General features: G+C 33.7%; 2 protein-coding genes and 1 pseudogene across 3 annotated transcripts; all 3 read right to left on the minus strand.

The window, feature by feature from the left end:
• Positions 1-14407: 14407 nt before the first annotated feature.
• Positions 14408-24173, minus strand: LOC112766669 (probable LRR receptor-like serine/threonine-protein kinase At1g06840). Of its 2 annotated transcripts, XM_025812567.3 has the most exons (21): positions 23967-24173; positions 23615-23823; positions 23262-23412; positions 23074-23145; positions 22699-22770; positions 22287-22430; positions 22140-22211; positions 21908-21979; positions 21733-21807; positions 21260-21328; positions 21100-21168; positions 18687-18758; positions 18476-18562; positions 18210-18278; positions 17317-17795; positions 16604-16765; positions 16211-16494; positions 15906-15957; positions 15565-15815; positions 15192-15326; positions 14408-15021 (listed from the first exon to the last, which is right to left on the minus strand). In XM_025812567.3, the coding sequence occupies exons 2-21, from the start codon at positions 23709-23711 to the stop codon at positions 14686-14688; spliced, it is 2820 nt and encodes a 939-aa protein (XP_025668352.1). In that variant the 5' UTR covers positions 23712-23823; positions 23967-24173; the 3' UTR covers positions 14408-14685. The 2 variants fall into 2 exon arrangements, with proteins under 2 accessions (XP_025668352.1, XP_025668351.1); XM_025812566.3 differs by lacking the exon at positions 23967-24173 and having other exon boundaries at positions 23615-23964.
• Positions 24174-29547: 5374 nt separating this feature from the next.
• On the minus strand, positions 29548-31190 carry LOC112762959 (protein ALP1-like; annotated as a pseudogene).
• A 211-nt stretch (positions 31191-31401) lies between these two features.
• LOC112762960 (glutathione S-transferase T3-like) lies at positions 31402-38082 on the minus strand. Its single transcript, XM_025808755.1, has 3 exons — positions 38054-38082; positions 31930-32618; positions 31402-31421 (listed from the first exon to the last, which is right to left on the minus strand). The coding sequence occupies exons 1-3, from the start codon at positions 38080-38082 to the stop codon at positions 31402-31404; spliced, it is 738 nt and encodes a 245-aa protein (XP_025664540.1).
• Between the last annotated feature and the right edge of the window lie 34007 nt (positions 38083-72089).

The raw sequence follows: 72089 nt of genomic DNA on the forward strand, positions 1-72089 counted from the left end.
GCTCAAGTCTGTCTTTTGCTCCTTTGAACTTGAACCCTTGTATTTGCCCTTGCTTTTCATCATCCTTCTAAATCTCCTAGCAAAAAACAAAAGCTCGTCATCTGAAATACCATCACTAGACTCACTCTCTTTCGGTTCTATTTGTGACTTGAGGGCTATTCCCTTTTTCTTTGAGTCTGTGTTTGTGTGTGTGGCTTCATAAGCAAGGAGTTTTCCTCTCAACTCATCATAGGTTATGGGACTTATGTTGTTACTCTCGGTTAGGACAGTGGCAGTGTTTTCCCACTCTTTTGTGAGGCTTCTAAGGAGTTTTCTCACCAAGGTTTGTTCTGCATAGTTTGTACCCATAGCATCAAGGTTGTTGATTATGATTGAGAATCTCTCAAATGCTTCATCAATGCTTTCTCCATCCTTCATGCTAAACATCTCGTACTCTTTTCGCAACATATCAATCCCCGTTTCTTTTACTTGTTTGGTGCCTTCATGTGTAACCTGGAGTTTTTTCCAGATTTCTTTGGCTGTCTTGCATCTAGACACCTTCCGATACTCTTCAAAGCTGATAGCACAATGAAGAAGGTTGATTGCTTTAGCGTTCAGTTCTATCTTCTTTTTGTCATCTTCAATCCATTCGGCTTCTTCTTTCGGAGTCACCACTCCATCAGCACTTATTTTTGTTGGGATCTTGGGACCACTCACAACGATCTTCCATAAGTTGTAGTCAATGGATTGGATGAAGATCCTTATCCTTTCTTTCCAGTAGGAATAGTTCTTTTCGTTAAAGAAAGGTGGCTTGTTGTTTGACTGGCCTTCAGTGAGGGTGTAGGCAACTGTGGTTGTGCCCAGATTGTTCGCCATTGGATTTTTGCTCCAAGCGGTTAAGCTTGATTCTTGAGACCTTAACTCCTGATACCAATTGAAGGTTGTGGTAGGCTTAGAGAAGGGGGGTTAAATCTATGCCTTCCTTTTAGTTGCTGTTGTTACCCTTTTAAAACACATTTGTAATTCTGATTCTGTTTTAACTTAGCAGCGGAAATTTATGAGACAATTTATTTTTGTCTCATGAATATCAGAAAATAGAACACAGCAGAGAAGAGAAAAGCTAACACCAGCATGTATCCTGGTTCGGTTGCCTTGTGCTATGCAACCTACATCCAGTCTCCTCCACAACTATGGAAGAATTTCACTATAGTTAACAGTATTACGTACATCAATAACACAGGATTGACCCAATCCTTTCACACTCAAGTTCCAACCTAACTTGACATTGGCTATGCTAATACCTAACTATTCACTCTTAGTGCTAACCCAACTAAGAAAGGGATACCTCACAGGTACAAGATACAAGACATATACACACCTAAAAAAATCTGAAAATAACTCTAGGCTTTTCTCTCAAGTGTTTCACTCAGCCTTTTTCCACTTATGGCTTTTACTTGAGCTCTCTCAATATGCCTTTTCTCACAAGAAATTACAGAAAGATAAACATAGAAAAGTACATTACAATCTGTAAAACATGAAGGAGATTGACTTCATCAACAGCCTCTGTGCTATGCGAAAAACCAGATTAGCAAGCCTCTGATTCAGTTCTTCATACTGGCGGAATGCACCTTTGATTTAGGTTACACTGTCCAGTTAGTTGAACTTCTTCAAAGAGCTCTCTCAGAACAAAACCTCTATTCACTGGTTTTCTCTCCTTGCTTTCTGAGTGAACAGCAAGCTTCTTTTATCTCCTTGCATGTTGCTTGGTTCTTCCTCCAAGGTCAACACCTTGAGCCTTGAGCTTCACCAACCCACAAGCTCACTTTTTCTTCTCAAACATCAAAGTAGGATCTTTGCTTCTGACTTCTCCAACTTGACCGAAAGCCATGTAGGAGTAACCGAGATTGTCTTCCAATGGTCAACCAAATCTAAACCATAGAGATGCAACTTGGTCCCCAAGAATTTCTTGTGACCGTGGATTTGTAGCAGTGAAGAACAGAGATCAACTTTACCTTGAATGCCATTTTCGGATAGTGCAGAAAGTTGGGAAGAAGGGATGAAGATCTGATGCATGCAAGATGAGATGGATTACCTTTAACCTAAGCTTGATTTGGATTAGATTTTCTGTTTTAGCTTCTGTGCTTCAAGCTTAGATTTTCTCTTTCTTGCTTCTTTGGTTACTGGCTTATGGAGGAAGCTTTTCTTCTCATTCTCTTTCTTACTTTTCTGAAGTCTTGATGTGACTTGATTAGAGAGGAGAGGAACGTTGCTTTGGTTGGAGCAAGATAGTGGGAAATTGAAAAATAATTTCAGGCTTGGATCGGGTTCTTCTCTACTTCAACCCGTTGGTACTTTGCTATGCTTCTTTGATGAATTTTGTTTGAAATGAATGACTTGGGCTTGTCTTTATTCACACTTACCATTCAGCCCATTTGCCTTGTTTTATTTTCCATTCAAGTTGGACTGTAAATCAGATTTTGGCCTGCAACATATAATAAATAATTAGCAACATATACTTATTAATTAAACAAATCTAATTATTTATTTTGCCAAAAAATAATGTTTGTCATCACTAATTAATTAAGTTAATTTCTTAACTCAACAATCTCCCCCTTGTTGACAAACATGATTTAAGCAACAATAAAAAGGAAATGAGTTTGAGTAAGGTTTTAGAGACTCCCTTTGAATGATGTTGCTTGCTAATGTGTTGCTCCCCCTTTCCTTTTCAACAATAGCTCCCCCTGAATCTATGCTCTTTCCTTTTTGTTCCTGTTTATATTAAGCTTAAAAAAAAGGAGCTATTCAAGATGTAACTTGACTAAGGGATTCTATATAACCAGCAACACATATTCAGCCCAGTATTTCTTATCATGACAACAGCCAAAGCATATTGTAAAACAAAAACAATTTGCAAAAACAAAGTTCAGTTCTAATCCGAAACAAATTTCAGAAAAGAATTAGCAGCATCAATAAATTATCAGCATCAATCAACTGACTAATCAAAAAATCAGTAGCATCATTCAACTGAATCAAAAAGCAAAAACAACTTTTAATAGCTATTACTCCCCCTTTTGTCATCAAGGGCGGATAACATGCAAGATCAACAAAAATAGCACTATAAACCCTGCAAGAAAGGTTAGTGCACAGCCAAGATAACTAACGAAAGAACTAAAAGTGCATCAGTGTTCAAAGTTATTACAGTTATCCAAGACAACAAGAGTATACCAAACAGTAGCAAAATAAAACAGAGTTTATGAGACAAAAAATGAGCAGCATCAGCAGATTTTATGAGACAAATCCTAGGCATCAGAACCATTCCCCCTCCGAGGCAGCTTTATCTTCAGCATCAGTGGCAATGTCTTCATCATTTTGAAGGTTATCAATGAAGGTCATGAGCACAGCCACTCTATCTCTTGATTTCTTCAGGAAGTTCTCATGTTTGCTCGCCAGCTTCCTTCGCTCTTTGCTCAATTCAATCAAGTGATTCGATTGGGAGACAAACTCTTGAGCAACATCCTTGACCACATTCAGCAAAGTGGATTTCTTCCCAGTGGAAATGGAAGTACCCTCGGTGGAAGGAGCAAGAGAATTCTCAGGGACAAAGTCCTCATCTTCATCATCTAGGACGACTCTTTCAGATCTAGTGGGTCCTTTGTTCTGTTTCACTGAACCACCCCCCCTTTAGGTATGAATGTCTATTTTCATATTTCTCATTGGTCAAGTCAACACCAAAATGTTCAAATATGCAAGTTAGAAACATGCCATAAGGGAGTGCTTTGTCCTTTTCACTCCTAACAGAGTCAAACATATATCTAACCATCAAGTATGCAAATGAAATTTCAGTTTTGGTGAGAATGGCATATAAAACAAGAGTATCAGTGTAGGAAACCCTTTGATATGAGCCGCTTTGAGGCAGAATAACATGATTGACCATTCGGTGCAATTGAGCACGCTCATATCCTAGGGTTTTGTGAGTGGGTGTAATACCATCAATTAGAGAAACATGTTCACAGATGTGAGCCAATGCATCATGATAGGAAATTCCAACACCTTCATCCCACTTAACCGAAGTGTAGGCACAAGGCCCAACATCAGTATACTTCAAGGCATCACTGATAGTTTCATTATTTAGAAATATGTCTCGGCCCTTAACATACGAATGCACACTTCCTTCATGGTAAGTCATGTTTGCATAAAATTCTTTGACCAACTGAGGATATACAGGTTTTTTTATTTTGAAAAGGTGATTCCAGTCTAAAAATTTCAAATTTTCAACAAAAGGAAACCTTTCTTTTTCAAATCAGGTAAATCAGCCAGAAAAGATGGACATAGAGTACGATACTGAATGACTCCCTCATAGAAATCGTGGTTCATGGCAGATTTGAAACGATGGGGGTTAAAGTCTGAGTGAGATGTCATATAGTGTGATTTGTGAGCAAAAGGATCAATGTATGGTTCTCTAACAGATGTGAGAGGAACTTGAATTTTACCTCTTTGAGAACGTGATGGAACAGACCTAGACTTTGGTTGTGTGGACTCAGGTAGAGGTTCTGGTGCTGCAGAACGCTTCCCTTTGGATGAACTCGGTTTTGATGAACCTAACTTGGATGGTGTGACTTTCGGTGGTGGCGTTGGCTTGGCAGAGCCAGGGAACCTTGGAGTGTTCTTGGTCCGAGCCATGGGGTCACAGCGAGGAGGAGAGGTAGGAGGAGAAGGAGAAGGGGTAAAGGTCCGGTCTTGAGAGCGAGTGGAAGGCTTTGTGGGTGGCTTGTAAATCTTTTCACGAGGAGGCCTTTTAGGAATGGTTTTCTTCCTCATTTGGTTAGTTTCAGTCTTTTGAGGGAAGAGAAGCAGTAAAGTGAGTGGGAAGAAACCGAAGAGTGTGTGGAGAAGTTATGGAGGGAAGAGAGCGAGTGTTGGTAACCATACCCAAAAAGTGGATTTCCAAAACCATGCAACTGCATCACCATTTGAAAAGACTTGAAAAGACATGACCTCATTTAAGAAAGATTTTATTTGATTTTAAAAAATAAAAGGGAAGTTAATTTTAAAATTTGAGAAAAACAACAAAATTAACCTGAAACACCTTTTTGGGCCAAAATTAAATCCTCTTGAAAACCTTTTGGGCCACAAAACATTTATTGAAAACCTTTTATGAAATACACAAGTCATCAAAAATAACAAACAAGATTGTAACATTCATGTTAGGGCCTTGAAGTGATATGAGATTAATGAAACACATTTGGACCACTCTTGATCTGAATATTGAGGTTGGCCCAGATTGAGGTTCATTTGAAATAAGCCCAGAACACGCTGACTTGATGGAAACGTTCATCACCTGCCCAGAATTGTCTCATGCCTGTTTTTGAGACAAAAAGCTCCAGCAAATACATCAGCATTTTTCAAACAAAGAATCATAACTCAAGATTCCTAGACAAGTCCTAAGTATGCAGAATCTATCCTCAGCTAATGGTTTTGTAAAAATATCTGCTAATTGCTCCTCTGATTTAACAAATTGAATACTAATATCCCCCTTTTGGACATGTTCTCTTATTGAGTGAAATTTCACTTCATATGTTTAGTCCTAGAGTGCAAAACTGGATTTTTAGAAATATTAATGGCACTCATATTATCACACAGCAGGGGAATATTTTCAGCATTTAATTTGTAATCAGCAAGCTGCATTTTTAACCATAAAAGCTGAGAACAACAAGAGGAAGCAGCTATATACTCAGCCTCTGCAGTGGAAAGGGCCTCTGTTGGTTGCTTCTTACTTGACCATACATTTAAGGACTTCCCAAGGAAGCAACATAAACCAGAAGTGCTCCTTCTATCAACTCTATCACCAGCAAAATCTGCATCACAATAACCAACTGCAGAAAAATCATCAATCTTAGGATACCAAAGACCAAAATTAGATGTGCCATGAACATATCTAATGATCCTTTTAACTGCAGAAAGATGTGACTCTTTTGGTTTGGATTGGAACCTAGAACACAATCTAACACTTTGCACAATATCGGGTCTAGAGGAAGTTAAGTATATAAGAGAGCCAATCATTCCTCTATACTTAGTCTCATCAACATCTTTCTCAGTATCTCCTTTATCTAATTTAGAATTAGGATGCATGGGAGTTCCCATGGGTTTGGCATTTTCCATACCAAATTTCTTAACTAATTCCTTGACATACTTCTCTTGATGAATGAAAATACCTTTTTCAGTTTGTTTAATTTGCAGCCCAAGGAAGAAATTAAGTTCACCCATCATACTCATGTCAAATTCACTTGTCATGAGTTTTCCAAATTCAGAACAAAGGGATTCATTTGCTGATCCAAAAATAATGTCATCAACATATATTTGGACTAGAATAAAAGAATCATTAGAGTTCTTGATGAATAGAGTTGTGTTAGTGGTGCCTCTTTGAAAACCATTTTTCAAAAGAAAAGAGCTAAGTCTCTCATACCAAGCTCTAGGAGCTTGTCTTAAACCATAGAGAGCTTTAGATAGTTTGAAAACATGATCAAAATGCTCTTTATTTTCAAAACCAGGAGGCTGCTCCACATACACTTCTCTATCTATCACTCCATTCAAAAATGCACATTTCACATCCATTTAGTATAATTTAAAACCACAAAATGCAGCATAAGCTAAGAGAAGTCTTATGGCTTCCATTCGGGCAACAGGGGCAAAGGATTCATCAAAGTCTATTCCTTCTTCTTGGTCATATCCTTGAGCCACTAGCCTTGCCTTGTTTCTTGCAATGTTACCATCTTCTCCCAACTTGTTCCGAAAAATCCACTTGGTGCCGGTCACTTTCTTTCCACTTGGCCTTGGAACCAAAGTCCATACTTGGTTCTTTTCAAACTCAAGAAGCTCGTCCTCCATAGCTTTAACCCAAGAAGGTTCACTAAGTGCTTCCTTGACGTTTTGAGGCTCTATTTGTGAAAGAAGGGCAATGTTTGATCCTTCATTTGCCTTTCTAGTGGAAGACCTTGTTTGCACTCCATGAGAGACGTCCCCAATGACAAATTCCTCAGGATAATTCTTCAAGAATCTCCATTCACGAGGTCTGGTGGACTTGGAGGCAGATTCATTCACCAAGGGATTCTGAACGCTGCTGACTGCAGGATTTCCTTCAGATTCATGAGACAAAATGGAATTGTCTCTTGAATTCTCAGCATTAGCAGTTTCTAGTTCAGCTTGTCCAGAACTCTCTTTTTCTTGATTTTGAGCAGCTTCACCTTCCTTTTGAACTTGATTTCCTGCATCACATTCTTCTAAAAAGCTTTGTACCAAGTTAGTATCATAAAATGTAACATGTATGGACTCCTCAATAATCCTAGCATCTTGATGATAAACCCTATATGCTTTACTAGTTGTGGAATATCCTACAAACAAACACTCATAAGCCTTTGGATCAAATTTTCCTAAATTTTCTTTGTTATTTAAAACAAAATATTTGCATCCAAAGATGTGCAAGTAATCTAAGTTTGGTGGGTAGCCTTTCCAAAGTTCATAAGAGGTTTTCTTCAAAAATTTCCTTATGATTGTTCTATTTAAAATGTGGCAAGCTGTGTTAACCGCTTCAGCCCAAAGGAATTTTGGAACATTACTCTCACAAAGCATGGCTCTTGTCATCTCTTGTAGGCTTCTATTTCTTCTTTCCACAACACCATTTTGTTGTGGTGTTCTTGGACAAGAGAAGTTGTGAGATATTCCAAATTCCTCACAAAAGGATTCAAACAAATTATTTTCAAATTCAGTTCCATGATCGCTTCTTATAGAAGAGATTTTCAAATCCTTTTCATTTTGAATTTTCTTGCAAAAAGGTTCAAAGGCCGAAAAGGCTTCATTTTTGTGTGCAAGAAATAAAACCCAACCAAACCTAGTATAGTCATCCACAATTACTAAACCATAATGTTTACCACCTAGGCTTTGAGTTCTTGTTGGACCAAATAAATCAATGTGTAGCAACTCAAGTGGTCTTTTAGTAGAGATGTCTTCCTTTGGTTTAAAAGAACTTTTTGTTTGTTTTCCCATTTGGCAAGCATCACAAGTGATGTCTTAGTCAAACTTTATCAAAGGAAGACCTCTTACTAATTCTTTCTTTACAAGTTTGTTTATTTGAAACATACTTGCATGGCCCAATCTCTTGTGCCATAGCCACTTTTCAGATTCTTTAGAGTGAAGACAAGCTACATTTTGATTCTTTAGTTCATCAAGAGTAAGTCCATACATATTATTGAAACGCTTGGCAACAAACATCACTTCATTTGTTTTTTCATTAACAACACAGTATTCAAGCTTTTTGGAAACAACTAAATATCCTAAATTGCACAGCTGACTTATACTCAAAAGATTGTGCTTTAAACCACAAACCAAAAGCACATCATCAATGAAAGTAGATTGCTCATTACCTACTTTTCCAACAGCAATGATTTTACCTTTACCATCATCTCCAAAGGTCACAAAACCTCCATCATACTTATTTAGTTTGATGAAGTAGGTTGACCTTCCAGTCATGTGCCTTGAACATCCACTATCCATGTACCACATGTTCTTTTTGTTCTTGGATGCCAGGCAAATCTGCATGATGAGTTTCAAGTAGCCTTAGGTATCCAAATTAATTTGGATCCTTTGAAGTTAATCCATCTTGGTTGCCCAAGTGCACTGAAATCACAAACAACATTGTAGACTTTGTTTCCTACAACTCTCTTTTCAATGAAGCATTGTGCATATGAGTGACCAAATTTCTTGCAATTAACACAATGATTTTCTGGTGTGTGTTGCTGAAACTGATGTGAGTTATATTGCTTGAAATGATTAAAGCTTTGAAATTTTCTGGTTCATGGAGGAGATGCATTTCTTTTGACAAACTGATTTTTAATAAAGTTATTCCTCTTTGCAAAAGCATTTTCACCATAATTTTTTTGAATATTTTTGCCTTTCAAAAATGAGGTTTTGTTGTAAAAAGTTGGTTTCTTGAAAGCAGCCTCATTTTTCGAAATATAACCCAAACCTGGCCGGTTTGAACTCGGTTCAGTTTTTGGTGAAGGCTCAGTTTCAATTGTGTATTCTTCATCAGATTTTTCTTCACATGTTGAAACATATCTGATACCTGATTTGTTTGGTATGGATTTGGTATTTGATGAAGAGGCCACAAATTTTATAGAGGAAGTGTTAGAAACTACATCTTCCTTGGCTATGTAGCCTAAACCAGATTTTTCAAACAATGGTCTTTGACTTGCAAGTAATTTGTCCAAGTTGCTAGAACCTTGAGCAAATTTTGCTAAGTCACCATTCAGCCTTTTAATCATATCATTTAATCTTTTATTTTCAGCAATTAACTCATGAGAAAGATCCACAATGTGCTTTCCTTTTAATTTTTCAAGTTCAGATTTTAGAAATCTGTTTTCTTCAATGATGTCTAAAGCACATTCAGTTTCCTTCACTTTTTCTTTTAAAAAATCATTTTCAGCTCTTAACACATCTCTTTCAGATCTGCACTCATTGTATTTATCAAGCAGTTTTGATGTGTTTAAAGTGAGATCATCAATAATAACATGCAAGTCCTCAATGGTTAAATCATAGTAGTTTACCTCATCAAGATTGTTGTTTCCAGCCATGAAGCAGTCTTTGTCATCTCCTTCAGATTTTTCTTCTTCATTTGAGTCATTCTCAAGATCTTCCCAAGCTGCCATTTGTACTCTCTTCCTTTCCTTCTTGCCTTTGTCCTCCTTTTTGAGCTTTGGACAGTTTGACTTGAAGTGCCCAGCCTCTTTGCAATGATGACACGTCACCTTGCTCAAGTCTGTCTTTTGCTCCTTTGAACTTGAACCCTTGTATTTGTCCTTGCTTTTCATCATCCTTCTAAATCTCCTAGCAAAAAACAAAAGCTCGTCATCTGAAATATCATCAGTAGACTCACTCTCTTTCGGTTCTATTTGTGACTTGAGGGCTATTCCCTTTTTCTTTGAGTCTGTGTTTGTGTGTGTGGCTTCATAAGCAAGGAGTTTTCCTCTCAACTCATCATAGGTTATGGGACTTATGTTGTTACTCTCGGTTAGGACAGTGGCAGTGTTTTCCCACTCTTTTGTGAGGCTTCTAAGGAGTTTTCTCACCAAGGTTTGTTCTGCATAGTTTGTACCCATAGCATCAAGGTTGTTGATTATGATTGAGAATCTCTCAAATGCTTCATCAATGCTTTCTCCATCCTTCATGCTAAACATCTCGTACTCTTTTCGCAGCATATCAATCCTCGTTTCTTTTACTTGTTTGGTGCCTTCATGTGTAACCTGGAGTTTTTCCCAGATTTCTTTGGCTGTCTTGCATCTAGACACCTTCCGGTACTCTTCAAAGCTGATAGCACAATGAAGAAGGTTGATTGCTTTAGCGTTCAGTTCTATCTTCTTTTTGTCATCTTCATTCCATTCAGCTTCTTCTTTCGGAGTCACCACTCCATCAGCACTTATTTTTGTTGGGATCTTGGGACCACTCACAACGATCTTCCATAAGTTGTAGTCAATGGATTGGATGAAGATCCTTATCCTTTCTTTCCAGTAGGAATAGTTCTTTCCGTTAAAGAAAGGTGGCTTGTTGTTTGACTGGCCTTCAGTGAGGGTGTAGGCAACTGTGGTTGTGCCCAGATTGTTCGCCATTGGATCTTTGCTCCAAGCGGTTAAGCTTGATTCTTGAGGCCTTAGCTCCTGATACCAATTGAAGGTTGTGGTAGGCTTAGAGAAGGGGGGTTGAATCTATGCCTTCCTTTTAGTTGCTGTTGTTACCCTTTTAAAACATATTTGCAATTCTGATTCTGTTTTAACTTAGCAGCGGAAATTTATGAGACAATTTATTTTTGTCTCATGAATATCAGAAAATAGAACACAGCAGAGAAGAGAAAAGCTAACACCAGCATGTATCCTGGTTCGGTTGCCTTGTGCTATGCAACCTACATCCAGTCTCCTCCACAACTATGGAAGAATTTCACTATAGTTAACAGTATTACATACATCAATAACACAGGATTGACCCAATCCTTTCACACTCAAGTTCTAACCTAACTTGACATTGGCTATGCTAATACCTAACTATTCACTCTTAGTGCTAACCCAACTAAGAAAGGGATACCTCACAGGTACAAGATACAAGACATATACATACCTAAAAAAATCTGAAAATAACTCTAGGCTTTTCTCTCAAGTGTTTCACTCAGCCTTTTTCCACTTATGGCTTTTACTTGAGCTCTCTCAATATGCCTTTTCTCACAAGAAATTACAGAAAGATAAACATAGAAAAGTACATTACAATCTGTAAAACATGAAGGAGATTGACTTCATCAACAGCCTCTGTGCTATGCGAAAAACCAGATTAGCAAGCCTCTGATTCAGTTCTTCATACTGGCGGAATGCACCTTTGATTTAGGTTACACTGTCCAGTTAGTTGAACTTCTTCAAAGAGCTCTCTCAGAACAAAACCTCTATTCACTGGTTTTCTCTCCTTGCTTTCTGAGTGAACAGCAAGCTTCTTTTATCTCCTTGCATGTTGCTTGGTTCTTCCTCCAAGGTCAACACCTTGAGCCTTGAGCTTCACCAACCCACAATCTCACTTTTTCTTCTCAAACATCAAAGTAGGATCTTTGCTTCTGACTTCTCCAACTTGACCGAAAGCCATGTAGGAGTAACCGAGATTGTCTTACAATGGTCAACCAAATCTAAACCATAGAGATGCAACTTGGTCCCCAAGAATCTTTTGTGACCGTGGATTTGTAGCAGTGAAGAACAGAGATCAACTTTACCTTGAATGCCATTTTCGGATAGTACATAGAGTTGGGAAGAAGGGATGAAGATCTGATGCATGCAAGATGAGATGGATTACCTTTAACCTAAGCTTGATTTGGATTAGATTTTCTGTTTTAGCTTCTGTGCTTAAAGCTTAGATTTTCTCTTTCTTGCTTCTTTGGTTACTGGCTTATGGAGGAAGCTTTTATTCTCATTCTCTTTCTTACTTTTCTGAAGTCTTGATGTGACTTGATTAGAGAGGAGAGGAACGTTGCATTGGTTGGAGCAAGATGGTGGGAAATTAAAAAACAATTTCAGGCTTGGATCGGGTTCTTCTCTACTTCAGCCCGTTGGTGCTTTGCTATGCTTCTTTGATGAATTTTGTTTGAAATGAATGACTTGGGCTTGTCTTTATTCACACTTACCATTCAGCCCATTTGCCTTGTTTTATTTTTTATTCAAGTTGGATTGTAAATCAGATTTTGGCCTGCAACATATAATAAATAATTAGCAACATATACTTATTAATTAAACAAATCTAATTATTTATTTTGCCAAAAAATAATGTTTGTTATCACTAATTAATTAAGTTAATTTCTTAACTCAACAAACAGGTTAGTCGTTAAATCGGCATAACAAATCAAAGCAACAGTAGCGCAGGAAATGCAAGTTAAAGCTACTCACAAATATAATTTCTAGCGACCTCCCGGTCACTCATAAGGAGATGGGGGTTCACATGGTTTTTTCCAAAAATAGCCAACAACACGTCGGCAATCTTTTTGTCCACAGAGGACATTCCTTTGTATGTTACCTTGATAAAGGTATTGGACCCCGCCCCGAAACTCCAATATGTCGGGATGAGGCGCTGCCCCTCCAATGATAGCCAGAAGGGATGGCGACCTTTAACTGGGCGCACCTTGAAATACTTGTCCTTGAACCCGTGGTAAGAGTCCTCAAACAAGCCAAAATTCCTCCGACCCTGGGCAGACTAGAAGGACATGAACCCTTTCCTTGCTTTCCCTTCTTTGGAAGGATTCGTAAGGTTAAAGAGATAAAGAAAAACGTTGACAGATACCGGCAGCTCTAAATATTCACACACCATCTCGAAACAGCGGATGGAAGCCCAACTATTCGGATGCAACTGCGATGGCGCCACGGAACACCGGTTAAGGAGCGCCATTTGGAAAGAAGAAAAAGGAAGGCGAACCCCCAATTGGGTAAACATTGCCTTGTAGAACCAGATCCAGTCGGCAACTCGGGGGGAGTGGGGGTTGAGTTCGTATATCCGTTCGTGAGGGGCGGGGACGAAAACATCGTAATTAGATTCCTCATCGGTCCCGCCGCACAAGTACTCGGCTTGGCGGAACTCGGTCAGCTCCTCCTCACCCATTTGGTTTGGGGAATCCTTCACGTCGGAAGTCACCCAAGCGTACTGGTCGTAAGCCGCGCTTGAGGTGGAACCTCGTGTAACGTGACGTGGGGCCATACCTACAGTGGGGGCACCACTCAGTTAGTCTACGAGGTCGGGAGTTCGAAAAAGGTCCAGAAACTACATTTAGCCTATTCAATAACTGCAACCAAGCATGGCCGAAGCAAATCCTAAGTAAAAACCTAAAAACTAATACCATGGAATGGTAACCCCCCCTAATGCACCTACCTAACACTAATGTCATCCAACATACAAGTCAAATCAGGAGAGCAGCATGCATACAGGAGCATAGACAATGAAGATAAAATAAACATGGAACAGAGAGCGAGGGACGAGTGCTTACCAGGACAATTGCAAGGATTCGAAAGGAAGTAAGAAAGAGCGAATGCACAAGGATACAGAAATCGCAGTAGGAAATTCGAGAGGGAAAAAGATGGAAGTAGAAAAGAATCAGGCACTGAAGAGAAAATGGAACGCAAAACTGGGGGGAGTTAGAAAACTAACTCAAGAAGCGCGAAAGGCAAGGACAAAACAGTCTTTACTCGCAGCGTTTGAAATAACCCATTATGAGCATTAAATGCCTACTGTAAGGAACGAGGCGACAAAGGTTATCCCAACGACAAGGAGCAGACTCACTCGCACAAGAAGCGCGTCCCCTCCACGAGCGGCCGACCAAGCGACAATGTGCAGGGGAGAATATGACGCGTCACCAACGGCACTGACGGCCATTGCTGGCGCGTTGGGGGCACTGTTACGGCCCGGCCCAAACGACGTGCTTACTGACCCGATCCACGGGTCACCCGACCCGAACGCATGGGCGTGAGACACCCGGAAGTCGACCCGGACACGCATCCTCTACAGCTCACTGCTATAGCTGTATTGGAAAGCTTCGAGGAAGGTGGGTCTACCTTCGTGGGACCCACTCCTGACAAGGTATATATGGGGAATGTCCTACCCCTCCCCCAAGGTACGTCACCCTATTCTCAACTTTCGCATCACCTATACAATCTACTGACTTGGGCGTCGGAGTGTCATTGCAGGTGACACCCCCTTACTTCGCAAAGAGCTCGACAAATCGGCAGTCAACGCAAATCGTTCCCAGAATCTAGACTGAGCCGGAGACCCCTCTTCACACTCACCCAACAACCCGAACCGTCCGGTAAGACGACCTACCGAACAACTCCAAATACATAGAAAAAGGACAGATGATAAAGAGAGTAAGTGATAAAGAAGTGTATGTCACTTGCTTATCAAAATAATACAAATTTGTACGTTACATTTTTATATTATAATTACTCTTTGACTACCTAACATAACCATTACATATAATAATTTATAGTTTAGAGCATTCATAACAAATACATATAATATTTGTACAACCTACAAAATTGATACATTAATAGCCACTCCTCTGTTAATTTATCTTACAAAAAAAGAATGAACAAAAACAATTTATTAAAAGTATTATATATGCATTAGTTCAATTTACACGGTAACTTTTTATCTTGGCTTGATGGTTGGAATATCTCCACTAATAAGATCACTGCCAGAAATTTCTACGGATGCAAAAGCGGTGGATGATGAAGGTTGTGAACTGAATAATGTTCCTGAATCACTGCTAACATATTCAGCTACTTTGCCATTAGACTCAGGAATCATGGACCAAATGTTTTCAAGCTCTCTAACCACTTCTGCCATCTTAGGCCTTTCGTCTGGCGCATCTTCGCAACACTTTAGAGCCAATGTCAAAAATGGTTGCACACATTCTGAAGGACAAGGCCCCATGCGTTCATCGATAACTGCAACTAGACCGCCGGATTGGTAATCCAAAGTAACCTGAAAATAAATTCAAAAATAAAAAGAAAATCAAATTCCAAAGTATTATACTATCATAATTTAGGAAGACTGACATGATAAGTTATATAGATTATTTTGATAGTGACTGAATAGTATACATTATACAAGTAATAATCAAGCCATATATATATATATATATATATATATACCTGTCTTATAATGTTTTTGCCATGGGAGATTGGTGCCCTTCCGGTTGCAATTTCCAGAAACACGACACCAAGACTATAAACATCACTCTTGTCTGTTAACTTGCGAGTTAAGAAATACTCCGGATCAAGGTAACCCTGCATGATTAAACCAGTGAACAAACCAATAGAATCATTGATATTAAGAACATAGTTTGATTTAAGCACACCTGAAAAGCAATTTTTTTCTAGTTCCCATTGCTTTGATTATTGATCAATAAAAATGTGTGTTCGCCCTTTACTCATTAGTCACTTTTCTTAGGGGGAAAATAAAAACCTTAATCAAGTTGTTTTGTCCATTTCATTTCTTAATGCACACAATGTACGAAAGCCTTACCGGGGTCCCTTTTACCACTGTAGATACATGACCAGGCACAACTCCTTCGACATCTGGCACCGGGGCGAGTCGCGAAAGTCCAAAATCAGCAACCTTTGCATTGAACTTAGAGTCCAATAGTATATTACTGGCCTTGACATCTCTGTGGAATATTGGAGGATCAGCTTCTGTGTGTAGATACAAAAGACCTTTAGCTGATCCTAGAGCAATCTTCATTCTCATTGTAAAACTCAGAGGTGTTCTTGAATAAGCTGTCATGAATAATTAATTAGGTGAGGCTACATACAAAGATATCAAAGTCACAACACAGAAAATTTAGTTGATAAGAGGATTAGGTGTACGCGAGAGGTGATCCCTTAGCGTTCCGTTCGGCATATATTCGTAAACCAGCATCTGCAATAACAAGTCACAACAACAGAAACTCACTAGGGTGTGTGTTTTTTTCAAATATTCAGGGGAAGTTGTTTTGTCTTTTATGCACTACTACGTTCTTTTTGATGAAACATTTTCAATTTCAATATCATTTTGTTAATTCAAATCATAGTCTCATATAGTCCATATGAACAGCAAGCTAATGGAACTTTAAGGTAAATTAAATCTGCCAATAACTTAAGAACTTGGTAAAACAGATTATAATGAGTGTTACCTGTTCACCCTCTTCATCACAATATCCAATTAGAGACACAAGGTTTCGGTGATGCAGCCGTGACAGCAACTGTATTTCTGTAAGAAACTCCCTCTCACCTTGCAGTGATCCTTCCTGTGCACGTTTTATGGCGACAGCAGTGCCGTCAGCAAGAATGCCTTTATAAACCTTCCCATACCCGCCGCGTCCAACTTGAGAAGACTCACTGAAATTATTAGTTGCTGCTGCCAACTCTTCAAAAACAAATACCCTCACACCTTCAATTTTTATTGAGATCCTTGTTCCTGTTGTTAAGATACATTTTCATGAATGTGATTAAGTCAATCTAGACTTCTCATTACAGATAAACGAAAGGACTAATACAGATACTTAATCTCGTTATAAGGTACCTACCACCATGTTGCCGTTTGGAAAGTATACGATAATCTCTCAATCTGATTCTCAATATAAGAAGGGAAACAATTGCAGATAATGTAACTGCTACCGCAATTGAACCTAAGATTATTCCAGCCAGTGCACCTTTGCTTAGCCCTGAACCTGAAGACACCACAATCACTGTGGCAACAAAAACCAGTACCTTAGTAACCATAAGACAATTTTATCATGAGAGTTCTCTAGATACAAATTACAACAACAAAGTATTATCCCACTAGGCACCATTGAAGCATATAATGTATCATTTATACAGGAAAACTGTTTACACGTAGATCTCCTTTAACCACCTCATGTATAGTTTTTTTTGGATATTCCTCTACCATTCGCCCACTGTCCACTTTTTATCTCATCCACCCTCCTAAACGAATACTCTGCCGATCTTCTTCTCACATGTCCATACCACTGCCATTCTTTCTATAATAGGTGCTACTCCAACTTGCTCTCTTATATATTCGTTTTTTATTTTGTCTACACATATATGACCATTTCATCCATCTCAGCATCTTCACTTCTGCTACACTTAACTTATGATCACTCTAAATACAGATTAACTTCTAGAAACATGCAATCTTGTTAAAGTATTTTTGTTTTGGTGGAGCATGGTAAAGTATTTGATTGACTTTTAAATGAAACAAAGTAGTATTATTCAAATCACTATTCCATTAGCTTACCCTGACTATAAGGAGGAAGATCCATAAGTTCATAAGGCCCAAACAAGTCACTGTCACTAATATTCCACCCTGTCAACGTGCTTCTAATCCGCGAATACTCGCTATCATTGAACTTCTGATTAGTTGTGGTGTTGTTAACAGTTGCAGGAAAAACCTTCAAGTTCATTCGCAACCGAGGCCCTTCTTCCCATTCATAATCAGTAATGTGCAGCTGATTAGTCTCAACTTTCAATCCATCAGTGAGGTATGTTTGAAAGTTACTCATGTATGCAGGGAAATCTGATCCAAATCCTGGACTTTTCAATCTGTAATCAACATACAATGGAGCTGAACAGACACAGTCCACAGAGTACTCATAAGGAGGGGAGCATGGTTCACCGGGACAGTTAACGCCGGAGCTACCATTCCCGCCGGTTACACCTTGAGATCCACAGAACTTAGCAAAGCTGTTATTTTTGCATAGAGGATTTCCCCCAAGCCTGAAAAGCAGTAATGTGACCAGTAAAAATCACTAATGATGTTTATGCTCCCTCGGATCCAATATAACTGTCAAGTTATAATTATACACAGATCTTTTGGATCCGAGGGAGTATTATTTTTAGGATAAATTACTGTTGTATCTCTAGAAATTTGGTAAAATTCAACCAAAACCTTTAAACATTCATCGACTTCGCCTAAGATTTATTTAAGTACTTTCCATTTTTCCTAAAGTATAATACTAAACACATATGTAAACATAACATGAACCTCCCTTAAACAAGAATTAGATGAAATCTCAGGGAGTTCAGTATAATTTTCCTTATTTTTACTATGCAATAAGATGAAACACTCTAGTCTTCACTACCCTCATATATATATAAGTTTAAATTGCAACAGTGAGTTTAGGAACATACTGGAGTGTGACATTTGGAGGAAGAGTAGTACTTCCTGATATGGTGTTGAGCTCATTGTTTTGCAAGTCCCTACAGAGATTTCAAAAACAAAATAAAAAATACACCTAAGGTTTGAGCAAAATAAAATATAGAATATGTCACATAAACATACATATATACAATTATACACACACACAAACATGCATATATATATATATATATATATATATATATATATAAAAGGATGAGGATATACAATAAGGACTAAATATCAGTTGAGGTCTTACACAATAAGGCTTTCATTTGCACTTGAAGTCTTGTTCTGCCAAATGGAGGAGGGAACGTTGCCACGCAATTTATTGTTTGCAATTGACCTGTCCCATTATTCATAAAACAAAAGAATATTATAGAGCATTTAATAAAATCTTATTGGATGTTGCTCTTAAGGTTGATGGAGAAGAAGAAAAGGTTGATACAAAAACATAAGAGTCAACTTACAATTTCTTAAGACGTGGAAGATTTGAAAAATTTAATGGAATAGTTCCACTGAGATTGTTGTTTGATAACACACTGCATAGTGGTCAACAAAATAATTATATCAAATATGCGATACCACCTTCGTTCTCAATATTAGATTTATATGTTTCTTGGGCACATCTAATACGTATTCTAAGAACATGTATGACCACTTATTTTCATTTATAAAATTTTAAAATGATGTAAAAAAAATAATCAAAATTAGTTCCACTTAAATGTGATCTAACACTATAAAAGTAATTCGTGAAACAAAAATATTATGTGCATACAAAAAATTAGCTACTATATATTTGTGTATAAATACATATATTGTTTTGATGAGTTTGGAAAATTCTTATTTAATTTTGATGATGAACAAACATTATTAAAATATTTAATTACAAAATTATTAATTTGATCTTAATTCATATTTGCTTAATTAATAATTTTGTTGTGCAGATTTTATGTTGGGCCGAAAAAATGAGTCTCTGGTTTAAGCCTAATAATCAGCCTTAATGCATGTTTTATATTGAGTGGCTGAATTTTTTTTTGAACTGATGGGCCAAGCTCAAAGTTGATGCAACCTAGCCCATATTTAATTTTGATAAGAGTTTCCTATGCTTGATCCGAAACAAATCTTATCAGGAAAGCAAATGTTACTAATCGGGCCAGATTTAATGTTGTTGACAAGCCCAATAGTAATTTTTTAAATGCTTCCAAGCCTGGTACGAAACCAAGAAAGCATATAGGCTTCATGCTTTTTAACGGATTCCATTTCTTGCTAAGAATGGATTTCAAAACTTAATATGCTAGCATCGGAAACATGAGAGAGAAGTTGACTTTGATTTGATGGGAATCATTATGATTAATGCTATACGCTACTCAAAGCAAGGGAAGTAAAAGTAATCTATCAATATATTTCATTTTCATTTAATTGCTTTTACTTTAACTTCACATTCTCTCTCATCTCTTTCTTGCTTCTTATTCGGTCCTTGTCCAGAAAACAATGGAAGCAATGTTCATCAACCAAGAAAAAGAAGAAGTTGCATGCATCAAGACCATCAAGCTAATGATGGCAAGAAAACATACTAAAATAAAAATGAGTTGTGGCTAAGATACTCACCAAATGTGGTTAGATATGGTGAGGTTATCTTGAGTTCTTCATGCTCAAAAATGGAAGGTAAAGATTCGGCCAGCAAGGGAGATTCTTGAAGCATGGCTTGTCTTTGATTCTGCTCAACCACCACAGGAAGTAGCTAGAGTGGCGAAGTGATGGTTGAGGCAGAGATTGAAGCAGATAAAGTCATCATCATCATGAAGCATCAAGGGCCAGAAATCCATCTTGGAGAGCAAGCCAAGGATGGAGAGCTCGGATTGATAAAGGGTGATGATCAAGAAAGGACTAGAGGTAATTGCATGTTGGGTTTTGCATGGTTATCTCTTCTCTCTCTATGTGGCCGAACCGGTTCTGTTAGTTGAAGGAGGAAGAAGTTGGTTCGGTTGTTGGCTTCAATAAGTGGAGGCTTCCCTCTTCTATATTAAGGGTGAACAACCACTGTTTGGAGCAAGGAGAAAATTTTGAGAGTGCAAGGCACATTGTTCTCAGAGCTACCTGAGCTAACAGTTTTCTCTTCTCCTTCAATGTATTCAGTTTTGTATTTTTCTGTTTAATTTTGTCATGTCTTGAGTCTCATGGAAAAAGGCAAACAGTGAGGTTTGTATGAAAAAGCCATAGAGCGGAAAAAGACAGAGAGTGCAAAATTAAAAGAAAAAGCTATAGATGTCTTAGAGTTCCTTTGTTCATCTATGTTGTGTTTCATGATTCTGTGGGAATCCCCTTGTAAGTTGGGTTAGCACTTTACAGTTTGTAATCAGGTTGATTATAGTGAAATTCCATCATTGTTGTGATGGAGACTGGATGTAGGCTGCACTGCACTTAGCAGCTGAACCATGATATATCTGGGTGTAATCTTTCTTCTCTCCTACTCCATTTCTGTTTTCTATTGTACAGGAGCAAAAACTAAAAATGTCTCGTGCAAAGTGACGAGACAAAACAAAAAGTCTCGTGACTAGGGACGAGATAAAAGAAAAAGTCTCGTGTCCAGAAACGAGCCAAAACAAAAAAAATCTCCTCTGAATTCAGCAAGTATTAGCAACAAAAAGGGAGCTAAGATTCAACCCCCTTTCTCTTAGCCACTGAAACCATCATGTTTAACTCGTTTTTAATGTGTATATTGTATTTCAACGCATATTTTATACAAATGACTGATTTAGTGACTAAATTTTTGTGTACATGTAATATGGTTGTGCCGAAAATTATCCACATAACAAATCCAAATACTTGAATGCAAATATTCAATAGATGAAAAATTATTTGAACAATACAGATTCTTACATGGTTGTGATATTCCCAGAAAGCTGATTTGTAGGAATTGTTTCATTCAGCTGATTGTGACTGAGATCACTGGAATTTACAAAAATAATAGTAACCAGAAAACTGTTAGAATACATATAATATTATAAATCAATACACAAACTGAAAATGAGATACTTACATATAATAAAGGTTTGGTATCCTACTCAAATCAGGAATTGGTCCTTTCAAGTTGCAGTTCCTAAGGCTCCTGAAAATAATGTGACAAGGACAATGCATTATTTTAAATAATTCTTGTGTATTTAGTGTCATAACATATTAATTGGAAGAAATCAAGATGATAAGAGCATATTATACTTATTTAGTCAAACAACTTTGATATATCAAACAAGGAATCGAGATAACATAAAATGAAAAAACACTACGTCTAATTCAAAATCTTAAACTAGTAAATTAATGGGTCTTTCATCTTATAAACTCCTCACTCTTTCTTACTTTCTTCAATGTGGGATTAATTTCATACACCTCCTCACACTTGCAGTATTAACAGTTAACTGTATTTCCTTTTCCTATTTATAATTGTATTTGTTTAGCAACTCAGTTCCATTCCTTGTATTTGTAACTTGTTTACAATGTATCAGAAAATGCACTTACAGTTTGAACAAATGTGACATATCTCCATAAGACTCGGGAATAGTACTTCCACTAAAGTTATTGTTATCAAGCTGCCTGCAAAAAAATAAAATAATAAAAAGACAAAATTCTAGTCACATATATGATAAAAGAATATCAAAAAATTAGGGAAAAGAAAGTGCAAAGAGAATCATACAGAATCTTTAAGCGTGGCATCTTAGAGAGATCAGGGGGAAGTGTTCCTGTTAAGTTGTTTGTGTCAAGAAGCCTGCATGTCCACAAATACACATAAACATCTATTAATTACTATAATAAAATTATTAAATCCAAAAACTTTATACAATGTGATTTTCAATGTGATTTTTTTTATTGTGACAGTTATTATTGGACGAAAGGAGTGTGTTACTGATATCGAACAGCCAACTTACAGGTGAAAAAGGTTTGGTAGTTGGGAAAGCTCCGGCGGGATATGGCCGCTAAGTGAATTATTGTTCATGTGACTGGAAAAGGCAAAGGATTATTTCTTTCATTTTTGAAGTGAATCTTGATCATGAAGAAGAATGAATCAATCTTACAAGTGCTTGCAGGCATTGAGGTTTGCAAATGATGAAGGTATAGATCCATTGATATTGTTCTGATCAATTTGCATTCGGGTCAAGTTTGGTAAATAGCCAAGCTCTTCTGGCAGTGGACCAATTAATTTATTTCCATTCAGGAGCCTGCAAAAGAATACATATAATTAATGTTTCATAAGGTCATAAGATGTTCAAAAAATAATAATCATGCAACAAATTTTTTGTCCATGATATGTTTCGGCGAAAATAAAAGTACAATTAACTTTATATGAAATTGATAGTTGAGAGTAGTTAAATAATTTAATAGATTTGACTAAATTGCCATCTAACAGCTCTAATCTATCCACTTTATATGAAGTTAAAAATATTCACCATCTATAATACTCAGCCAAAAAAAAATGCCTCAACTTACAAGAGTTTCAGGGTAATGATGTTGCCAATTTCTTTTGGTATGGTCCCACTTATCTTGTTCCACATAAAATCCCTTTCAACAACACAAATAAAACATAAGCATATATCATAATACAAAAAGCATTATATTTATATTTATATTAAAATTGCCTATTAAAATTAGTTACTATGTATTTATATTTATATATAAATATATATTTTATTTAACTTATTTTTATCTTTCAATGTATATTTTATATTTTAACATATATTTTATGTTAATAATCAATTTTGATAGCTAATTTTAGTATATATCTAACATGTTGATAATGTTCTATTGAAAAAAATAATGTAAACAATATTATATTCCAAACATTAAAAACAGCTACATTCTTACAATATTTCCAGATAAGTGAAGTTGCCAATCTCCGGTGCCAATTTTCCAGACAAGTTCATTCTATATAGTTGCCTAAAATTATAAAAATAAATAAATAAATAAATAAAAGGGTGTTATATATATACATAATATTACATAATACCATGACATAAAAATAGTGACAAACTAAGAAAGATATTAAATCTTACAGTTCCCGAACATGAAAATATCCATCGTTAAATCTTCTGTCGTGACACAAAACCCCTGTCCATCTATTAATACATGGATCTCCTTGATTCCAATTACTCAAATTTCTATTGACATCAATCAAATTGTTCTTTATGGCTCTCAACGCCTTAACTGTATCCATAATCAAGTTACCCATAGAACCAATCAACAATATATAATGAGTCAGCAATATATACAGATGACCGCTCGATGCACAAACATCTCGCGTTAACACAAGTTTTAAAAAACTCGCATCCAGAGAGTGATTTGGCAATATCTAAATAAACTAAAAATATGATCTTTTAGCATAAATCACTTCTCTTTTCTAACAAACCTTCATTGGGGTGAGTGACTCCATTCTGAGCAGTAGCCAATAGCAAATAGCAGCAAAACCACAAGAACAGAACAACTTCACACTTTGAAAGATTCATCCCAAGTATACACTCTAAAACAAAATCACCACTTAAATATTCTTCCTGATGAACTCAAACCTCCACCCTGCTCGCTTTCCTTGCGCGCACGCACATATATATAGATCAATACCTGTTTATATTCCGGAATTTTTATGTACTAATGGTTTAAAATAGTTTTACACGAACAACTGAGCTAAAAGTCAAAGACTATTTCCACGATAAACATCTTCGAAAAACAAAAAGTTATATGAAGAAGAAGAAGAACAAACATACCTATATATGAGAAGATTTGTAATTAAAAGAAGCAACACGGTGGAAGTTGGAAGCAATAAGAAAAATAGAAGGTAATAAGGAGGCAGCAAAAATGAAAAGAAAGTCTAAGTTGTAATAAAATATAATGACTGAGTGAAAGACACGTGGATAAAAAAATATGAAGAAAGTTGGTATCTCAAAGGTTAAGGCTCTTACCAAGTCTACATAGAAATCAAATTTAATGCAGAGATGAGAATGAGTAATTGGTGGTGTAGCTGATGACGAAAGCCACCGCGCTTTTGCATGTTATTTATATTGCTCAATCAATATAACAGTGCAAAATATATTACAAAAAATAAATAAATAATGAGCACCTTTACTTTAATGGGGTTGACTTTTGGAATCTAGATAGAAGGAATTAGAGATTACTTTTAGTCATTTAAGTTTATGAATTTCACTAAAAACTTATGTGTCAAATATTTTACGAGATTAAAAATTGAATTTAATTTTAATACATTAATAGTATAAAACATTTTATGTAATCGTCTAATCATATTTATTTTTTAAATAATTATTCACGTAATTAATATAAAAATTATTTTTTTTACTGATACAATTTTATGTAATTAAATAAATATATACAACTTTAATAAAAATATATTAAAATTAAACTCTTAAAAAAATTTATTGGAGAACATTTTGGATTTTTACTCAAATATGTTACGTAATAATAATCTTAATATTAGATTTATCAACTATCGCAACATAAAATAATACAATGTTTTTCTTTGACCATTAAATCATATTAAAAAAATTCCTTTTTTTTCTCTGGTTAGTAGAGGACATGTTAAGAATTCTATGATTATATATATTAGACGTCTTAGAATAAAATAAGTTATAGTATTATATCAATATTTAACACAATTTTGTATGGAATAACATCGTAAATATTTTAATTAATCAACGATTAACATCTCCGTAAGTGGAAGGGATAGAAGAACTTTATAATAATAACTATATATATTTGTCATTATCACTAATTTTCTTAGTAGTTTACTTTAGTTGTTGGTTTAACTTTTCATCTAATCAAATTTCAAGTTAGATGCTACGTCATTAAACGACAACAACAGCACTAACACGTTTCTTTCTGGTGATTATTAGGATTATTACTTTTTGTTATATACTTCTATTTTTTCCACCATATATACAGAAATATTCAAAAGACGGTGATTTCTTATTGGTCATTGTGCGTTTATTGTATTACTAGGACCAGTTCTTGGTAAATTGCTTAATAGTTTGTAAATTGTTTGAAGAACAGGTTTAATTTGATAAACCTAACTGCATGAAAATGTATAAGTAGGTCTTCGGAAAATTTTGGAATGAATCTGTAAGTTTTATGGAAAAGGATATCAAATAATTATTTAAGAATTTTTGTAATAGAGTTATAGAAATAAAATAACAATATTAAGTCCCTAAATAATTGCAACATTAAATTTGTAAGCTTTTGGCAAAGAGAAACTAATAGAAGGATAAATTTATGAATAATGTTAGGTAACTATTTTTTTTCAGTTAATACAGTTAATTTTTTAAAATTATTTTGTTTATCTAAAATTTTAGACCGTAAATCATAAACTTTAACCTTAAATCTTAAATTATAAACTCAAACATTAAAGTTAGTTAATATTGACTAACTAAAAATTAATTTTTTATATTTTCTCTAAATTTATTATCCATATATAGCATTGCAATTTTTCATAGATTAAAATATATCTTAAACTAACCATTACAAAAAAAAATTGGATTAAAATGGCATTAATTTTTTAGTGGTTTTACATAATTACCATTATTTTTTATGAAGAATGTTAGGGGCAGCAATTTTTATGATTTGTAGCCATCAAATAGACATCAATGATAGTTTTAATGGTGTAAGATTGGTGTGAGATTTCATCCAATGACTCACTTTTCTTTAGTATTTGCCATAATGCTAATGATTTTTGTGGTGGTTTTAGTTGATGGTGGCAGTTTGGAACCACTATTATAATTCTCTCTTTTGTCTTTTAAATCGGAGTGTCATTGCATATATATATGAGAGATTGAGAGTGATTAGTTTTGTTACATATGAAAAAGTGTAAGTGATGTGAACGATGAACTCTAATCTCTTGCTGCCATTCATCTCTCGCTGCTGTCATTATCTGCTCACTGTCGTTCATCCCCTTGTCACAGTTCATCTCCTTGCCACTGCAAGAAACACCATTATTGTTGTTGCTTTCATCGAGCTTCTACGATCTAGTTCTCGATTTGGCTTCGATCTGAAGGTTTACCGCTGGTGCTTGGTTCATCTCCTTGTCGCCTCTCATCCCTTCGCCACCGCAAGCAACACCATGTCATTGCCTTCAACGAGCTTATACAATCTGGATCTAGCTTTGATATGAAGGTTAGTCACCACTGCACTGCTCATTTCCTCTCTTCTTTTGTTTATCACCTCACTACCGTAAGCAATGCCATTGTTAATTACTACCATCATCGAGCTTTTTCTGATTTATTTTTGCTTTCTATGTTACTTCTAATAGGTAATGTATTTCATTTTATTCTTTTGATTTTTCTTTCTCGTCATACTTTTAGATTTAGTTCATGCTCTAATAAAAAAAAAAAATCAGAAAATACTTGTTCTTTTTTCATATTGTATATTTTGACTTCTATTGATTTTCTACGTTGTTCTTGTTGTTGCTACAACTGCAATTGTTATTATTTCTTTCCTTTTCTATTTCTAATTATTGATCGACAAATATAATCTCAATATATAAAGGCGTAGTCATGGTACAGAAGAGAGTTGTGAAACTGAAAGTGGATCCAAAATTTTGACAACATCCACTAAAAGTTTTATTTCTAGAGAAAATAGGTTGTTGGTTGATATTTGTCTCTACAATTTAATTGATAAAGACTATATTTTAAGACATACCTAATTAAAAAATCACATATAGTGTAATACATTATTTTTGGATTATAACTTTTAATTTTCGACGACTATGTATGAATTTAAAATCATACTATATTTAATGTTTTATTTATGGCTTATAATTTTTAGTTATTGAGAAATTAAAAAAATGTTGGATTAATGCAATCAAAACGGTAGTTTCAATCATCATCTAAAACTATCTAAAATCATCATTTTAATTAGATAAAAATGTTGGTAGAAAGGTAGTTTTCAATCTTTTTTTTTTAAACAAAAATATCATTTTAACCAAATAAAAACAATGATTTTCAACTATCCTTTTAAAAGAAAAAAATAATTTTATAATCTCCTAAAAACAACAATTTTTAACTACCATTTTAAACAACAAAAAATATCATTATAACTTGATAAAAATGATAATTTTTAACTGTTGTTTGGTAAAAGTGGTAGTTTTTAATCGCTATTTTAAACAACAAAGAACTGTCATTTTATCCTGTTAATCAAGAAATTGCCATTTTATATATGGTAATGATGATGGTTTTTAAAAACAACCGTAATTTTCATAATGACGCTTAAGATTGTGATGTTTTTTGAGATCCTCGTTTTTGGTAATAATGGTGATTAAAATCACCGTAAATATAAAAATAAAATATCATAATTACCTTAATATTTTAATAAATTAAATTTGGTTGATTTAGTAGTTAGTTTAATAATCCATTTAAATAAATGTTGGAATCTTGAATTTTATTTGAGCATAGAACAATTTATTAATTAACAATAAATTTTTAAATAAAAATCTAAATTTATGACAAATTTATCTTTAGACCGTAAAAATAGAAAATACCTGAAAATAAAAATCTTAAAATTCAATAAGCGCTTATAAATAAGTTTTAACCGCATATCGCCACCGTGTCTCAGACGGTTGGATATCTTTTGCGCATTCCATAATAATCCACAATGCGTATGAATAATTGTAAAGAAATTTCTTACGTAAAAGAGTATACTACATATACAGTTTAATTTATGTGAAATTTTCTAAAATAGGCCAGAAATAACTCAAAATAAAATAAAAACCAAGGGGAAAATTAAACCATCTCCTGTTTATACTAAAGACATTAATTTTGTTATGCATGCCTATATTAAAATGAGTCACTAAAATTAACTATTAATATAAAATATATATTAAAATATAAAATATATATAAAAATAATTAAATAATATATATTTATACAAATATATAATAATTATTTTGATAAATAATTTTAATATATATAATATTTTTGTAACACTATATAATTTTCAATAGTCTTTTTTTCTCTTTTTGTTCTTCTTATTTTGTTTGGTGTTAATTGGCATTTTGTTAGAATTATTTATCTTAAGAGTGTTTAAGAATATGGATAGTTCGATTACTCAGCTAGTATTTATTTTATTTAATATTTATTAATTGATATAATAATTAATGAATATTAAATAAAATAAATTTTAGCTATTTTTTTACTCTCTAACATTATTGGATTTAAATATTAGTTCTGGTATCATAAAATTCGAACCAATCCAATCACCTGATTAGATTAATTTAATTTAAAAAAAAAATAAAATATAATATATACTAGAGTATGCTAAATTATAATATTTATTTAAATATAAATTTACTATGTATTGCTCTTTATTTTTTTTACTATTACATGTTATTTAAAAAAAAAGAAACATTTTCTTTACCTTTTTTAACTTTTTAAATTTTATTTTCAATCAAATACTCGATTATCCGAATAGATCCAAATTAGTTTAATTGATTCAGACACACTCACAAAAAACTTTAAATTCGAACCAATTAAAATTTCATTCATTAGTTCTCTTTTTTGTTTAAATTTAATCCAATCTAATCTGTAAACACTCCTCGTCTATTTGTCTTCTTGATATATATATATATATATATATTCACATAAATATTTTGGCACCTATTTATCATTTTCTTGTTATATATGTATTACTCTAGAGATTTTAAATATGAGATAATCTTCTATAATATTATATATATATATATATATATATATATATATATATATATATATATATGAACCAGTGAAAATAAATAAATGATATGCGTTTTGTGTTGCAATGTAACAATGGTTACCGTATGAAAATTGCTTTTCACACTTAAATTATTTGAACAAGTACTCATACGTAGCTCACATCGAATATATCTATATAAAAAAAAAAATACCCTGTCAAACTTTTCAACATTTTAATCATAATTAATGTTTGTGTTTGAACATGACTAATAATTAACCAATAATCTAATAAACTCTGGTCAAACTTGGCTAAATCCTAATAGAACTTGATTTCAATCCTAAGTTTAAAAAGAAATTTGAGAAAAGGAAAACGGTAAAACAGATCATAGATACTGGTTTGGAGATTGGAGATTCCATCATATTCAAAGAATTAGTCAGTTGCCAAATTTGAATAACCGGAATACATTTATATTGATGACAACATAAATCTTCCTTTAATTTGTGATAGGTGGGTTTAGAGCCTTATTAATAATTAATTTTTATGTTGTACTGTATGTGTACGGAAATTCTTAGTTATCACATCAAGAAACTTTAGACCATCTCCAATAGGAAACTCATCTCAGTTTCTATTTATGGCTCACCTGTCATAAAAAGTAACTCCACATCAGCTTTTGCGTCATAAACAGTAAATAGGAACTCAAAACATCTCTCTCTTCTCCATTAGGAAGAACTAACTTTAGTCCCTATTGTGTCCCACTTAATTAATTAATTAAAATACTTGAAATTAATGTAATTAATTTTTTTTAATAATATAATTTAAATTTATAAATTTAAAAATAATTTACTATTAAAAGATATTAATATTAAATAAATTCATATATAATAATAATACACAATATATAATTCGGGGTTACACTAATTTGTAAAATTACTTAATACAAAGAAAAACATAATTAAGCTTTATAGTTGACGACAAGCATTGTGAAATTGCCATATGTGTTCAATCAAGTCCTCTTTCAATTGTCTATGCTGTTGCCTATTTCGAAGTTGGGCATTTCTTTGAAGAAATTGATGGTATGGTGCGAAATCTTCTTCTCCCAGCTGAGGTTGTGATAAGCCATTTTCGACATCATCATACTCTAAGTCCTGAGCAAAATTTCCTACATAAGTATCTCTTTCATCCTCAACAATCATATTATGCAATATAATACAAGCTCTCATTATGTTGGCAAGCTTCTTCTTTTCCCAAAAACGAGCTGGACCACGTATAATTGCAAAGCGTGCTTGCAACACTCCAAATGCTCGCTCCACATCTTTTCTTTGCCCTTCTTGGTATTGTGCAAATAACTTGCGTTTCTCCCCTTGTGGCTTTGAGATTGATTTGACAAATGTGGCCTATTCAGGATAAATACCATCTGCTAAATAGTATCTCATAGTATAATTATTACCATTAATAGTGTAATTTACCTCCGGAGCACGGTCGTTTAGAATATCATCGAACACTGGAGAACGATCTAACACGTTGATATCGTTATTTGAACCAGAAACTCCAAAAAACGCATGCCATATCCAAAGATCTGAAGATGCTACAACCTCAAGTACTATGGTTGCAACCCCACGATAACCACTCATGTACATACCTTTCCACGCCTTTGGACAATTTTTCCATTGCCAATGCATGCAGTCAATGCTACCCAACATGCCAGGGAAGCCACGACCCTCCGCCATTTGTAGCAGCCGTTGTACGTTATTTGGTTTGGGTTTTCGCAAGTATTCATCCTCGAACACCGAAATGACACCTTCAACAAAATTTTCCAAGCATTCAATTGTAGTGCTCTCGCCTATGCGCACATAATCATCAACAGCATCAGCTCCTACGCCATATGCTAACATGCGTATCGCAGCGGTACATTTCTGGAGTGATGACAAGCCTCTTCTTCCAGTTGCATCAACCCTCTGTTGAAAATACGGATAGACGTTTGAGAGAGCGTCTACTATCCGAAGGAACACATGTCTTCTCATTCGAAATCTCCGTCGAAAAATGTCAGCATTATACACCGGTTCATCTGCAAAGTAATCTTGAAAAAGGCGATCATGTCCTGCTTCTCGATCTCTGTTGATCCATCTACGAGTAATTGGGATAGAGCTTCTATCGATATCTTCTTCTTCTGAATCTTGGAGTAAACACTCATCGATCCAATTATCTATGACTGTATTATCTTGCCGTCTTCTTTTGCCATACAAAGCCTCATTAAACACATCATCAAAATTCCTAGCCATATTTAGAAATGTAATTTTTAGTTCTTTTTCGAGGTGAGAAACAAGAATTGAAGTGGAGTTGCAGAGTCATGGATAGTTGATATTTATAAGTGTGTCTGCAATAAGTACCTTAACGGCTAGTTAACGGCTAGTTTTGCAACAGCTAGTTTTGCAACGGTCACTTTCATGAACAATAAGGGCACAATAATATTGACTAATTTAAAAACTTACATCAGAAATAAATAAAACAAACTACATCATAAACCAGTAATACGCAATAAAAATAAGAACATACTACATAACTCTACGAATACAATGAACCATTAAGTAAACCACTTGGTGATTATTTTCTCACATACAATCTCATGAAGAGCTCGTCGTTTTTCACTCATTGTAGACGTGTCAGCATTAAGTATTTGCATATCCATTTCCCTTTCCCTTTCCTTGGCCATCCTTTCCATTTCCCTTTCTTTTGCTTTTATCTCCATTTCTTTAATATACCTCTGAGTTTGTAATTCTTTTTCTTTCATTGCTGCTTGAGCTTGTAATTCTTGTTCTTTCATTGCCGCTTGAATTTGTAACTCCTTCTCTTTGATTGCCATAATCTTTGCTCTATGTTCCTTCTCCTCTTCTCTTTCTTTTTTCCTATCTATTAGTTCCTTTTCTCTAACATTCTTAATATCTTCCATGAGAGATAATTTTTTGACAACCGATGATTTTCTTTCGCTAAAATCTTCAGACATCTGTGCTTTTCCCTTACCTTTTCGCTTGCTCTTCTTTGATCCTTGTGGGCGAACGGGAGAGTCCACACCGGGTTCGTCAGCCAACAGTGTTTCTGGGTTTGATGAGGATGAGTATGCTCCAGTTGCACTAACCTTGGTTCTCTTTGAGCCGCCACTCTGTGTAGGTAGTTGGCTTCTCCATTTTTGCTCCAACCGAAGCATGTTCCAATGCCTCTCAAAAGTGAACTTTTGACCATAATTTGTGGAATAAAGCTTATAAGCCAACTCCTTTATATCATCAGCGTTCGAACCACTCCTTATGTTTCGACTAGCTTGATCATAGCAACCAGCAAATTGTGCAACAGCCTTGTTGATCTTATACCATCGTTTCTTACATGCAACTACCCCCCTTGTCATGTCGGAGCAAAATTCTACACAGTAGCTATGAATTCGACTCCAAAATATTTTTTCCTTTTGATCGGTACCAACTACAGGGTCAGTTGAAACATTTAACCATCCACTGATCAGCATCTCATCCTCTTTCCAATGCCAGTGTTGAATACTATATTGCCTCCGATCTTCAATTTCATCATCATTAAGGTTGATAGCATCTAATCCACGAGGGTTGGCAAAATCTGAATATTGCGAATTTGGACTAGATCGTATAGGAGTCTGAGAGGATGGGTTAGAAGAGCCACCAACACCAGATGAGTTATGTCTTGATGCACTGAATTGAGTTGGAAACGGCAAAGAAGTTGGAGTAACATTTCCGATAGAGGGGTTAAATATGGACGAAAATAGAAAATGGGGTGTTTGTGAATTTTGATTTTGCGGTTGGAATATAGGAAACTGATTATTATAAGGAGCTTGAAAATTGAAATTAGAAAGATTTTGTGGATTTGGATTTTGAAATGAATTTGGTAGCGTGAAGTTTTGATTTGGAACTTGAGAGTTTGAGATTTGAGATTGTTGGGTATTTGGAATTTGAGGAAAGTTTTGTAAGTAATTGAAGAAAGAGTTGAGTTGGTTTGGATCCATTTTTTCGAACAAAAAATAATAGTAGCAAAACTTTGATTTCGTAAACTTGGAAGAAGACAAAGAAGAGTAGTAGATAGTGTGAGAATAGAAGTGTATCTAAGTGGTATATATAGAGTAACAAAATATTAATTTATTAATAATAACGGTAACATAATAACGGCTAGTTTCTAACGGCTGATTTTACAATGGCTAGTTTTACAACGGCTAATTTAATATAATAATATAAATATAAATAATATTTAATATTAATTATGATATAAATAATTAATATAAATTATTAATTAAAAAAATTTTAATTATTTAATCTAATTAATTATTATAATTATTAATAAATTAATTATAATTTATTTACTTAATTAATTATTATTTAAATAATTATTATAAATTATTAATTAAATAAAATTATAATTCTTTAATTTAATTAATTATTATAATTATTATTAAATTGAATATTATTTAATTATTTAATATAATTATTTATTATAATTTAATTATTTAATATAATTATTTATTTAATTATAATTTCATTTAATTATTTATTTAAAGGGTAACTTGCCATGTGGCAAGTTATCATTGGTTCTCCTTGAGTCCCTCTGAGCAGGGACTCATCTACCTTAAACTCTGTGAGGGAACTTGTTCCTCTACTTCTCCGACGATAAGTTCCTCAAAATGTTAGGAAAAAGTTGAATAGGGATCACCCATTGGAGATGCTCTTAGTAAGGCTGAGTTTCATCTATTATATATTCTATTATTATATATTATTAATTTTATAATTAAAATATATTAAATATTATTTTTTATTACGATTAAAACTAATTTTTTTTAAATTAAAAATTCTCTTTTTTCTTCTTTATTATTTTTATTATTTTTATCTATTTTATCTTTTTTATATATTATTTTTAATGACTGATTATAAATTTAAGAGTCAAAATATATAACATATATGACCTTTTCTAATTACAATTAGAATTAAGTTAAATTTAAAATTAAAATATAATTATACTATATATTATTAATTTAATAACTAAAATATATTATATGATATCCTCTCATAAAAATTGAGATAAAATATTTTTTTTAAAACTAATAAACTCTCTTCTCTGTCTTTTTATTTATTTTTTTTCATTCTCTATTTCTCTTTACCTTTTCTATTCTATGCATAACTTATAATTTATATTTTATATTTTATATTATTAATTTGACAAACCAAAATATATAATGAGATATTCTTTTATTGCAATTAAAATAATTTTTTTTTCTCCAAAATTTACAAACTCTTTCTTTCCTTTTTCTTTATTTTTCGCTCTCATTCTCTATATCTCTATATTTCTATTTTATAAAAAATAAAATTAATAAAATGATATAATTTAAATAAATTCATAAAATTATAAAGAATATATTAAATTTATAATTAAATATAATTAAAAATGATTCCATAATACTATTTACATAAATATATATTATTATTATATGAATATTTTTTTATTTTTTTATTTAGTTTCAAATTTTTAACGCTTATCTTTTTAATTTATATTTTTACTTCTCTTTTTTCAAATATTTATTACATATAATTTGGAGATAATACTAATGTTGTGGTTAATAATTAGAATTAAGATTCAATTGTTTCAAAAAATTAATTTTGAGTTAATTTTATAACTATCAATATAAATTTTATTATACTAATATCTAATTATATTTTTATATATAGAGAAAAAAATATTATTTTTAAATAACAAACATAAAAGATAATTATTTTTATTTGTACAACAGATTTAACACCTAATAAATGTTAAAATTAATTATTAATAAAAAATTAAATTCTTTTACATAAAAATAATAACTAAAAAAAATTTACTATTTAATTTTTTTATCTACTAAAATCCTAGTTTTTTAGCCAACAGAAACTTTTATCTATCCCCTACGATTTTTTTAAAAGTAGTTTAATTTTATAAATCTTTTCTATTATAATCTATAATATCAAAACAAAAATCGTAATTTTAAAAAATTTATATTTTTGTAATATTATTACGAATAAAAATATTAGTTTAAGACTAAAAAAAATAAAATATGAAAGTCATGCGGTGAATATGTCATGAAATGGTTTTAATAGCATGATTTGTGTGTATATGAAAGCATATAATTAAGTGAAAGTATTTTTAAAAAGAGCAAAAAACTCTTTTTGTTGGAACAAAAATCCTTTTTAGTAAGATAAAAAACTTTGCAAATTGGAAGAAAAATTTAATAAGAAAATTTTAATAAATTTAAACATTTTAGTATGAAGGGTAATCTTTTTGTGAGAAAGAGTTTTTAAAATTATGCTTTTTTTTTATCGAAATATTTTTTTCTCCACTAAAATACCTTGGTCCATATTAAAGTACTTATATATTATAACTTATGATTCAAATAAAAAAGTTATATTAGAAAAATTATTTTTATTTTTTTTGAGTTATGTTATATTAAAATCAATACAATTGAATTACATGTCATTGTAAATCAGAAGTTTACTAACCCAAATGAATACATAATTTGACACGATCAGTTGGGTCATCTTAAAACAACTATGATGCGGAGAATATTAAAAATTTTGATGGACATTCACTGAAGTATTAGAGAGTTCTTCAATTTAGTGAATTCTATTGTGCTACGTGTTCTCAGTGAGAGCTAATTGTAAGGTCATTACCAGTAAAGATTAGCTTTGAATCTCCTGAATTTTAAAAAAGAATTCAAGGAGATATATATGGACCAATTCATCCACCATGTAGATCTTTTAGATATTTTATGGTTCTAATAGATGCATCCTTGAGATGGTCACATATGTGCTTATTGTCCTCTCGCAACCTGGCGTTTGCGAGATTACTTACTCAAATTATTCAATTGAAAGCACATTTGCCAAAAAATCCAACCAAAGTAATTTGTCTTGATAATGCTTTTGAATTCACTTCTCATCTTTTGATATTTATTGTATGGCTAAGGGAACAAATGTTGAATATCCAGTATCTCGTGTTCTCTCTCTATAATGAAGTATCTTGAGATACAAACAAGAGATGAGTTTAAAGCTTAATTTGCAGATTGTTATTTTGATGAATCAATGTTTCCAACATCCAGAGGAGAGAATAAATTACTTGAGAAAGAATTCAATTGAAATGCATCATGCATCTAGACCCACAATCAGGACAATGTGAACTAGAAGTTTAAAAGATTACACATTTATAAAGAATAGCAAATAAATTGTCTGATGTATTTTTTGATACAAATAGGATAACCAAATCCTATACATACCAGTTGAAAATGCCTCAATTCGAATTAATTTTTCAGTTGGGCAAATGGCTAATGAAACAAGTACATGCCAGAAGCGTGGTAGACCAATTGGTTCCAAAGAAAAAAATTCTCGAAAAAGAAGAGTGGTATTTGATATTACCAAGACAAATGGTACTCCTATTGAAAAAGATAAAGACATAGAAAGGACACTAGCAAGTGTCCAAAATTCGGATATAGTTTTGACGTCAAAAGACGTTCAGGTGTCTGAAAATGATGAGATCTCGATAAATTATGTTTTTACAGGAGAGAAACGGAACCGAAATAAAATAATTGTCAATGAAATATTTGCATATAATGTGGCATTACACATCATGCATGAAAGTAGGGATCAATTTTATCCTAAAGAAAAAAAATGAAGATACTATTGGTTCTGAAATACCATATTTCAGTATCATTGGAGCACTAATGTATCTTGCTAATAAGACATGACCTCACATATCATTTGCTGTGAATTTACTAGTAAGGTATAGTTCCTCTCCAACTAGAAGACATTGGAATAGAATCAAACAAATTTTTTGATATTTTCATGGAACAGTTGATATAGGACTATTTTATCCATATGAATCCAAGTCACAATTAGTTGGCTATGCAGATGTAGGATATTTGTTTGATCCACATAAAAGAAGATTTCAAACAAGATACTTATTCACATATGGTGATACAACTATATCATGGAGGTTCACGAAATAGACATTAGCAACAACATCCTCTCTTCATGCTGAAATACTAGCAATAAATAAAGCAAGTCGCGGGTGTTTTTGACTTAGAAATTTAATCCAATATATTCTGTTATCATGTGGATTAACTGGTCATAAAATAACTCCAACTATTCTGTTTGAAAATAATACAACATACATTATTCAATTTAAAGGTGGGTACATTAAAGATGATAGAACACAGTATATTTCTCCTAAATTCTTATTCACTCATGGCCTTCAAAATCAAGGGACAATTGATGTCTAACAGATTAGCTCAACCAATAATTTGGCAAATTTATTTACAAAGTCACTTCCAAAATCCTCCTTTAAAAAATTGGTACATCAGATTGGGATGCGCCGATTTTGAGATATTAAATAATATCGACAAGAGGGGGATGTTGCACTCTTTTTTTCTTGGTCGGATTTTTTCTCCCTATTAAATTTTTCTTGACAAGGTTTTTAATGAGACAGTTTTCATCACAAAAGATATTGTACTATTTTTTCTTCACTAAAATTTTTTTCTATTAAATTTTTCTTTAGTACGGTTTTAATGAGGCATATTCTTAATGGACATTTAAGAAAAAGTGCTGCAATGTAGATGTCCATCATGACTTATTCCTTCAATCAAAACTATTTGGTCGGTTCAAACTTTTAATGGTGGACGGTGCAAAATTTTTAAAGTTGGACTGAACATTAATGAAACTAGAAAAAGAGGAGGTTTCTACATGTATAAATTGAGCAACATAATGAGACAAAGAACAAAAAAAATACAGTAAAAGTTACATACACTTTTACTTACATAAATAATATATGTCCATAGAAGAGTGAATACAATATTAAAAAATTTGTGTATTATCTCAGTTATCTAGAAATAATTATATTAGAGAATACTAAAACATAGCCCATTCAGTCCATCTGGCCCTGGTGCCATTAGACTTCCAATGCTGAAGGCTGCCGTTCTAATATCTTCATTTGAAATGTCTTTCAAAAGCACTTTATTCATTCTTTGATCCACTCTCTTTGGGATTCTTCTTATGCAATCCTCCACATTTCTTCCTGTTGTGGTTGAGAACAGATTAGAAAAGTAATTTTTGATTAGTTCCATTACATCATTTTCTCCACTTTTCCATTGTCCATCTGCTTTCTTCAACTTGTCAATTCTATTCCTGTCCCCTCTTTGGATTGTAGTAGTATAGAAAAGGGATGTGTTCTTGTCACCCCACTTCAACCACTTAATTCGAGACCTCTATCCCCAATATTTCTCTTCTCTTCTCCATAATTGGCTAATCTCTTTTTTTAATTTCTGCATTTGCCTTTGCTGTTCCTCTGAAAATTCCATGTCTTGAAGCTTTTTCAAATCCTCCCTTAGTCAGTTAACTTAGGAAAGGATAATGGGATTAAAAATATTAGAAAATTATTCAAAGATCTGCATGGAAGAAAATCAAACGAAGAAGCAGAGGGAGCAAAATGACAGGCTAGTCTTAATGGATATCAAAGAGCACCTATGGATATTACCAATGAGCAAGGAGAACTTGGAGATAGAGGAGACAGAGACTGGGAAATGCAGGTGCACAAATATAAAAATGGAAATTACTATATAGTGGAGCTGGCCAATGAGAAAGATGAGGAGCTAAGGGGGCAACCAATGATAGAGGACACAAGCAAGTGGGAAATAGAGTTGGTGCACAAGATGAGAAGCAAGCTTAGCATAAAAAGGAAAATAAGTAAGCAAGAGCAACTCAAGGTCAAAGAAGGTGCAAATGAAAGAGAGGAAGAACTGGAAGGAAATGGAATCATCGGAACTCAACCCTACGATACCAACAGCTCAGAATCTCTAACAACTTATATCAGAATACTGATTTTCAAAGGTTCCGAAAGCAAAAACGCTTACCAAGAAGGCAGGGGCTCTAGCGACGGTTTTTGGCGATCACAGCCACGATGGTGCAGCACAGAACGACGACGATGCATGGCGGAACAGCGTTCTTCACCTCCATCACGTCCTTCTCTTCCTTGAGCTCTCTTTCTCTGGCACTCAAGGACGACAGCGAGAGGGGCTTCAACGGCATTGGTTTCCACTACAACGGTTGCAGCTTGCGGTGGCAGGGACTCTCCCTCGCGACGGTAACGGCAACAGCAGCGGCAGCGCTAGCACGGACTCCATGAACGGCAATCTTGCAGTGGTGACTGCTCCTCCTCCTCCCAAACAGCGCTGCACTCTCTCTCTCTCTCTCTCTCTCTCTCTCTCTCTCTCTCTCTCTCTCTCTCTCTCTCTCTCCCCTTGATCCGACAACGATGACGGCAACAGCAGCACCAACCCCGCCAGCGCCGTTGCCTCCCGCTCTTCTTCTCGCTTTCCCGTGCTCCCTCACTCAAACTCTCACTCTCTCCTTTCTTTCTTCTTTCTTTTGTTCTTAGCCGGTGTTGAGTGTTGTTTGGGGCTTGGGGGTGAGTGGTGAGGTGAGTGGCGGTGGGGTAAAGGGTTAGAGTTTTTTATTTGAAAATTAGGGTTTAATTTGGGGCAAATGTGAAATTTGAAATTTTGGGTAAATTGGGGTTTGGTAAATTTTAATAAAATTAGGGTATGTTGTAAAAATTTAAAATCTAATTTAATCCTTTAAAATTACTTTAAAATAATATTTAATTATTAATTTGCTAATTGACTTTTAATCAAGTACTCTAATTTAAAATATACAATAATATAATTAATTTTTTTATTAATAAAATTTAAAATATTAAATTCCAAAATCTCAATTACTTAAATCAAATCATATAAAATTCTTACTATTTTACAACTACTAAACTTTATAGTTTAAATATATATAAAAAATTATCCAATAATTATAAAATTAAATGAAATTTCTAATTTAATTATCAAAACTTGATTTAATTATTTTTAATAAAATAATTTTTGAAAATAGTCTTTAATGAATAATTAATTTAAAATTGGCTCATAGTAAGATTTTTCAAAAGTTTTGGATCTTACATCCTACCCACCTTATAAAAATTTTCGTCCTCGAAAATTATTTAGATATAAAAATTCTCATAATCTTAACCACTTGTAAAACAGGGAAAAGAGAGCATAACAGGATAAATAAATCTCAAAACAAGCTTGATGGGCTCGTGTTAAGATAATATAGGTAGCGTTCACTCGCTCTTATTCGTTTAACAAATCAACAACTTCACTACTTCCAACCTGCTTATCACTCCGTTTCAAGTTCACTCGAGTATCTAACGTCATTCCCAACATCTTATAGGAAAAGCTCCTCATCTTCCATCCCTTTCAAATTCTCATCTTTATCCATGCTCAACTGTTAACTTTGACTTCCAGAAAACTCGATCATGGTTTTAAACTCACTCATCTCAAGCGGTAATCTAATCAATCGATCTTATTATTTCAAAAACTTAATCTGACATGCACTCAAATACGTCAATGCAATATCGCTATCTCACGTTACTCAATCACTTAACTACTTATCGCGAGTCATCGTCCTATACACATTGAGCTACTAAAAACTTGAACATCTTCTCAATCATACTCCTTCGCCGAAATCAAACATCATAACCTGCAGCATTTTCAAACTTGCCAAATTCACCTCTTAGGTCAACAATCTATGTATTAAGAAACTAACGTGTCATTCCCTATGTCTAGGAGTTGCACGTGACACCGAAAAAGCTCAAGTTTGCTTAGAGGAATACAACACCCTGAAAGAGAAAATCAAATGACCAGGACAACATTCGCATGAAGTCGAAAGGATGAGAGAGTTGCAATTAAATAAGGATGTGCAATAACAATAAAATATTCCAGAAGAAGAGTCAATTTATATCTTTCCAAGGAGATCTGAATCAAAAAACTTCGATAGGAATCATAAGAAAAGCTAACATATTTAGCTGAAACAAGTTTATGTTGAATAAAAGACATACAAAGTTCGCAAAGAGAAGATAACTGAAATCAAGACAACATTTACAAGATTTTAAGAGGATGACATGGAACACACTTAATTAGGACATCTATTAACAATGGACAAACCTAAGAAAATCATTCTACCTTCTCAAAGAAAGATATGAGACCAACATTTTTCAAAAGAAGTTTTAGAAGCATAAATGTTGCATTATGCCAAGACAAGTTTAAGTCAAAATAGAATATAAAAAGCTTATAAAACAAAAATTAACTAGGAAAAATGTAAAATATTTTTTCGAGAACCTTGGAAGATACTCAAGTACATAATCAAGTAAAGATATTTAGAAAATTGTAGTGTGGTTGGTATAATTTAAGTTGTATTCAAACCACATAAAAGTTTTTAAAATCCATATAAGAAAGTGCATGCAAAAGTAAAGGCGATCTTGTCGAAACATTCAAAGAGTGTTTGTGAACACAATTGGGCAGAGAAGAATAAAAATGAAACTCCTTTAAAAGATCCTAAGTAAGAATTCAAAGTGAATGCTATAAGACACAAAGTGTCACAACAGAACAAGATACAAATAAGATATAGAACATGGAGTAGAAGAATCAAACTACATAATTAGCTCACTTCAATAGTAACTTTCAGGGTTCAAAACCGCTTAAGATTAAAGAATTGTGTGCGTGCTTCTTAAGAGGGATATTCTGAAATATTCAAGCAAACTTTCAGGAACACAATCAAGCAGGAAAAAAAATCAATTCAAAACTTCTTTAGAAAGGTCTAAAACAAAAAATTCAAGAGGATTAAATAAATTGTTGTGCATCGTAGTGGTGCAGGTTCAAGTCACTTCAAAGGTTTCGTAGCTTATGTAAAGGAATGCGAAATCCACGACCACATTACAAGAATCAAAAGAGAAAACTAAGAACACGATCAACTAGATTATGCGTAAGAAAATTCAAATTGCTTTTCAAGAAGTAGTGAAGCAAGTGACTCCAAGATGAAGAAAAGAAAAACAAATGATACGTCAGATAACGTGACACGATTCATAACGCATCTGTTGACACCATCTAGTTAGAAAGGAATACAAAGCTCATAAGTGAGGGTAGCTAAAATCAATAGTTAATGTTTCAGAGATTTGTGAATCATTTATTGCACCAGAACAAATCCAAGATCAAGTTAAGGAGTATAGAATTCATAAAGATGGCTATTAACAGTGATAAGGATAAATACCTCCAAAGTTTCAAGCAACAACCGGATACAGAACCAAGCAAAGACAATGTATGAACGGTGAGATAAGGTTGGCAATTAAATCAATCACATTTCATGAAGGAAATAATGAATAAGGAATTCCAATACAATTGATAGAGAAAGAGATAACACTAAGCACGAATAAAGATTATACGCCAAAATGGAACTAACTTCAAAAATTAGTTTCTAACGCCCCTAAAACCCGTGATTCGTATTACCTATTACTTCTATTTTATCTATGATAACCCATTAACTTTTCCGTATACATAAACCATCAACATTAAGTTGGTCAGACTTAACATCAGTGGATATGCAACGGTAAGCTAATAGTGTTAATCAATAGATAGTCATGTGCATAATGCTCTAATTCTTATCATCCGAATAAGACCTACAACATGACAGACACTCAGAATATGCAATGAAGTATAGTCAGTCCATTCCCAAGGCTCTAATCAGGATAAACTGCTCTGATACCATAGTGTAACACCATAACCTTTAGCACATCATGATCGCACTAAAAGTTCAGGCGTTACCTACCTTTACTCTTTTAATATAATACTATTTTTATTTAATATTAAGCCTTCGCCAATATAAACCGAATTTTTTATTATGAAAACGAAAAGTCTTTACATTTAAAACTCTTAATCACACAATTATATCTACATAGTATTAAATACCTAGACTTATTTATAATTCCTCAAATACAGGTCCTACCTCTCTAAAACCAAAACAAAAAAATGACGAGGAAAAAATAAAATCTAGGACTATGCCAAATACAGAAAATGAAACGTATGTATACATATAGCTCCATAGTTCGGTCGCGACTTCGCACTAAAACTTTCTGAACCTATCACTGAAAAGAAATTCTGTAGGGGGTGAGAACATCGTCCTCGCAGGTTCTCTGTAGGGAAGGAATACTATCAAAGCAAAGAAATACTTGCAAATGGAATTAATTTCATTATAAAAATAGCTTATCCTTGAAATAACCTTTTGGAAAGCTCTATGGAAAAGCCTACTTTGAAAAGTCGTAACAAAATTTATCTAGTTTATAAATTAGTAAGGTGAATAGTTTAAAGAAATGAAAAGGACCAAAAATGCACTTACGGACTTTCTACCCATCAACTTACATCGCTCATTCCTATCCAAGGCAACACCTACTCCATCCTACCTCAACCTCCATTACCACAGATCAGAAACCCACCCTCATCACGCCTCTACCAAAGAAGGTCTCTCAGATAAACATACACAAACAAATCAAACAAAGAAATCACAGACAAAGTATAGATACAACAAGTAGAGCAAGTAGCAGATAGACACAATTAATCATTTAGGCAAACTAAGATAATGCACATTCAAGCAAAACATACAAATGCATATGATGCATGCCTATCCTATGGCTGATGAGTTTTATCTGTCGGTTATATAGCCAACCCGACATGTCCTGGTAGTTAACCATTGGACAGTCCCTCTGTGCGCGCATCCCCAAGCTCAAAAATAATATCCATAGAGTCAAACTCCAAGCTCAATAATATAATATTCTATGGAGTCAAACTCCAAACTCAAATTCATATATATATGTGTGTGTGTGTGTGTGTGTGTGTGTGTGTGTGTGTGTGTGCCTATGGGAAAACCCGAGAAGTTAAAGTGCCTGGTCACATCTTGCAATAGAGGGTCAACAATGTCTCAATTATACAAGCCAAATAGAATTTTAATTCATCATTCTGAATGTCATCATCATTCATCAATTCATATCTCATTAAATCTCAAATCTTGTCATCAATAACATAACCATCATCATTAATCATAGTCATCGTCTCAAATCACTATAACCAACCAGAATCATCACCATAACCCAACCATCCTTCATCATTACCCTCTCTCAATCTCAAAATTATCATCATACCTTAATCAAAGTCAATTATCACTAATCACATCTCAATTTCAAGTATAATCCTTCAAACAACTTACTAAAGTTACCTCCGAATCAACGCCACACAATTTTCACCATATTCTTTAAAATATCTTTCTTTCTCTCAATTCTAATATTCAATTACATTAAAACCTTAAACTCACTTTTTTTTCCCAAACCCTTGAATTTTATACTTAATTTACTGTTTTAAAGTCTTTGACTAATTAATCAAAATTCCTCTCGTTATTAGAAATCAATGAGTTTAAAACCATGAGTTAACAAAATCATAAGAATCCAAATTTTCTTTAATAGTCTTTAAAAGCATTCAAAACATATCTCTTTTGTTAAAGTTACTCAAATCAAAATCAATTTCGAAATCACATCCAAAGCTTCTTCCAATTCTTAGAAAAATTCTAACAACATCGCTCCAGAAAACTGGAGTCTGCTACCCATCACGGGTCCCTCTATTCAACCTCAACTCAACAAAACCAATATTTCAAATCAACATTTTCAAATGCGTCATTTAAAACCAGTCATTATCATTTTCAATCTAAAATCCAAAATCAACGCAACCGATCAATTTTACCAGACACTCAATAAACAACCAATCACCAATAAATATAACCTTTCAATCACAGCAGAAAATCATTTACATTCCAGACACTCATCTATTTGCATTAATCTACTAAACTTGTCAGGTATTCAAAACCCAAATCATTTTTATTTTAAAACAAACCCTACCTCGATGTCGAAACCCTTAAAAATTTACGCGTCCAGAGTCCCTTTTAGTCTTAACTCGCGGCAGCACCCCGTTGATTTCCAGGCAAATTCTCAACAGCGACAATCAATGTTCACAGCAACAACGACTTATTTGACATAAATTAGGATTAACGCGGAATGGATATTAAACGAAATTGGAACATAATTGGTAATAGAGTATTGCGATAAATAGGAACAAAATCAAATAGTCTCCTCATGAGAAACAAAGCAGGATGATACCATAGTCACTTTTATTTTAAACATACAATGTCCGGAACTCGACCCTAGGATATTAACATCGCAAAATTCTCAATAATTTATAGCAGAATAATAGCGGTAAGGGTTTCAAGGCTAGAATAACTTACTGCAGCTAAAGAGAAATGAGGCAATGGAGTGGCAGTAGCTCCGGCAGCGGACAGAAGCTCCGGTGGTTCAGCAGCAGCCTTAATTTCAACATGAAATCATCGGAACTCAACCCTACGATACCAACAGCTCAGAATCTCTAACAACTTATATCGGAATACTAATTTTCAAAGGTTCCGGAAACAAAAACACTTGCCAAGAAGGTAGGAGCTCTAGCGGCTATTTCCGGCAATCACAGCCACAGCGGCGCAGCCCAGAACAGCAATGGTGCCTGCAAGAACAGTGTTCTTCATGTCCATCGCGTCCTTCTCTTCCTCGATCTCTCATTCTTTCTCTAGCGCTCAAGGACAACGACGAGTGTGGCTTTAACGGCGTTGGTCTCCACTGTGACGGTTGGGGCTTACGGCGGCAGGGACGCTCCGTCGCGATGGCAACGACAACGGCAGCGACAGCGCTAGCGCGAACTCTATAAACGGCAATATTGCAGTGGTGACTGCTCCTCCTCCTCCCACATAGTGCCTCTCTCTCTCTCTCTTTCTCTCTCTCTCTCTCTCTCATCCGACAACGATGACGGCGACGGCAGCACCAACCCCGCCAGGGCCGTCGCCTCCCGCTATTCTTCTCCCTTTCCCGTGCTCCCTCACTTGAATTATCCCTTTCTCCTTTCTTTCTTCTTTCTTTTATTCTCATCTGCTGCTGAGTGTTGTTTGGGGCTTGGGGTGAGTGGTGAGTAGCGGTGGAATAAAATGTTAAGATTTTTAATTTGGGGATTAGGGTTTAATTTGGGGCAAATGTGAAATTAGGAATTTTGGGTAAATTGAGGTTTGGTAAATTTTAATAAAATTAGGATATATTGTATAAATTTAAAATTCAATTTAATCCTTTAAAATTATTTTAAAATATTATTTAATTATCAATTTGCTAATTGACTTTTAGTCAAGTACTCTAATTTTAAATATACAATAATATAATTAATTTTTTTATTAATATAATTTAAAATATTAAATTTCAAAATCTCAATTACTTAAATCAAATCATATAAAATTCTTACTATTTCACAACTACTAAACTTTATAGTTTAAATATAGAAAATTATCCAATAATTATAAAATTAAATAAAATTTCTAATTTAATTATCGAAACTTGATTTAATTACTTTTAATAAAATAATTTCTAAAAATAAAGTCTTTAATGAATAATTAATTTGAAATTGGCTCATAGTAAGATTTTTCAAAAGTTCTGGATCTTACAACGTTCATCCTCTTCGTCACGTTCTCGCCTCTCCTTCTTCGGTGACCGTGGTCCGTGGTTCAGACGTTCTCGTCGCCTCACCACCTAGCGTTTCTCTATCAGTCGCACTTAGTTCCCGCCACATCGTTGTCCTCCTTTCAGTTCCTACCATCAGTCTGTGGTCCCCTGTTCTTGCCACCTTGAAATCCTCCATGCTCGCCGCCTTGCCGTACTCAGTTCCTGTCGCATCATCGTCTTTTGTTCCTGCCTTGCCAAATTGCTTCAAATCACATTCTTCTTCGCTTTCTGGATTCTGAGTTCATGTTCTTCGCATTCCTGCTCTTTGCTTTCTGGTTTTTGACTTCCTGTTCTTCGCGTTCTACTTTCTAAGTTCCTGTCCTTTGCAATCTACTTTGATTTCTGGTTTTTGTGTTCCTATTTTTTGTGTTCTGCTTTGCTCTCTGTCTAAGTTATTTTTGTTGATTTTTTATATTTTTCTATTAATTTTTGTTAATTTCTATTAATTTCTTATTAATTTTTATTAATAATATTAATTTTCTGTTATTATTTTGGTGAATTTTTTATATTTGTTTTTTCAAGTATATCTGAAATACGATCTGATTCTATGGTAAATGTACGGATCGGATTGGATATGAGCCTAAAAATGTGGATATAAGATCCGATTCGATTCGATGATTTTAGTGCGAAACGGATCGATATTTTGCCCATATTTGATCCGATTAAGGGTGGCAATAGCTAGGGTAGGTTTGGATCCAACCCTAACTATACTTGCGGATTGACATTTTTATATAAACTCAACCTTACCCTACCCGTGGGTTGAGAATATCCTAACACTAACCCAACCTGTTAAGAACCCACGGGTACTCGATCTTACCCGCGGATTACCAAAAAGATGCAACATTATTATATAACTTGATGATAGTTTAAAATAGAATTGACATTTACGTAAAAAAAACATATTAAATTATCAATTAATGATCTTCTTTTAGTGGTTAAGGATCTTTTGCATTTAGTAAGAGGTCTTTAGTTCAACATCCACTTGAAACATATTTTTATATAAGTATATAACATATACAAATATAACTAAAGAAACTCAACTCGCACCCTACCCGCTGCGGATCGGGTTGACAACTCTACCCGACTAGGTTGGGTTAGGTACCTGCGGGTAGGATGCATGTTACCACCCCTAAATTTGATCCGTGAATATCTTTAATAGCCTACCTGAGAAAATAAATGAAACACATGTGATGTTGGTTCTGAAAATCAAACAAGCTAAAAATTTAGATCAGCTAAGGCTGATCAGCTATTGCAATTACATTTTCAAGATCATATCCAAAGTAATGGTGAATCGATTAAAAGTTATTATAGACCACATCTTTTTTCCAATGTAGAGTGCTTTGTTGGAAGAATGATTTGGGATAATATAATAATAGTTCAACAAGCATTCTATGCCTTGAGTTTGAAGGGAAACAAGGGTAACCAAAATTAGGGCTGGAAGTGAGTCAAGCCAGCTCATGAGTTAGCTCGAACTCGACTCGTTAATAGCTCGATAAGCTGAGCTCGTGAGCTAGTGAGCCAAGTTTAAGCTTGGAATTGAGCTCATAAATTAAATGAGTCGAGCTTGAGCTTGGATAAGCTCAGCTCATTAGCTCGTGAGCTGACTCGATTATATATATACACATATCCTATATGCATTTAATCTATATTTTTAATATTATATATATACATATGAAATAGTAATATATATATATATATATATATATATATATATATATATATATATATATATATATATATTAATGATTTTAATTATTTAAAATTTTATATTTATTTTTTACATATAATTTATTGATAGATAGAAATATATAAAATTGATATTTTTAAATATTTTTTAAAATATATAAGTTATAATTTATTGATATAGAATTATAGATTACGTATTTATGTTTCTATAATTTGAGTCAGCTCGTGAGCTCGAGTCAGCTCGTGAGCTTTCGGTGAGCCGAGATTAAGCTTAAGAAATATGCTCGATTATTAATGAGCCGAGCCATGAGCCAAGCTCAATTTTTGTGAGTCAAACTTGAGCTTGGTCTAGCTCGACTCAGCTCAACTCACTTCCAGCCCTAACCAGAATTTAGCCATCAAACTGGACATAAATAAAACTTATGACAAGGTGGAGTAGGATTACCTAGAAGAGGTGCTAAAGATTTTTGGGTTTGACAAACAATGGATTAATAGGATTATGCTATGTGTGAAGACTGTCAAATACATATTCAAAATTAATGGAAGCTTATCAAGGATAGTGACCCCGAAAAGGGAATTGAGACAGAAAGATCCTTTATCATCCTACCTTTTCATTTTAGCTTCTGAAGTGCTCTTCATCCTCATCGATAAAGCACAGAGATATAATTTTATTTCAGGACTCAAATTAGTTCCCATTGCTCCTAGTTTAACACATATCTTATTTATTGATGATTGCATTATTTTTTTAAGTACAAAGGAAGATGACATCTACTAGCTTATACAAATTCTTAATATCTACACCACAGCTTCAAGACTAGTCATAAATCTAGAAAGTCCTGAATTTCTTTCCAAAACTAAGTTCCTATCCAAACCAAAGTGAATATTGAGGATATTCTGGGGATTCTCACTTGAGACAACTTGGAAAAATACCTCGTCCTCCCAGTTATATGTGGAAGATCAAAGTGCAAAGCCTTGGAATGGATAGAGAAAAAGGTGGCTGGAAAGATAGCAGGGTGGAAAGAGAAGCTATTAAACTAAGCGGGAAAAGAGATCTTGATAAAAACAGTCATTCAAGTCATCCCAACATATGCCATGGCAGTTCTTAGATTTCCAAAAAGCTTCTACAAGAAACTATACACTAAAATAGCTAGATTTTAGTGGAGATCAACAGAAAAGAAAAGAGAAATACACTGGAAAAACTGGGACAAATTGTGTTCTAGCAAGAGAGAATGAGGAATGGGATTTAAGAAATTCTACCATCAGAATACGACACAGCTAGCTAAACAAGCTTGGAGGGTGTACCAGAACCCGGATGCATTGTGGGTTAAGGTCTTAAAAGCTATATACTTTTTCAACCAAGAATTTTGGGAAGTCGGTATACACAAATAAGAAACTTAGATCTAGAAAAGCTTGTTACAAGGAAGGGACTTCCTGAAAAGAGATGAGAAGTGGAGCTTGGGCTAGGGGGTCAAAGTAGACTTGTGCAATGATAATTGGATGCATGGTATAACTAAACCGTAGGGGGGCAGAGAGAGCACGAGTCAAAAGGTAACGGGATTTGACCACAAAAGAGAGATGGCGGATGCACTGTGAAAACTAGCTACCATATCGCAAATGGAGAGGAAAAGAACAACATTTACCCAATTTACCCTCAACTACCAAGAACCTCAAGGAACTATGGAATGGAATTTGGAATATGCAGACTTCACAAAAAGTCAAAATCTTTTTGTGGAAAGTAGTACTAACAGCAGAGTATAACAATGCCAAAGAGGTTAACAATCCAATTCAGCAAGCAAAAGCAATAGGAAAAATTACTAATAGTGTGGAGAGCTCTACTGAAAGATTGGTTGAAGGCCAATGTTAATACTGCCTACTCTAAAGAAACAGGGACAGGATCATTTACAATAGTATTCAGGCGGAGGCATGGGCCATTAGAGAGGCGTTGATCATGATCAAGAACCTGGATACCAGTAAGATGTTGGTGGAATCGGATTGTTTACAGTTAGTGGAAGCTATCAAGAACAGGAGTGATTTCGATCTTTGAACCATTAACTTCCTCTATGTGGCTTTACTTGGACATCGTAACAGGGTACTAACTAGCACATGTTATGCAGAGAAGAAACAATGTGGAAGACTGGAAGTTTGCCAGCCTAAGTCTGCCGAGGGAGATGGAGAGGATCTTGGAGAAAGAAGCCGGCACCAAAATTTTAACCTAACCACCGCTCTAAGCCTCTAACTCGTTATTTCGTTGCCACCCTTTTTCTTTTTGTGCAAAGTTCAATCCAACCACTCTTTCTTTCTTTCTTTTTATGGAGAAGCATTATTAGGCATCATTAGCAGTTTCAATCGCACAAGGAAAAGAAGGAAAAAATATATATCAAGCAAACATCGATCCTCTGTTGTTATAGCAATTGATAGAAAAGGGAATTAATGGATACGGTTTTGATCAAAACCAACAATGTTGGGCCAAGAGAACTTAATTAATCAATCAACGTGTGATTTCAATCGTTGTATGTTTCCCTGAACCAAAAGAAAATAATTAATCTATTATCAAAATTCATTTTTACTACAAAGAGTGAGATCCTAATTTACAAATGATTGAGAGAGTTTTTGGGATAAAGATTTAGAATAACAATAAAAATCAACTAATAACCAACCAACATAGATTTTTAACGTATAAATTTTCATTTTTAAAATGTGTTAATGTATCCAAGGACTAGCAACAAGGGTGACAAGTTAAATCAAAGAAGATGAAGTTTCTATTGTCATTGAATTCTCTTGGAGTCAAAATTATTGCAGAGGTCTAGAATCCATGAGCTAAGGCTTATATATATATATATATATATATATATATATATATATATATATATATATCCTTACTACTAGCAGTAGCAAACGGACCTAAATTTATCAGGCTGGTCTGCGTAATTCGCCAAAAAAAGCAGGTTGGGCTGAGATATCTGAGACCGTCATACTTAAAAAGTCTGCCTAACCCACATTGCTTAAACTGTGGGCTTTCACAGGCTTTTTCGCCGAGTCTAGTGCTTTTTTTTTTCCAGGAGCATTATTGCAAAAAACTTTGTTTATGATTATGTTTATTACATATTTATATTATAAATATTTTAATGTTTGTAAATTTAAAAATTATAATTTTTTATATCTTTAGAAATTATAAATTTATTAAAATAGTTGTGAAATTATATACATTATTTAACATACAGTGGGGCGGAAAAATATTTTAGGATCGCCTGCTAGGGCGGGGCGGGGCGGGCCAACTCGCCAAAGGACGGACTTTTGGCCGGGCGGGACGGACTTCTCCGTTTGCCACCCTACTTAGCACTAGAAACTACCTCATTCTAATTAGCCAAAATATGTCATAGTCTTTTAAGTTGTGTTTGGTTCTAAGAATAGAATAAGACAAAAAACTAAAAATAAGACACAAAAACAGAAACTTAAAAATTAGTATTCATGTATTTTATTTAATAATAAACTAGAATAAATTAAAAAAATTTAATTTATTCTCTTTTTTTCAATAAAAAAATTTTAAAAAAAATATAATTATAAAAAATTAATAAAAATTTTATTTATATTTTTTTATTTGAATAAATATAAAATATATTATAATTTAATATTTTTAAATATAATATTTTTATATATATCTTATCTATCAAATATAATTTTATGTTTATATATTTTTATCTTAATTAGTGTCCCATATCTATATATAAATATATGCAGCATTATAGTCTTGTGATAGAGTCATAACAACTAATTGCATGAGGGTTTCAGTAGGTTTTAATTCTTCTTATTTTTGTTTTGGAGCCGTATCACTAACAATATGTAATTCTTAAATTTTTAGATATACATTTTTTTTGTTGATTGATTTTTATTGCCATCATCCAATTAAATTATCAGTATAGTTATAGTCAACGACAATCTAAAAAAGTCATAAAGGAGTGCAGACATTGAGAGTATATGCATAAACATAATATATATAAAAAATAAAGATTAACACTAATAAAGCCATATTATCAAATAAACATAAAAATATGATAAATTTTATTTAATTCTTTTTAAAATAAAAGATAAATTATTTTGTATATATATCTAATAATTATTAGACAAAATTAATTCGTTTATCATAGTTAACTCATCTACTTTGACATTCCACTTACTTAAATTTATAATATAATATATAAAAATATCATTTATGTATAATCAAATTTATTTGATTTAATTTTAACCACTATTATTGCTAAAGTAATGAAGTGCAATAAAATTTCCCATTCTTGTAGACTTGTAGTATAAGCAATACCTGAGTAATAGTTTACTAATATTTGATTTGAAACTTAAAAAATTTACAAATAATTTAAAATATTATATTTTAATTTTGATAAATTAGTAGTATATAGATTTTATTGTGCATTCATTGATCAACATACTCATCTAATTATTCTGGTAAATATTATATTTTAATGTTAAACTATTAGTATATAAATTTTTTTTTATGCAGTCATCAAAACATACATACTATTTATCTATCTAAATCAATTAAAATTTTAAAAGTCTACCATTTGAAATAAAGTTAATTTCTGTTAAAAGTGTGAATCGAAGATTGAGAAAACAAAGATGTGGAGAGAGAAAGAGAAAGAGAATTGTTATTGCTTAGGCATTAATACAAAAATTAGAAGATTCAACTCCCTTAGAATGAAAGAACCAACTTATAAAAACCAGCTTCTCATGCAGACTTTCAAACTGACTTCTTCACGTGTCAGTTCTTTTAACCAATGGAAACTGAATTCAAACTAACTTGGAAATTGAACACTAACTAACTTGGACATTAGTTTATATCAGTGACATTCCCCCTTAAGTTGCCAATTTTGACACAAAATTGACAACTTACAACCTAAATTATACTGCATGAAAGGAACTGAACATATAGAGAAAAAATGAGAAAAAAAAAAGAAAAATTACATACACTTGCACCAAATTAACATCATCATTACAATTAAAATGAAAAACTATAAAGAGGTCAGACATTCCCCCTTAAGCTGAGGCTATAGATATCCAGCAATCCCAGCTTAGCAAAGCCAGCTTTGAAGGGAGTAGGGGCTAAAAGTTTTGTAAGAATATCAGCATTTTGGTCTCTAGATGAAATTGATAGTAGTTTGATTAGTCCAGACGCAGATCTCTCTCTCACAACAAGGTAGTCTACCTCAACTACCTCAATATGTTTTGTTCTCTCATGAAAAATCGGATTAGCAGCGATGTATCTAGTTGATTGGCTGTCGCAGTAAAGAGGAATTGGAGCTGAGGGGTGAATGCCAAGGTCAGCCAGGATGAATGAAAGCCATTGAGCCTCACACGCTGCCAAGGCGAGGGCTCGATATTCTACCTCGGAAGAGGACCTTGCAACAGTTGGTTGTTTCTTACTTTTCCATGAGATAAGGGAAGTGTCGAAATAAAAGCAGTAACCTGAAACTGAACGTCTAGTGTCAAAACAAGAAGTCCAATCCGCGTCTGAGTATTCTGATGGAACCAAGTCTGATGAAGAAGAGAAAAAGAGACCTATGGCTGGAGCATGCTTAAGGTATTTTAGGACTCGAATTGTAGCTTGAAAGTGGGCTGTGGTAGGACAGTCTAGGCAATGGCTGAGCTTGCCAACTACGAATGAGATATCTAGTCGTGTCGTAGTTAGATAAACCAATCTACCAATGAGATATCTATAAGAGGATACATCATCATAGGCTGGAGCTGATGTCTTGCTGAGTTTAGTAGTGTAATCCATAGGAGTAGTTGCGAGTTTGCAATTAGTCATCCCATACTCTTTCAAGAGGTCGAAGACATATTTGCATTGGTTGACTGCAATACCCTTGCTACTTCTTGCTATTTCCAATCCTAGGAAGAATTTTAAGCTACCAATATCTTTGATCTTGAATGCCTCATGGAGTTTTGCCTTGATGTGGTCAATCTCAAGCATATCATCACCAGTAAGAATGAGGTCATCCACATAAACAAGGATTGTAGTGAATTTTTTATTTGAAACTTTAGTGAATACTGAGTAGTCATTCTTGGATTGGGAGTAGCTGAGGCTGAGAAGCTTGGAAGTCAGCTTGATACTCCATTGCCTACTAGCTTGTTTGAGTCCATATAGAGATTTTCTGAGCTTGTACACAAGTCCTGGTTTAGGAACAGTGAGCCCTTGAAGAATTTTCATACAAACCTCTTCATCTAAGTCACCATGAAGAAATGCTGTATTAACATCCAATTGTTACAAGTGCCATTTCTTGGCAACAGCCAATGATAATAACAATCTGAGTGTTGTAATCTTTGCGACGGGGCTATATGTATAAAAAAAAATCATAGATTTCCCGTTGTGTATATCCCTTGGATACTAGTCTCACCTTGTGTCATTCAATTGATCCATCCGGCTTTAATTTTAGTTTAAAACCCCACTTGTAGCCAATGATTTTCTTCATGGGAGGTAAAGAAGTAAGAATCCAAATATCATTTGCCTTTAGAGAAGATAGTTCAGTTAAGACTGCTTTTTTCCAACAGGATTTGGTGACCGCCTCATCATAGTGTCTTTGATCGAATGATGACTTAATGAATGCAGCTATTGCATGATGTGTTTGTGACAAGTTATTATAAAAAATAAAGTTTGAGATTGGATACCTTTTAGTTGGTGTAGCAGATTCTGATTCAATGGAGGTTTGGTAGCATTGAAAGTCCTTTAAAGAGCAAGGTTTCTTTCGTATTCTTGTGAACCTTCTAAGACTAGGGGGTGGTAAAGTAAGGTGATTGTGAATGTTTAGTGAGGATGATTGTGTGAATTGATTATGTGATGCAGGGAGTTGGTGATGTGAGTGTAATGCAGAATCTGTAAAATTTGATGAGGTTGGATTGTAATCAAATAATGAATCAAATGTATTGTGTTGGTTTGTGTGAGATGAGATGGTGTCATGTGCAGCATTGAGTTGTATGTTAGCTCTTGGTAGTGAGGTGATGTCCTTGAAAAGTAAAATGTGTTCATAAAATGTAACATCTCTTGAAACAAAAATTTTATTTGTTTTAATGTCCAAAAATAAGTAACCTTTTGTTCCTTGTTTGGAGCTAAGAAATACACACTTCCTTGCCCTTGGTTCCAACTTTTTTCTATTGGCAGCAAGTGTGGATATAAAGACGAGACTTCCAAAGACTTTAAATTTTGCAAGATCAGGTAAAGTATTGTAAATCATTTGGAAAGGACACTTGTCTTTGAGTGAAGTATTAGGAAGGCAATTAATAATCTCAATGGCATACGTTAGAGCTAGATGCCAATAACAATTTGGTATTAGGGAGTGAAATAATATGGCTCTTGTGACATGCAAGAGATATTGGTGTTTTCGCTCCACAATACCATTTTGTTGTGGAGTTTGGACACAAGATATTTGATGCAATATTTCTTTTAATTTGTAAAATTATTCAAGAAAAAATTCTTTGCCATTATCTGTCCTAATACTTTTAATATCCTTTCCAAATTGATTTTTGACAAAACTGAAAAATTGTTGAATGATGATAGCAGTTTTTGATTTTAGTTTCATTGGAAAAATCCATGTGAACCTGCTGTGATCATCCACCAATGTTAAAAAAACTTGTGGCCAACAGTAGAGATTATATTGATGGCCCCCAAATGTCAGCATGAATTAGATCAAAGTAATTTAAAGTCTTAGAGGCACTTAAGAGAAAAGCTTTTCTTTTATGCTTGGCATAATGACAGGGATCACATGGGTAACTAAACATTTTTATTGAACTTGAGATGCTGAATTGAAGGGTACAAATAAGAAATATCATGAAACTTATGAAATAGTACATGGCCTAGTCTATGGTGCCAAAGTACAGTGGGATCAGTTTCTAAAATTGATTGTGTTACTGTTGCAATGTTTAATGTGTGTGCCGTTAAGTGAGAATAATGTGACCGTGCTATTTTGTATAAACCTCCATTGATCTCAGCTGCTCCAATCTTCTTCATTGTATCAAAGTCCTGGATCTCACAACCAAATTTGTTAAAAACAAATTGACAATCGATTGAATTAATGAGACTCAAAACTGATATGAGGTTTAGAGCAAAGTCAGGTAAGTACAACACATTGGTTAAGTATAGAGAATTAGAAATCTTGTCAATGCCTTAAATTGTGGTAATTAAAATATATTTATTTGGTAATTTGACTCTAATTGGACTTATGCATTGATAAGTGTGAAAAACTATAAAGGTAAATGTGACATGTATTGTTGCTCCTATGTTAATGACCTAGGAAGTTGACTTCATTGATGTAGGTTTATGTGAGAAAAGTGAGCTACCTTCAATAGAATTTGGTGCAAGGGTCCGTGATTAGGACTGGCAATTCATACCCTACCCGCGGGTACCCAATCCGGTCCAACCCGTTCGGGTAGGGTACGGTCCGGGTATGCCTGCGGGTAGGGTAGGGTACGGGTTTAGGGTGTACCCTACCCTACCCTACCCGCACCTCAAATATAAACATATTTTATAAAAATTAGGTATATAGTGAAGGAAGTGAGAGTTAAACTCACAACCTCTCTTATGTAATAACTTACAATAAGTGAACAACCACTAAACTAGTTAGTTAATTTAGTGATTTAGAGCATTAGTTTGTTATTTTTTATGTTATTAATATGTATAAAATTTGATATTTCTGTGGGTAGGGTAGGGTAGGGTAGGGTAGGGTTTAGAACTTTAGGGTGCGGGTAGGGTTAGGATTGAGAGATTCTCAACTCGCAGGTAGGGTAGGGTAGAGTTTTAATAGAATTTTAAACCCGCGGGTAGGGTTAGGGTAGGGTCCAAACCCTACCCTACCCTACCCATTGCCAGCCCTATCCATGATGGCTGGGGATCTGTGGTCAATGAAAACTAATTGACACTATGATGATTAGTGGCTCCTTGCTATTGCAGTAAGACTAGTATAGCTTCCTTTTGCTCCAAAGTAAAAGAAACACCTACATTATTACTGTCCTTGTACAACTCCAGAGTGTCACTGCCTTCATTCTCATCAATCTGGGCAGTGATGTTGTTAGCAGATTGGATCATTCTTTGCTTGATGTGCGGAGGCATACCGTGCTTTTTATAGCATGTGTCAACTAGATGATCCATTTTGCCGCAGAAGAAGCATTGTTTTATATTAGATCTGACACCAAAAGTTCTGTCTCTGCCACCTCTATTATCTCTTCCTCGGCCTCAAGTAGTGAAAGGAAGTGCATAATTGGTTTGCCTCTCAATGGCATTGAGTAATGGTTTGGAATCAAATGAATCATTCCCAAGAAGCAATCTTTCCTGTTGCAGCACTAAGAAAAATGCAATATCGACTGAAGGTAAAAGCTTCATCATTATGATGTTTGTTCTTGCTGTTGAGTACTGATCATTGAGTCCCTACGAAACCTTACAACAAATGTATCTTGGCGATAACTGCGCAAGATGCCGATGAGGCTACAGGCGCACGTAGGTGAGCATGTGCAGGTAGGGACAGGCCAAAAATTTTCTAACTCCTCCCATATCCCTTTTCAATTTCATGAAATAGGAAGTGACGGTGAGATCTCTTTGTCTCGTCGAAAACAACTCCTCGTCTAATTCGACTATGCGGAATACATCTCCATGATAGAATCTTTTCTTCCATTCATCCCAAATATCAGAAGCAACTCCATTCCAAAGTACGCTATTTGAAATCTCTGGGCTTAGCGAGTGAGTAATCCAAGAAACTACTAAATTGTTGCATCTGTCTCAAGCATGGAACACAGGATCATCTTCGGCAGGTTTCGGTAAAGAACCGTCCACAAAACCCAATTTATTCTTTGATTTCAGTACTCTTTGCATTGAACATGACCAAGAACCATAGTTTGTGGTATCTAGAACCACAGGGATCAAAGAGTTACCTGAATATTCACCAAGGTGTAAAAAGAAGGGACTGGAAGGATCCATAATCGAATTCACTGAACTACGCAAGCTTGCTATTGGAGTCGCGTTAACCTGAGCTACGATCATAGTTATTGTATGTAAATCGAGGCCTAGAGCAAAAGAACTCAGATTCATTTGGTTCGGATCCATCAAATCGCTACTAGTTCTTTGCAATTGAGGTGATTGATGCCGAAAATCTTCTTCTCTAGAACTCGTGATCGAAACTTATCGACAAGCTAATGGAACATGCATTGATGATAACGTTCTCATCATCTCTATTGTATGAGTTAAAGAGAAGGGAAAAAAGAAAAATCAGTGAGAGAATGGAAGAAAGAGACAGATGAATTAGAAGAGGAAGAGAGCTTGGTATAGCTGTATTGCACTGGCAATGGCTCACCGTACCATGTTAAAAGTGTGAATCAAAAATTGAAAAAACAGAGATGTGGAGAGAGAAAGAGGAAGAGAATTATTATTGCTTAGGCATTGATACAAGAATTAGAGCATTCAACTCCCTTAGAATGAAGGAACCAGTTTATATAAGTCAGCTTCTCATGCAGACTTCTAAACTAACTTCTTCACGTGTCAATTCCTTTAACCAATGAAAACTAAATTCTAACTAACTTAAAAATTGAACTCTAACTAATTTGGACATCAGTTTATATTAGTGACAATTTTTTTTACTTACGAAATGGATTTTTTATAATATTTACAATAGAAAGAATTCTTTTTATTAATTAATACAATTACTATGAGTAAAATTAAAGATAACTTCAATTAAATGAAGAAACACAGATAGATTTAATTAATTTCATTTAATAATTATTAGATATATAAAAAAATAATTTATCTTTTATTTTTAAAAAAATTGAATAAAATTCACCTAAAAATATACCATTAATAAAATAGTGCACAACATTTTTTTAAATATTAAAATTCGTCATTAATTAATAAAATATGCATGTGCCAAAGTTTAATAGAATTTTATTTTAGACTTTATTTGTGAAACCTTTAACTTGTGGGTCCTTTTTTTTGGTGGAGTGACTTGTGGGTTATTGATATTAAAAGTTTTAATATATTATCATATTAAAATTAATAAATTAAGATAATATATTAATATGTATTTGTGAATTTTCTTTATTTTGGCTTGTTTAAGTATTATAAAAGTACTAAAATTTACTATCATAAATGAAATAATAGACTACTAAACATTATATATATATATATAATTGAATATAGATTATTATTCAATGTATTTAGTTTGGTTATTTAGTTTTCTTTTTATTATTGAATGTATTATGTATATCTTCTAAAAGAAAAAGGCTTAAAAAGCATTCAAATTGAACAGTAACCCATCTATCATATGAGCCATGTCATTCAGTCTAAAAGCTCAAAAGACTACGTAGCTTGTTCTTTGTCCTCATGAAAAACATTTTAAAGTATTAAACAGTATCCTCTAAGCTAGAATTGCGGGTTTTGCCTCTTCACATATAAGCGTATATATAGCCATGATATTGTTTTAATGTTCACTAAACTTCAAAGCATTGGTCACTCTCTGTACAAGTGGCATAGGAAGAATAATAATTAATATGATGTATTGAAGTATATTGAATTATAGTAAAGCGATTATTATTGTCCACATAAAAATCCAGTTCAGATGTTGAGATATGCTTAGAATTTGATTGGGAGAAGATCTCACAGCTAATAAGGACTAGAAAGGACCATTTCTTTCTTTTTATAGGCACCCCACACGTGAAATATAGGCCACATTTTACGCTTTCACATCCTTTTCATCATCAAGCCATTGAATGGATGCACCAAAAACAAAAGCAGAAAGTCATTGAATGGATTATGAAAATGGGGTGTTGAGATGATTATTATATATTTTTGAGAAAATTTTACTGCCGTCTTCTACGAGATGCTAAAATGACACTCTTCTCCCCTCTATTTTATAAATATACATTCCTATTCTTTCTAACTTTTAAAAAACATCATCTTTAATCCATTTTAAATTTTTTGTGTTAAATAATATTAACTTTATCAATATTTTAAGAAAAAATAAATTATTTTTTAAAAAGATACTTATTAGCAAAAATTTTGTTTTTATTATTAAATTTTACTTACTAAAATATTCTTTAATAATTTTTTTATTGATTAAATTGTATTTTTACCAAAATATTTTTTAAAAAATTAATAATTAAATTATTTTTTTAAGATACCTACCCTTCAATAATTTTTAATTATTAAATTATGATTTTATCAAAATTTTTGTTAACAATTATTTTTATATTTTATTATTAATTTTTCGATATCAATATATATTATTTTAACATTAAATAAAAAAATCTTACCACTATTAATATTTATAACAATTAATATATATTGATATTGAAAAATAATCTTACTAAAATTTTTTATTTAATGTTAAAATAATATATAAAGATATCGAAAAATTAATAGTAAAATATAAAAAAATTGTTAACGAAAATTTTGGTAAAATTATAATTTAATAATTAAAAAATTATTAAAAGATATTTTAGAAAAAAATAATATAATTATTAAATTTTTTAAAAAATACAATTTAATCAATAAAAGAATAATTTATTAAAGGGTATTTGGTAAGCAAATTTAATAATAAAAAATAAAATTTTTGCTAATGCGTATTTTTTCTTAAAAAATGGATAAAGTTAACATTAGTTAACACAAAAAGTTTAAAATGGATTAAAGAGAAAGTTTTTAAAAATTAGAAGAGAGGAGAATGTACATTTATAAAATAGAGGAAAGGAGAGTGTCATTTTAACATCTCGCAAGGAAAGGGAGTAGAATTTTTTCTATATTTTTTTTAAGGGCAGGCAATCATTTAACAGTGTTCAAACAGTTTCTTTTACGTGTTTTTTATCTTTTTGAAAACCATGAATATATCTATATATACACAATAAATTTAGTCATTTACACTTTTTTAAACTGAATCTTCAACTAAATTGTAATACGTTTATTCAAACATAGGGATAAGTATGATTTTGATCCCCAGACCAACGTAGAGGCTGAAAATTTATTTCGTCTTCGGCTTTTTTTCGCTCTAAAATAGTCCCCAAGATTTTAGTTTGTTTTAAAATTATCTTTTTTACCAATTTTATTTTTTTATTACTAAATTACCCTTCATTAAAAAATTATAAAATAAAATAAATATAAAATAAACAAAAAAAAGAAGAAAGAAAGGGATACAGAGAAGGGGTAGGGAGAGAAAAAAAGGGGGCGCAGAAAAGGGGGAGGAGGGAGGAGAGAAGGGGGACCGTCACTGCACCACCGCCGTCGCACCACCGCCCCGCCTCTCTGTCGCCCTGCACCACCGCACCACTACCAGAAGAAAGAAAGGGATACAGAGAAGGGGGTGGGGAGAGAAAGAAAGGGGGCGCAGAAAAGGGGGGCGCAGAAAAGGGGGAGGAGGGGGAGAGAAGGGAGACCGTCGCTGCACCACCGCCGTCGCACCACCACCCCGCCGCCCTACCGCCCTGCACCACCGCACCACCACCATTTCTACTTCTTCCTCCTCCTCCTCCTCCTCCTCCTCTTCTTCTTCTTTCTCGCCGCCCCGCCGCCCTGCCTCCCTGCCGCCCTGCACCACCGCACCACAACCATTTCTTCTTCTTCTTTTGAATTGGATTTTTTGTGAAATTTTCTGGTTGTTGATTATTGTTTAAAGTGCATGTTGCTTATTTTTCTACTGATGATGATGATGATGACCATGATGATACTGGTGGTGGTGGTGATGGTTCTGGTTGGGGTAGGTTTCTGTTCTGGTGGTGGTGGTTGATTTTGGTTGATTTTGGGATGAAGGGAGAAGGGTATCTTCGTCCGAATGACGATTTTAAAATAAACTGAAATTTTGGGGACTATTTTGGAGCGAAAAAAAGGTCGGGACGAAATAAATTTTCAGCCTCTACGTTGAGGACCAAAATCATACTTATCTCTTCAAACATATATACATAAGCACTATCGCTACTACTATTTTTTCAACGTTGTTATCACTATCGCCACTCTTCTTTTTCTTTAATTTTTTTTTTCTCTGTATCCTCTTTCATTGTTATCATCATCATCTTTTTTTTTTTTTGTATATATGTTCAGTAAAAATACTAAATACAAAAATTTTATTACACAATATAAAAATTTAAGTACACAACACAAATAAATTAGTACATAAAATAAAAAATGTTTGTACTGTATTAAATTATTAATAAATTTTTGTATTATATACAAAATTTTTTGTGCTATATAATATGTGCAAAATTTTTTATGCTTATATATAAAAATTATGTACTTTGTACCAAAATTTATTTAAATTTAATTATTAAAAATACTTGTACATATAATATGAACGAATATATATAGACACACTGAATAATTTGCTAATAAACATGATCGAGCAAATAACATCAAATTATTTATATGCGGCCTATTCACACAAATACGAAGTTCATGTAGTAAACAAATAGTTAAGTCAGAGTTTGTAGTACAAAACTTTACACAAGTTAATTATTTAGATTGTCTTAGTAATAAGAGTAGGAAGGCCGCCTTATGGTAATTTTTTTTCATATAATAATTACGGTAATTATATAATTTAGTACAATAAATTATGTTATGTGTAAATAGAAAAATAGTTAATTAAATTAATTATTAATATAAAATACATATTAAAATATAAAATATATATTAAAATGAATTAAACATTAGATATATTTATACACAAATATATTATGATTAATTTAATAATAATTTTAAAATTAAAGTAATACTTTTTAAAGTTAAAAATATTTTTATTTAAAAAATAAAAATAAAACATATTATAAAAATATAAAAAATATCATTTTAATTTTAACAATATCTTTTTCAAGTATTTTCAATTTTATATAGGTGAATTCGGTAAACTAACCCTTATGATAGGTCTTCTTATTATTAAATGAAGTGAAATGAATTGACCTATTATAACTAATTTTAACTTTTAATCTAACCTAAATTTTGTTAATTTAATTAATTCAACATGATGTAGCTTTTTTTTGCAAATTATTAAAATTATTAAAAAGTTTTATTTTATAATTTTTTATTTTTTTTAAATTATACATTTATTAATCAATTTCAATCACAAAATATAACAAATCTCGAAAGATAAAGAATAAATAAAAAATTTCAAGAGGCACACAAAATTTAAATTTTTTAAAATTTTCTCTCCTTTACTTTTTAAAATTTAAAAAAAAGAAAATATAAAATAAAATTAATAATTTTCTCTCTTTCGCTTTCTTAAATAATTATTAAATTTTTTTAATAATTTTTATAATTTACAAAAAAGTTTATATCATAATTAATTAATTAAATTAATAAAATTTAAGTTAAACTAAAGTTAAAATTAATTATAATAAGTCAATTAATTTTATTTTAGTTAATAATAAAAAGATATATCACAACGAGTAACTTATCCTCTAATTTAAAAAAAAAAAATTGGATAATATTCCCTTTTTATATAACTATCATAATCACCATAATAACCATTATAGACTCTATCATAAAAAAAAATAGACAAGATGATTCACTTTATAAAAGAGGAAATAGACAATAAAAGTGAAAACAATTTTTTTTTCTTTTTGCATTCGTATTTGTCACTCAATTCCCCCTTGATCTGTTTCTTTCTGTCTCTTTTTTTCTAATATACGTGCATGCTGATATTCATTTGGGTTTACCCATCGTAGATCGTACTCTTTACTTTTTAGTTTCATAGTGTGCTATTTTAATTACTTATAGATTTGGATTTGAATAAAATAGTTGTTGTGCGGCCGATTGATGATATGTCATGAAAATAAAACAATTCCCATGTAAAAAGGGTACAAAAAGTAGTTGCATGAAAACTACAATAGATATTTTTTGAGATTATTCTCTTCATGTTCGAAATATATCTTTACAAGATATTTTTTGGAGGTGTTATTTGAGATGACGTGATCCGTCGAATAATGGAAGATAATTTTTTGTGATAATTTATTTTACAATTCTACTGCGTTACCAACAAGAATTTTATTAACTTCTGCCAACTCTTATTTATGAGTTGTGTTTAATAGAAATATTTTTATAAATATATCTAATAAAAATATTTTTTTATAACTGTGTTTAATGGAAATATTTTTGTAGATGTATTTTCTGCATGTATCTCCCTATACATGTGTTTAAAATATAATAATTAATTATTGTTGGCAATAAGTTGGCAGATAGTATATTGGTACCCTATACTTTTTCTTTATTTTATGCGAATCATTTCTCAAATTTTTTGCCATTAAATTATAATTTTTAGGTTAAATTACACAGTTAGTCCCAATATTTTTAGTGAAATTGCAATTTGGTCTCTATAGTTTAAAAATTTGTAATTGAGTTCCTTAAAAAAATTAAAATTTATAATTGGATCCCCACTAACATTTAGCGTAAAAGGAAACGTTAAATCTTGTTATTTTACTAGAATGCCCTTACGAATCAATTTTGAAGGAGTCAATTTGAATGAGAATAAAGATGAAAATCTCTCATAACGTATCTCCAATATCTTTTTCCAGTATCTTTGTTAGGGTTCAAGGATTTTTTTCAAGTTGTAATGGATCCAAACCAGTTGTCCGAAAGAAGCTCAATATCTAGGAGTATGAACAAGAGAAGACATCGATGCTTCTGTGGAGAAGAGGTGGTGGTGCTCTCCTCGTCGTCTATGAACAGCCTACAGCCCAGATAGGAGATTTGTGACTAGTTATAAATTACCAAAGTGTAATTTTTTTAGTGGATTGACGAAGACGAAGAGGTGAAGGGTAAGGGGAGAAGGACTCACCGCTTTTGTGGAGATCCGTTGACACTTCGAACCTTCAGTACTGTGATGAACCCAAATAGGAGATTTATATCCTGTCTCAGTAGAAGATGCAAGTTTTTTGAATGGATTGATGAAGAAGACAAGAATGGGTCTCGATCTGGATGTACCCAACAAAAAAATAAAATGCCGAGGAGCTCAAAACATGCTAGAGATTTTGTAAGGTTGGATAAAACTATGAATTCTACACTAATAAAGACACAAAAAAAGAAAATGGATAGATTAAATATAGAGATAGGACGCATGAAAGCGAGTGTTGAAAGATTGTATTCTAATTTTACATTGCTCCAACAACAAATTGAAAGAATGGAGAGTGACATGAAGAAGCAAAAAAAAATTGCAGAAGATGATATTGACTTGTGTTGTGGTGCTAATATTTGCAGTGTATTGATTTAATTGAGTTCCATGAATTAGGAGAAAAGTGTATCTGCAGTGTATTTGTGTAGTGTTTAGTGCTGAATGTAATCATCTTTTTTTTTTATCAATAACAAGTGATAATAAAAAGTAGTTAACATTCATATCATTCCTTTACACAAAAGTCTAGTAGACAAAATGCAAAATGAAGAAGTTAACATTCATATTATATATTTGTCAAAGTGATCCCTCCAAGACAGTAAGTCACATGCCAGACAAAACAAAAACAATAAAGCAAACACAAACATCTCAAATAGTGTTTAACAAAAGTGGTCCAATCCTACTGAAAGCACATGGACATAGGATTTAATAAAGTTTACAACAAAAAACTGATACTACTAAGCCCTAAATACCTAAGAAAACTAATCTGCTGTGAGATCAATGGTTTCACTTGATCTAGATTTTGCCTCCCTCACACCTATCTTAAGTCTTCCACTGTGCTTTACACCAAAATTTTTGTCTTAGGCAGTGGTGGAGTTGTGGACCTTATTCGAGCTGGTGCAGGTAGTGGTGAAGATGTTGGTAGAGGTAGTGGTGGAGTTGTGGAACTTGGTGAAGCTGGTGGAGGCAGTGGTAGAGTTGTGAAACTTGTTGTAGCTGATGCAGGTAGTGGTGGAGCTGATTGAAAAATAGCAGCAGTAGGAGTAGCAGATCTAGCCTTTCCATATCTTCATCCCCCTCTGCCACGTCCCCTTCTCTTTTATCTTTGGCTAATAGTGGCAGAAGAAGCAGTGATAGTTTTAGCAGGAGCAAGAGTAGGGGCACTACCCTGAGGAGCAGTTGCAAGAGCACTACCCTGAGGAGCAACACTTTCAGATTCAGAGTTGTTTCCTGAAAATAAGAGCACACAGTCTAAACTAAGTGATACAATGTAAAACTACAAGGAACAAGCAAGATTTAAAGGCAGATACCTATTGTGTTTGGATTGGGATAATGTCTTCTATTGTGTCCATATTGGCCATAGTTGCTGCAGGTAACTGATGTCCCACTTCTTCTTCTCAGTTTTGTTTGTGATCTATCCTCATCATGCTCTCTAATCCTGACTCTCCTAAGTATTCCAAGCTTGACCTTAAAAATTGGAGGTCTAATTGTGTCAAGGTCGACCTTTGACCATATATTTTCACCATTAATTGGATTGAGTATTGTTCCATAGCATGTCAGATATGATGGTGGTGTGTAATAGTTGCTGTAGTAATTCTTAGGGTTGTCTCATTTCATAAATATTACAGAACAAGCATGCCTACAAGGCATGCCAGCCAGTCCTCAGAACCTACAACTACATGAACCAGCTAGTAAATCAACAACAAATCTCTCTTGAATCATCCTATTTTTATGTAAAACCTCATACTTCAAATTTCTAGTCCACCTAGCTTGCCATTTCATGGACCTTCTACATATGATATCTAACCTCTTTCTAGGCTTGGGCAATATTTTTTCTATGAATTTAGCTTCCTTTTTCTTCTTCTCAGCAAACCTCTCCATCCAGTAACATCTAATCTACTCAAAAATGGTCAAAATTGGCTTGTCGTGAGCCTCCAAAATTCGTCCATTAAAAGCCTCAGATATGTTGTTCATAAGCATATCACTCTTGGCATAATTATTAAAGTGAAATTTAGTCCATACCTTAGGATCTAGGGATGCCAACTTGTCATAACACTCTCTATTTACCTCTTTAAGACAATTCATCTTTCTATTCCTTTCCTCCACATAAGTTTTTTAGAAAGTATTAAGTTCCTCAAATGTGTACCCCCCAAAAGCCTTCTTACAATTGGCATATAGGTGTCGAAGGCAAAACTGATGCTCCACTCCTGGAAGCATTTCATGAAATACTTGAAGCAACCCCTGCCAAGAGATCAATTTTTCAAGTAATATATCAACAAGTTATGTAAGAATGAAATTCATTGAAAATGATAAAAATGTATTCACATTATTTAAAGTTAGTTGTCTTGCCTTTTGTTAGTCCGACATAAGTTGTGAAGTCACCAATGTCATGAAGTAGCAACTCTAAGAACCAGGCCCATGAATCCTTAGTCTCTGTCTCTACTACTGCAATTGCGAGGAGAAAATAGTTATCATTAGGATTTCTGCCTACAACAACCAACAGTTGCTGTCCATGATCATCCTTCAGATGGCAACCATCCAGTCCTATAAGGCCTACAAGCTGCCAGGAACCCTTTCTTCACAGCATTCAGATGTATGTACATTCGCACAAACCTCAGCTGGATTATTGGACAGGGTTTATCCAACTTTAGCTTCAATGTCGACCCAGAGTTTGCTCTCAGTACCTCTGCACATTAGTCTCTGATCCTCCCATATTGCTGCACTGCCTTTCCATTCACAACTTTTCTTGCCTTTCTCCTTGCCCAATAAGCCTTCTACACAGATATATTTACCATGTATTTATCTTGAATTGTTTGAATTACAGTACCCAGCTTCATATCTTCCCCTCTGCTTAAGTTATTGGTGATTTTCTTTGCAATCCAATTACTGGACCCAAGAAGATCACTGTAATTCCTGCCACAAGTGTGCTTGCTCTTCAATGTCTTCAGCCTAACACACCCAAATTTTCCTACTTTGCTTGCAAATGCCATCCATGGGCACTCTCCTCCTAAACCCTTGCATTTGACTCTGCATCTAACCTGATCGTTCTTGACATATCTAATGTCCCTCCCATTCAACAATGCTTGTTCCTTAATAGACTCCTTAAACTTAACAATAGAATTAAACTCAGTCCCCAACCAAAATTCATAATCAACACTCATGTCAGCTTCATTATATCTCGGATACCTCTTCCTTCTTATTGGCTCATCAGAATCTCCATCACAGCTATCCAATGACTCTGTCTTATAACCTGAAGAAATGTCTCCAACATCAATTTCTGCACCATCTTCACTCACCCCTCCTATGTTATTTTTCACACCAACTCCCACATCAATATTATTATCATCTGTTCTTAATGAGCCACTGTTACCTCCAAAGGCATTTGGATGCTGACCTTGTTGATTTTCATCTTCAACATCAAAGCCAAAGTGATCCTCATGATCACCATCGTCAGCATTGTCATCAAACCTGTTATCTTCACTTGAAGACTCTGATTGACTTACCACTTTTACTTCAACTAAACCATTCAACTCTTCAGCTCTCAACAATGTCAATCCATCAGCAACTCCACACTGTCCGAACCACACTCAACAATCAATTCCAACGATAAAAGGCAAGCATGAGCGGAGAAAGATTCTGCGGGAGATGAAGCGCAAAGACAATGAAGCGTCCCAGTGGGGTTTTTTGTCATTACAAAATTTGCAAGAAAGAAATAGAGAGTCGTTTGTCATTCCACCTATTGCACATGTAACTCACATGCTCAAGGGTTGAATATACTGACGAATATTTCGTTAAATCAATTGGTGTTTGAACTTTTAAAGTGTAGGTACTAACTATGTAATTTAACCAAATTTTTAATATAGTACAATTGTAATGTATATATTAACAAATTAATTCATTCTTCTTATAAATTTAATTACAAAATAATCATTATCAAAGTTAATCATATAATACTTTCAATAATGTATAACAGTAAATATAGAAATTCATTGGTGGTATTTAGATTTTTTTTTATTAATAGTAGATATAGGCTTATTTGTTGTAATTTTTTTTAGTAGGAGTACATAAGGAATACATAGTATATAAGGTGTAATAACTTAACAAATATTTTGTGGGGATTTTTTCATTCTTTTCAAAATAAGAAGAATTTATTTTTCTCCCTCTCTTAATTCCATCTAGTTCATCAAACCATCAACATCACAGCTTGAACAGTTTAGGGCATGAGATTTTCTTCATGGTGCAGTAAGCATGGAAAGCAACCAAACTGTGAATCAAATTAAAAAAGTTGTGAATTGAGATCCAATAGTTGCCAATTTTCCATTTTCTTTCTTTCCTTAATTTTTCTTTCGAAATATCCTTTTTCCTATTCTTACCTCTTCCTTTAAACTCATCCAATAGAGTTTGATCAGAGGCTATTTCGCAAGATTCTTTCTTAGTGAATATAGTTGTTCCGATCAACAAGTTGGAAGGAAGAAGATTTGAATCCTTATTACTCTGTGATTAATTAATATTTCAAAGTAAATAGATCCCCGAGTGGTGATTTTGACAACCAGAGCAATGCCAATCTCCTACATCAACTCACAAATCTTCAATCTCAAATTTTGAAGTGCACCACAAGTTCGATTCAATATCAATCAAACCCTTATTTTCTCCACCCTAGAGAAAATCTAGGTAATAGAAGTCGTAGAGCTACAATGACATGCTCTCATTGTAACAAGCAAGGCCACACAGAAGATATGTGTTATAAGAAGCATGGGTATTCCTCCTATTTCCATCAACGACAGCAACATAACACTACCATCAATTACATGATGACTGAGGAGCATGATGATATACTCAATGACAAATAATCCCAACTCAGTTGTCTCTAAGAGAACACTAGAATATCAAGACCTGAGTTCACTCTAGAGCAAATAATAACACTGTCACAAAGACTATTCACTTGGATGAAACTGTTACAAGTGATGCTGTTGCATACTGATGTTACTCAGATGTACTATTGATGCTATTAGTGATATAGATACATGAACTAATGTTGTTATGAAAATAGGTGATAATTTAACAAGCTCATGTAATAAATTTCAATGTAATAACTACAAGTCTGATAAGAATGTTGTAATTACAAATTCAAAGGTTGGATTTGCAATTACATATTCACAATCAAGCAATAAATCTGATACTCTCAAGCTAGTTTTGTATGCACAAACAGTTCCTAATACTAATGACAATTCTTTATTTCAGCTATGGCACAATAAACTTGTCCATCACTCAACCAAAGTTTTACACCAAATACTTAGTAATTAAAAATCCCACACCACCAACCCACCTCTCTCTGCTATGCTTGTAGCACAAGCAAAATTCACCAATTGTCTTTTTCTGATTCACCAACTATATACACAACCTCTGCAACTAGTCTACTTCTCTGACCTTTGGGGGCATGCACTAGTTTATAGTAAATTTGGCTATAGATACTACATACCCTTTGTTGATGCACACGCCAAATACACCTCAACCTACCTCTTACACAACAAATCCCAAGCCTTTGAAGCCTTCTGCTAATACAGGTCTCTTATGGAAACCAAAACAGAAAATAGACTCATAGCTCTCTAGTCAGACAATGGTAGAGAGTTCCTTTCCAACACTTTTACCAGATTTCTTACAACCAATGGCATCTAACACAGATTAACCTGCCTATATACACACCAATAGAATGGGACTGTAGAGAGAAAATACAGACATTTGACAGAAACATGCCTAACTTTGCTAGTCCAAGCCTCCTTATCCCTCACTTTCTGAGATGAAGCACTCCTCGCTGCCATCTATCTAATCAATAGACTCCCAACATCCACTCTAAACCACAAAATACCTTATGAGTGCCTCTACACCACCAAACTAGACTACAACCTTCTCAAAGCGTTTGGCTACACCCATTACCCTCTCCTAAAATCATACAATTCATACAAATTCAATCCCAATTCACACAAGTGCATTTTTTGTGGCTATCCACCAGACCAAAAAGGCTACAAATGCCTCTCACCCTCAAGCAAAATCTATATCTCATGAAATGTACTCTTTAATGAACATGAGTTTCCTTATAACACACTGTTCCCACAACTAACCTCCAATCAAAACCCAAACCAGTCCTAGAGCACTCTCCTATCCACAAATTACACACTCCATCACTCCCCTCATACTCCCCACCAACTTCATCCTAGCCCTACACACTCGAACTCTTCCTCCAGTAGCCTTCCCTCCCCTTTTCCCCACTAACCCAACATAGATATACATCATACATCTTTCACTAATGCCAATACCATCTCCGATTCATTATTTTCTATTCCTGCTGCATCTGCTAATGAAGTTGTGAATGCAGATTTTTTTGAAATAATTCTTTTGTAGGTGGTCCTTACTCCAAACATTGGCAAGGATGTCACTTCATCAATAGTCATCCAATGTAAACCAAGGGCAAAAGCGACATCTCCAAGGCAAGAATACTATACACTATACTATCTAACCTGTCTCCAGATTTGATTCATAGTATTCCCTCCTTAGTCAATGAAGCCCTCACTGAAGAGCAGCCATGGATGAAGAATACACGACCTTAATGAAGAATCAGACTTGGTCACTTGTAAGTCCATCAATACACATCGCTCCCATTGGTTGCAAATGATTTTTTTGCATAAAAAAGTACCCTGATGGTACCATCCAAAAGTACAAGGCCTGGCTAGTTGCCAAAGGCTTTCATCAATGGCAAGGGATCCACTATGATGAAGTCTTCAGTTCTGTAGTGTGTCCCCCGACTGAGAGTAATGCTCAGTAAAGCATTGTCCAAGGGTTGGAAAGTTCATCAATATGACTTTAATAATGCGTCCTCAATGGATATTTGAGTGAGGAGTTTTATATGGCTCAGCTAGAAGACTTTGTTGCACTCAATCTTCACCTAGTCTGCAAGCTTCAAAGGTCCCTTTATGGTCTCAAACAAGTACTCTACGCCTGGTTCACCAAACTTAAGGACACTCTCAACTTCTTTGGTTTCTTCAGCACCAAGTCAGACACCTCATTGTTTGCAAAATTCACCACCAATACTACCACGTATATACTTGTCTACGTTGATGACATCTTATTCAC

This window comes from Arachis hypogaea, chromosome 17 (assembly GCF_003086295.3).
Source record: "Arachis hypogaea cultivar Tifrunner chromosome 17, arahy.Tifrunner.gnm2.J5K5, whole genome shotgun sequence".
Taxonomy (NCBI): domain Eukaryota; kingdom Viridiplantae; phylum Streptophyta; class Magnoliopsida; order Fabales; family Fabaceae; genus Arachis; species Arachis hypogaea.

Bases quoted from the DNA above. Each gene is read 5' to 3' on its own strand.
- LOC112762960 (XM_025808755.1), bottom strand. From the start codon at position 38,082: ATGGACAATGGAAAAGTGGAGAAAATGAT. The intron at 32,619-38,053 runs GTAATGGAACTA...AACTCAATTCAG, and splicing joins GGAAAAGTGGAGAAAATGAT to TGCATCAAGACATAACTCAT. The intron at 31,422-31,929 runs GTAAGGGAAAAG...TTTATGATGTAG, and splicing joins AAAGAAGAGCAAGCGAAAAG to TTTGTTTTATTTATTTCTGA.
- LOC112766669 (XM_025812567.3), bottom strand. From the start codon at position 23,711: ATGAATCTTTCAAAGTGTGAAGTTGTTCTGTTCTTGTGGTTTTGCTGC. The intron at 23,413-23,614 runs GTTTGTTAGAAA...TTATGGATACAG, and splicing joins AGTCACTCACCCCAATGAAG to TTAAGGCGTTGAGAGCCATA. The intron at 21,980-22,139 runs GTAAGTTGGCTG...GTGGACATGCAG, and splicing joins CTACCAAACCTTTTTCACCT to GCTTCTTGACACAAACAACT.